Source organism: Tasmannia lanceolata, unplaced genomic scaffold, assembly GCF_043159265.1.
Source record: "Tasmannia lanceolata isolate RefF3 unplaced genomic scaffold, GAP_Taslan_0.1 ptg000015l, whole genome shotgun sequence".
Classification (NCBI taxonomy): domain Eukaryota; kingdom Viridiplantae; phylum Streptophyta; class Magnoliopsida; order Canellales; family Winteraceae; genus Tasmannia; species Tasmannia lanceolata.
This window is the reverse complement of record NW_027518692.1, coordinates 28,918,674-28,969,675: the sequence shown is the minus strand read 5'-3', so window position 1 is coordinate 28,969,675 and position 51,002 is coordinate 28,918,674. Positions and strand designations below refer to the sequence as shown.

Sequence of the window (51,002 nt, the reverse complement as noted above, 5' to 3'; positions counted from 1 at the left end):
AAGCAAGGTTCAACCCAAAATCCGAGGATCATCCGGGCAAAGAAGCTAAATCCGAGGATCACATCGCCTTACTCAACCGGCAAGTCAGATCGACGACCTCCCCTGTTGTGTCAATGGTTTTGTTGAGTAACAGAACCCATAATGGAAGCGGAAGATTTTCTTTGAGGTAGAAAAAGGGAGAAGAGGGTTTGGGGAAGGATCTACTACGGCCGCCCCACGCAAATCCGGCCTTCACTCTCATCCTTCCACCTTCATAGCCACCAGCCACTTCCACCTCCGACATCAAAATTGTTCATGGCAATGGCAAAAACTCTGCCCGCTGTCAGATTTTCCGCCAAGTAGAGATCCTGAAGCGTACGGACTCGTCCTGCACCATCTATGTGCTCCACACTGAGTCGGATGTAGATGTTGGACTTCTCAAAGATACTGAGGCGTAGGACAACATAGTGGGCGTGAAGATTAGGTGAACACAAGCCCGGAGTGTTTGACCTGAACACGAACGGGGCTACAATCAATGCGTCGGAGATATTTCTCTCCACCGGCAACCCAAAACCAACGGCCGATAGACTTCGCCAAAGGTCATCTCTAAAACTCTCTCTGTTTGTTTGTGTCTCTTTGCTTTTGCGTGTTAAAGGAGGAAAAACAAGGACTCTTGTCTTATCATACATTGGGATGAAGGAGGGCCGAAGCACCTTTTATTTATTCTTTTGGAAAAGAAGCAAGAGTGGGGAAGTGTCTAATATAATACCATTTATTAGAAAAGGTAGGTCTTAAAACTCTGAAGCCATTGTCTGGGATTTTTTACAAATAGACTAAGAAAGGTAAAAGCAAAACTGATGGTCTTAGTTATTATTCTTACACCACCGTATAAGATCTTTGACTGCACATACAAATGATCAAAAAGACCACTCAAAATAATAATTAATACTCAAATTCTTATGAGTTATTTGAATGACTTGAAAAATCCAGGCCATTTATTTAATGGGCGCTTATACGGAAATGCTACATACTAACCATCGGCGGTTAAAGTCATTGTAGACAACAGAGTATTTCAAGTCGCCAAGTAAATGATCACTATTGAGGTTTCTAAACCATGCGTAGAGCTGTGTTCTCCTCAAAATATCTTGGTTGCAGTTTTATCTTGTTGAAATTCTATGTTTGCTTTTGAAATTTCATTTGCACGATTAATATTTGTGTTGAAGTTCTTCCTCTAGGACAAGCTTAAAAGTTCCGGCAAGGATGGGCTATAAAGCCCTAGGCTGAGATCAAAAGCCCTCTCCGAGGCTAAGCATCGCCGAAAAGACCCCTCCGAGGCACGACATCAACGGAACCCGGATCCCACCTTATGCGGTCGGAGATACCGAGGCACGACATCAGCGGAACCCGGATCCCACCTTATGCGGTCAGAGATGCCGAGGCACGACATCAACGGAACCCGGATCCCACCTTATGCGGTCGGAGATACCGAGGCACGACATCAACGGAACCCGGATCCCACCTTATGCGGTTGGAGATACCGAGGCACGACATCAACAGAACCCGGATCTCACCTTATATGGTCGGAGATACCAGGGCACACATCAACGGAGCCCAGATCCCACCTTATACGGTCGAAGATGCCGAGGCATGACATCAACGGAACCCGGATCCCACCTTATGCGGTCGGAGATACCGAGGCATGACATCAACGGAACCCGGATCCCACCTTATGCGGTCGGAGATACCGAGGCACGACATCAACAGAACCCGGATCTCACCTTATATGGTCGGAGATACCAGGGCACACATCAACGGAGCCCAGATCCCACCTTATACGGTCGGAGATACCAGGGCACGACATCAACGGAGCCCGGATCTCACCTCATGCGGTGGGAGATAACGAGGCACGACATCAACGGAACCCCAGTCCCTCGAAGCTGGAACATGGACAGCCTCCGAAAGTTTTATCAGCAAAAAGGAAGGCTATGCGCATCTCCACTTTCCGGCCCGTGATGTTTGCGGGACCGAAAGAAAACAAGGAGTGGGACAGACGTAACATCTGGGTTGATCCCCCCGAAAATACCCTAAAATGCTCCCCATGAAAAAAAGACATGTCCTTATTAAAAGGGCAGGCAGGGCCCATCAACTCCGAGCTGATCACTCGAGAGGAAGATGACCCTTCCACAAACAAGATACCCTGAAGTGACGCCCCGCAAGGGAGCAATAGAGGTATTCTTGCCGACGAAATTAGAAATCAACAACATTCCATCAAGAAGAAACTTGCAAAAGGGCTCAACCACCCTCTACAGTGTCACATAAAATATGCAGGAAGCAAGCGAGCCTTCCTTTCCAGGTCCTCACAACAACCAAAAAAAAAGAGGGAGGAGGAAAATGAAAGAAAGTTCGGAGAGTTATTACAAACCCAGCACAAGGGTCCGGCATTACCACTACAATTCCACCACATGGAAAATACCAAGTACGGTGGGAAAGGCTCAGAACCCAACACAAGGGTCCGGCAAGGCCACTACAATTCCACCAGATGGAAAATACCAAGTACAGTGGGAAAGGCTCGGAACCCAGCACATGGGCCCGGCATTACCACTACAATTCCACCAGATGGAAAATACCAAGTACGGTGGGAAAGGCTCAGAACCCAACACAAGGGTCCGGCAAGGCCACTACAATTCCACCAGATGAAAAATGCCAAGTACAGTGGGAAAAGGCTCGGAACCCAGCAAAAGGGTCCGGCCTTACTACTACCATTCCACTTAGATGGAAAAAGATACCGGTCGAGCAAAAAAAGGCTCGGACCTCAGGACAAAGGTCCGGTCACCCTACGGTTATTCCACTTAGATAGAGAAAAGGCCCCTCGAGAAAGAACCGTCGAATGTAGCAGCATGTCCCTTCGCCTTCCCAGATTCCCATTAATACCCTTGTCACGACATTCTTTGACCGGACAAAGGAACTTACTCCCTTGGTCCATTTAGGAGTAGGGGATATTATGATAGGGAGAAAATACAGTAGGACCGTTAGAGCCCGCCATGTATCACCCTTATACCAAAGGAATCTAATTATGATCAAGAAGAGTATAATGACAAGTGTTGGGGGAAAAATAAATAAATTCCCCTTTTACTTTAGACACATGGCATACATGCTAATGCATGGCAAGCAGGCAAACATGCTAAAAACTTGGCATGCACAAGGACACATGGCTTATACACCAAAACATGGTGTAAGAACTCTAAGCCTATAAAAGGCACCCCCTTGCTCAATGGTAAAGGAGACTCTTCTCCCCCCATAAGCATGTTTATCTCTATTAGTCTTGCTTAGATATCTATGATACCGATACTTGACTTGAGCGTCGGAGGGTGCCCCCGAGTCCCCACTCCTGGCCCTTCTAACGTCGTTTTCTATGAGCGCAGGCACCCATGAATAGGAGCTCTACCAACCTAAGCTGCTGGTTTTGCCAATAGCGCTCGTCCGACGCCCAGATCCGGATTTTGGCATCATCAAGGGGTAAAATTATGATCCCTCCCTGATGAGCGCCACGTGCACGGCAGCGGGCCCAAGAAAGGAAGGCTTCCCAACGTCCCCATCTGGGTGTACTGATCGACCCCTGCAGTCATTGTCCACAAGAACCACCCCACTGACAACACCACCGTATTCTATGATCTAGTCGGCCACCTCCTCGGCACGCACCCCCACCGAGAAGGTGAAGAACCTTCCTACTACACATGCGATAATAGATATCGTGCTTCCTTCTCCATGTAGGTCAATCAGCTCTCCACAAAGACGGTACATGGTATATAGCCATCCTTACCATCCCCCCAATGGGGCTACAACACATCGCACCCATACCCACCCGTACCGAGAGTCTTGCACCCCTCCTTTATAAAAGCCCCCACGCTTAGCGGATAAGGGGTTCGATTTCTCTTCCTCTCCTTGTTTCCTTTATCGTTTGGTTCTTCCTTTATTCAGTCCTCTCACTATGGGTCGAGCTCAACCCCATTTTGGCTCGGCTTGGGTTGGCATTTCCTCAGCTTGGGTTGGGTTGGGTTAGGGTTGGCAAAATACGACCCAATTTAATTTCGTGTTGGGTTAGGTTCGAGTCCTTGGTAACCCACTCTACTTCCGTCCTTTAATTTTATCTTGATTTTCTTTGGGTTGTGTTTTTTTCGTTTTTTTCTTGTATTCTTTTGTTTGGCCGTTGGTGAATATGAACCCAACTGACTGAAGTCAATTTGGATAAAAAAAATACGTTAGATGGGTTGAGTTAGTTAGGGTTGAGGCGGGGGTTGAGGGAATGCTATCTCGGGTTAGGCTAGGGTTGGCCTCTACCCAAACGGTTGCAACCCTATGTAACCCAGCATAGTCCAGTATTTTTCAAAAAGTATTGTACGGACAATAGAGGGGTGCAACTCAGGTCAGGTGTGGATGTGGATAGGGCTACACACGGTTTGGTCCTGCTCGGTTTAGGGAATTTTTTTTAACCGAACCGATCCCATCGGTTTGGAGCAAATCCAAACCGTAACCGAACCAAACTGAACCGATTTTGACCGGTTCGGTTCGATTCGATTCGGTTCACGGTTTATCCGGTTCATATCCAACTCAAGTAGTTAAATACGTTTATCTATAATAATAATAAAAAAGGGTTTATCTATCAAAATCTGCCATTAATCCAACCATCAACTTTAGAACATATCGAGATCATGTCATCGACACAAATACACAACTCATCAACACAAATATACAATCATAATTAAGTCTAATACAAATAAAGTAACTCAATCTATATTCGCCCCTCCTATATCTTCTCTTGGACAGCCCCACTAAGTATTTATGACTATTCTTTTACACTTCTAAGGGGTGGTCTAACGGGAAGGGGTGAATGTATTAATGTATCATTACTTTTGAATAGATGGAATTGATATAGGCACACCTCCCTTGTTTAAATCACCCCTCTTCTCTTTGCAAATGATAGTAAGTATTAACTCACCTTAGATTTGATAATGCCTTAAAAACAGTTTGGGCCGTAACACAAATAAACAAAGAGAAAATAGAAAAGAGGGGGAGAGAGGTTGATTCGAGGCAACCGGACCTCCTAGCAGCTCGATTCCTTTGTTGTTGGTGTAAAAATCTCCTCTTCTCAATTCATTAAAATGCAAAACTTAAATACAACCATAAAGGTAGTTTTAGATAACTACCCCACTAACCCACTTACATAACACATAGGAGAAAACTATATCCACAACCTAAAACACATAACAAATAACCACATAACTAACACCACTTAAATGCCCATAATATTCCTTCCTCCTTAGAAACAACCTTGTCCTCAAGGTTGATTTGATGGAGAAAATACGTTATTCCACCGGGGTCCCAAATCCTATAGGACACAATTTTGTTAAACATCAAAATTGCTGCCAAGCCTTCACGTTCTTCATATATAATGATCGTGATCTTTCAAATCTCACTTTGGAAATCTGTTGTGATCAAAGTTGAGAAGAAATACGATTTTTCATGATCATCAACTGCCGATTTTTTCTTTGTCCGAACATCAAAATCTTCAAGTGAACCTTCCTTCATCTCTGCGTATTTCCTCTATCGATGTGCTGATTTTTTTTAAGCCTTCCATAAATTGGCATTGTTCTTCCATCATCTTCAAAGCAAGTGCTTTAATCTTTTGCAGATCGTCATGTAGCCACATCACAAGCACACTTACCCACTAACAAGACACATCATAAGTAACTAACTCCCACTACCCTAAACACATTAGGCGCAACTAATGGCCATTACACTAAAACACATACCCACTACTATGCACTAGCTAACCCCACATACAACATAAGAAAATACTCGTAACACCTTTCATCGCTGAAGACTAACCATTTCCTCTTCCCCTGAAAGTGAAACCCTAGCCCTGGCGCCTCAATGATATATGGAGGCACTTGACAGTATGGATTTCACTCTCTTCCCTCTTAACCCTGCCCATTCAACCCCTAAACATCCATATCTCATCACAGTAACACATTTCCTTTCATGTCCTAGGCCCTACGACTCTCTATGGAAGTAACAGTGATGGATCTCTAAAAGCTCACTGGAGAGAGTCTCTCTGCAGGTTATAGACTATCGAAGTCTAAAATGGATTCACTCGACCAGAAAACATTCATTACAGCAAATGTAATAAATGACAACAAGGGCTTACTGCTAATAGTTAAGGATGGCTTATCTGCCAATAACCATAATAACACCTTGTAAGTGTTGGGGTTTCACACAAAAACAAGATCCCACATGGGAAAGAATGAGTGGATGTGAATGGGTTACAAGGGAATGGGCACCCTCCCTCTAATGGCTAGCTTTTAGACGTGAGTTCTACCCAGTTAAATTCCCAACAATCGGTATCAGAGCAGGGTGTGGTAACCCCAGTTTGCCTCCGAGGGCGGAAATGTCCCTCGGGGAAGATCTCGAAAACCCCAGTATAGTATCTCACGGTTCCCACGTTGCCGCCGCATGGAGGGGGGAGATTGTCCATGTTGCTTCCATGTGGAGGGGGAGATTGTTGGGGTTCCACGCAAAAGCAATTATCCCACATCGGTAAAAATATGTGGATGTGGATGGTTATAAGGGAATGGACACCCTCCCTAACGGCTAGCTTTTAGGGGTGAGCTCTACCCAGTTGAATTCCCAACAGTAAGATTACCAAACGGATTGGAAAAATCACTTATATTTGCAAACATCAACTACAACATGTCGAGCCCACCTTGTCTAACATCCCATAGGCATCCTAGTGAATGTACAATTAACAAAAGGGAAATGACAGTTTTGCAAACATAAACTACAACATGCCGAGCCGACCTTGTCTAACCTCACATAGGCATCCTAGTGAATGTACAATTAACAAAAGGGAAATGATAGACCCACATCCTTGATTGAATAATGGCACTACACCCTTTACACTTTTCTAATTAAAGGTTATTTCAATTCCCAAAACACTCTAAACAACCAATCTGGCACTATGGAAACAAAGGAGTGTAAATATCATTTCCCTAAATAAAACCGTGCAGTAATATGCATATTAAATCCAAATAGAGCATGCAAACATATCCGGCCATGAGAGAAGAAAGGTGGTGCAATCTCTACTATCAACGTTAAAATGACAGACCACAGATATAAATTGTTGACACCAATCAGTTTTGAAATTTCTCAATTGATTCACCAGGGTATTAGACAAGGAGGAGACCGAATGCATGCGTAGATGACCATGTTTAGAAAAAAGCAACACGGATATCACAAAAAACTTACAATCTTTGGTTGGATGAGATGGTTGGTCCCAAAAAAGCTGAAGGATGGAGTGCATTAATCATCTTTAAGGTTGCACCCTGATTCCATTGGCAGCTTATCATACTTGGTCATACACTCCCCAGTGAATGATACTAAGATCGATGGAACTTCCATGAATCTGTTTTAACACCTATGTCACAAATATCATTTTCGCGAAATTCTTGGCGTGTGAAAACTTCAAGATATTTAAAAAAATGGAGTTATTTCAGGAAAAGAGGAAAAAAACAGAATAAAAAATGCATCATCATCATCATCATCATCTTCTTCTTCTTTAAAATAAAAATAGAAAAGAAAAAAGAAAACTATTAACATTCTTTGTTGTCTTCTGCAAATAAAAACAAGAAAAAATGACAGTCAAGGAGAAAGTGCCAAAAAAGAAGCAAAAAACAAACAAAAAATTACTGTGATGAGGGTTTAGGGTTTCGGGTCGACGCGTAGGGAGGAAAATGCAAGTCTTTGATTTTTTTTTAAAAACAGAAAAACTAGCATAAATATCATGAGAAAACGTGAGAAAATCCCAATAATACCTATATTTTCTTTTTGACAATATTTTCATAAATACTGTGTTTTAATTGGGATTTTTCTTTTAACTAAAACATGCAATTTTTTTCACAATTTTTTTTCCAAAATATCAGCGATATTTGTAACTAAGTTGACAACTGCATTTTTTGGCCCGAGAACGGTGCCTGGTTCATAATAGATGGAACCCATTCCATTCCATATGTTGTTGAACCAAACCTTTTAAAAGGTGGCTCATATGCAGGTGGATAAAGTGATGAAACAAGAAGACAAAACAATTGCTTTGATTCTACCTAACATTTGGATTGAACTGAAAAAGAAATTGATGATTGCTCTAATCCGAGCCGTGCGGTTGCTAAGCTGTTTGGATAACCATGTGTTGATAATGCATAAGTACTATTCTTAATATGGACAAAGGCAAGATGTTATGAGTCCCACTGCTTCACCAATCAAAGCAGGCATAGGAATAATTTCCAAGTTCCCAGCATGCCACTATAGCAGTAATCTTCGCAAAAAGCAAAGATATGTGTATATAAAATGGTTGAGTTTATACAAATGCTAATGCTGGGAAGAGTTCGAGCATTAGTATGCCACCAAGTGGAATTAGTAATAAACCAAAGAAACAATACACACCTAGAAAAAGATCATAGAGAAACCTCATGGAGATAAAATAATAATGTGGAAATCTGTAAGCAGAATACATACTCGTATTGATACAGTTGAAGGCCACAAACATTTACAAATAATATAAGTTTACCCTTGCCTTCTTTTCTGTTATTGCATTGAAGCAGCAAAAAGTGAGTAAAAATGCCAAAAGTAGTTGAACATCAAACACTGGTGCATAGATTTTGTGTGCTCAGTTAGCAACACAAGAAACAGTTTCGTAGCTCCAAAATCCAACTCGCCTCCTTTGATTTCCTTTGAAAGATAAAATAATATTCCATCCATGAAAGATCCATATGCAACATGACCAGTTCATGTGAAAAATTGATTTGCTTACTCTGAAACTGGGTATCCATCCACCGAAATGATGCTGTAACCAAAACCCACTAAACATAATATGAAAAAGCAAAGACCAATATTGATATTCCATCTTACAGAAATACATTTACTTATAATTAACACAACATCATATTGTATGGCAAAACGGAACGTTACCAAACGCAGAAAAAAGGATCATGAGTATGATCAGGAGCCATATAAATTTCAGCTAAGCTCAGAATTCTTTACCATCATGCAATTCGTAAATTGGTATGATAATAGGAGTTACTGTGACTCATACTGTTGCCGCTCTTCCTGTATAGAGAGGAAAATCCTTGCTGCTGACTCAGTTGCGGACCTAGGATTGTGCGGGACCACCTTAATCACGCGGTTCTGCTGGTCGCTACTGTGAGCCTGGACAGTTCGGTGCGAACCTTCCATAGCTGGAGCCACGGGAAAAAGAGGCAACACATCCCTTCCTTCTGCAACATTACCTGCCCCTCCTTGTACTCTCTCACATGGACTACTTGCAGTGCTCCCTTGCAATTCACTGTCTTTTGATGTCTGAAATTTCCAAACATGACTGGAGAAAGCTTCGCTCTTCTGATTTGAAATGTTACATGAGCTTCGAGAGTGCATGTTTAAATTGACCTCCCCAGTTGAAATAACCCCTATACCTGGTTGTTGGTGAAGGGTTCTATTTTTGGTACCTTCCAACAAAGGCGTAGCGGGGACCCCATAAGCCGGAGCCGTGAAATCTCGTGCTACTGGGGGGATAATAAGAGGACCACAGCCTCCATAAACTGGCGCCATGAAACCTGGGGTTGGTGGACAGGGGCCTGTATATGGCTTGTAAACTAGTCCCTCTGAAGGGGACATTACAGGAACCAGCCATTGGTGTGCTGGTTGTGCAATTCCAGAATAAGGCCCATAACCTGTAAATTGACTAGTATGTCCTTTGTTGGCATCACCATCAAGAGAAGGAAGAAGGAGCTTTTGCACTGCATTCTCAGTTGGGCATTCGGTGTGCTGGCTAGGGTTTCGAGAGTCATCCTTCTTAATAATCTGTGTTTGAGATTTTAGAATGTACTCTGAAGACGGGTTCTTAGCAGGTACCTTTGGAGGTATGCTTGAATAAGGATAATCTTCATGCAAGAGATGTGGTGAACCGGCAATCAACTTCTGAACCTGTTGAAGATGATGATGAGGATTAAGCTTTTGTTTTTTTTTTTAGTTTTTTTTTTTTAAATGTAGGATTAAGCTTGTTCTCTCTGTACTCAAAATAACGTTAAATGAAAAGATTATATATTCCATTCCAGAAAGTATCTATATAATTGGGTCAAGATAAGCTTGCCTTTATCAATCTATGTAACTCAAATACTTGCACTGCAAAAGCCCTTTGTTGACTGCAAGCAGAAATAAGAAACTCAGATGAAATACTTAATCACACTTGATTCTTCAAAGCCATTAAAACAGAAAAGTCAGAAATGATGATAAAATGTTATATACAGAGCAATTAACAGGTGAAACCAGTGAAAAAATGTGCGTGCAAGGATATGAGAATTTACTGCTTTTCTTTAATAGCTAAAAAAAAGAACATGCTGGACATTTATGCCATTCAAGCATTATTGTTGTTAGGATTTGAGGGATAGAGTAGTTTAAGTAATCTTATATTGGTTTTATAAATTATGGGCATTTATAGCAATCCATGGAAACAATGGAAATTAAAGAAGAAATTTTAAGAAATACGCTAGAATAAGCACAAACACAGACCTAGAAACCAACAGATGAGTAAGATAACAATCCATAATGGTTTAACAAGATCAACCACCAAGTGACATGGGTTGTCGCAGGAGTTTGAAATAGTAAGGTTAATTCTAAAAATTGATATTTTACATGTTTTGAAAGCAAATTATCATTCCATTTCTCTTACTTTTCAACTTGCTCATCAATTAATTATGTTCCTGGACATGTGAGTTAATTTGGCTATGTGGATGCACAGCAAGGAATTTTAAGAAATACGCTAGAATAAGCACAAACACAGACCTAGAAACCATCAAATGAGCAAGATAACAATCCATAATGGTTTAACAAGATCAACCACCAAGTGACATGGGTTGTCGCAGAAGTTTGAAATAGTAAGGTTAATTCTAAAAATTGATATTTTACATGTTTTGAAAGCAATTTATCATTCCATTTCTCTTACTTTTCAACTTGCTCATCTAATTAATTATTTTCCTGGACATGTGAGTTAATTTGGTTATGTGGGTGCACAGCAAGGAATCAAACTTCAATTGGATTATTCATACTTCGGTTCCCACTGAACCTGGCATGTGTTGGCTGAAGGTTAACTATGTCCATAAGTGCCTTGGTCTCAATTTTGTATTTTCTCCTTTGAAACCCAAGATTTGATCTCTCATCCTCTTTTTTCTTTATTGAAATCGTTTGTGCTGAGAAAAAAAATTTCTCCTGTCTTTGTGCACAGGATCCTGTTTTTGTGCCCTAGCCCAATGAGAATGAGGAGTCGAAGGAGAATATCTCTGCCTGAACAAAGTAAGCACTTTTACCATTAAAAAAATAGAAAGTAGGTACTTTCTTGTGGATACATTGAGCTCTGTGACATGGATCAATCAAGAACAAGGGAGAGTTCTCTTTTGACAGAACACCTCTATGTCAAGAGAATCCCTTTCCTGAGTGCAGCGAGGGGATGGAAGGCCTCCTCAATAAAGAAGCCTAAAGAAGAGAGAAAGGAACGGCAAGCAAATGCTTCCTAGGAAGCAACCTCCCAAGAGGCATAATGTTTTGAGAATCTGGAAGAATGTAGGTGAGTAGCATTGAGGGTATTCATCTTTATTGCGACTACAATCTTCCTTGAAAATATCTCACCTATGTATCAACTGTTTGAGAACATTTTCCCATTTCAATGAGGAAACAACAGTTTCAATGAGTATCACAACACATTCCGCAGTGTGAGGGAAGAGTTGAATGTGTATCACCCTCTTACATCTATCCTGGAGCTATTCAAAAGGTAGAAATAATCATTTAAGCTTCAAAAATTTCTTCTTAGACTAGGTCTAGAGTATAAAATATCATGCAGTTTGTAGGCAGACATTGGTAAATATCATGGCCGAGTGCCGCAAAGAGGACCACAGACACGAAAAAAGAAGACAGACGCATGGATGATCACGGATGGGAGATGGCTCTAAGATTGAATTACCCAAATTGTATGGGGCATTCAACCTGAAGAGTTCATAGATTGGTTGCAACCCGTCGAGCGGTCTTCGATTTCAAAGATGTTCCCGATGATCGGAAGGTGAAATTAGTTGCAATTTGATTACGTGGCCGATCATCTTTCCGGTGGAAACAACTCAAAGTGAACCGTGAATGACGAGGAAAGGCCAAATTGTCGAGTGGGTGAAGATGAAAAAGATGACAAAGAAGACTTTCCTGCATTTCCAGTACATGCAAATGATCTGCCACAGCCTCAAAATTTTGAAACAAGGTAATTGTTCCATGGTGGATTACACTAATAAATTTTATCAATTCATCACAAGGGCTGATTTGATGGAGTCATGGAGAGAGGTGACTGGGTGAGCAACAAACCGCACGCTACATTGGCGGGTTATGACAAAATATTCAAGACCTACTTGCCCTGCATGCATTGTGGATGGTGGCAAAAGCCTATCTTTGGGCCACTGCAGCTGAAAAAAAAATTAGCAAGAAAAGGAACAATGGTTGGAGGATCGTGGGGAGATAGGTCGCAACTATCCTGGGAGGTGATCTCTTTCAATCCATAATACGGCCAACGAACGGTGGGAGGGGATAATAAAACTCCACGCCCTTCCCAAGGTACTACAACTGATCGTGGAAGCAAGTTTAACAATTTTGGCCTGAGCAATCGGGGTCAAACAACAAGAACGGGTTGCGGGGGCATGAACTGATGCATAACACGAGACTTGATTTTCAATGGGAATTTTTTGTCTGCAATTTGGATTATGTGGAAAGGATAGAAATGACATGATTTTTAATAATAAATCAGACCATGCTTGGAAAATTAATGAATTGGATTGTTGTTTCAATTTTCTAAGAGTACTTCAAATGATAATGTCAGTGCAAGATATTATAGGTTAGCACAGAAGTCCCCACCCCCACGCAATTAGGCCTCTTGGCATGTGGGTTCCCCAAGATATTGGAGGGATAAAGACGAATTTCAATGGAAGTGGCCCCCGTAGTAGCAAAACACTAGTTAGCAAGGCTAGCGTTAGTTAGGAGAAGGGGAGGGGGTCCTATAATCCTAATTTGCAGACATTCCTTACTTATGTAGGCCCCTAAGACAATGATGATGCATCAGGGGTTGAAGTTCTACCTCAGAGGTTGAAGTTCGTGTTATTTTGTGGTGTCAGATTGGTTTATTTGCTTGGCACTGAGAAGCTTCGGATCAAAGCTGACTCAAGTGAACATGATTCAATGGCTTAAGAAGGATTCCCTGCTCCATTGAGATTTTGGCATGTGTTTAGAGAGATATTTGACTTATTGAGGGGTATTGAGTACTTATTTTCTCATATTCACGGAGAAGCAAATATGTGTTGGCTAATTTGGAGTCTCTTGCTTGGGTTGATGCCAAGTTTGTAATTCTGCTTTCCTTTTTTTCTTTGTGCATGTACTAGCTCTAGCATTGTTAGAAGAGAGAGAGAGAGAGAGAGAGAGAGAGATTTCCTAAGTACGTTGATTGTTGATGGGGACTGTCTTAATGTTAATCGATGGTTGCATGGGGTCACCTTTGGAGATTTTTCGATGCGATAGAGGAAGTGAAGGACAACATAGAGGGGAAGAAGATTTGTTTCTAGCATGTACATCAGTCGGCTAATGGAGACACAGATGCATTATTAGCCTGCGGTGGGGTAACTAGATATGCTCTTGTTGTTCACAATCAGTTTTTGTTTGTAGATTAGGGTCGAGTGTTTTTTTCCGACTGCAGTATGATTCCTTGACCAGCTCGGTCAAGTTTTCTACTTATCTTTGATTCTCAAGTAAAGCTCATCCTGATTACAGCCCATTCCTAAAGGGCACTCATACCTATTGCAGTTTTTGTATGGCAAAATCGCCCTATATTGCTCCCCTATCTTACACATACATGTTAATGATACATACTGTATTTTAAGCCGACGGAGTAGATAAGTTATCTACTCGATCGAGTAGATACACTTTTCTCGTTAATAATTATTATTATTATCATTATGGGGGTGCGGTATTTGAGCTAGCCACTATAAATGTAGCATCTCCCATGTTGTTTTACTCATCCAACCCATTCATTTCATAGAACCTGACATAGATAGAACCTTAATAGGGGGAGCAGGAGCAGTATTTGAGCTCAAGCTCAGAAACCATTTACCTTAATAATAATAATATATATATATATATATATATATATATATATATATATATATGAATGGCTACATATTATGTGGGATTTACTAGGGACCAACGCAGAAGGCATTTTGCAAATGGGCTGTTGCATGTGAGAGCAGACACACAAGCTCAGATTTTGTTTTATTCATTTAATTCATCTGAGGTGGCTGCTCTCACATGCAACAGCCCAGCTGTGGACCCCGATCCCGAGGACGGTGGGCGAGGGACATGAGATCCCACGCCTGTCCTCTAAGATCTCCACAATGTGAAGGAGAGCTCTACCAAGGAACTCTCGAAATTGTGCCACTCACAGCATGAGTGGCGATATAAATGAGATACCTCTCGATTCAAGGACTAGCCCGGAACCAAGGTGTACCTATAACAAAGAAGAGTCGCCATCCAAGGAAGTAGGCCTTGGATCCCATGAAATACTTTGTTGCAACGGATAACCAGAGATACAAAAGTCCGTGCTTGATGACGAATGGGGAAGGTGTTAACCGCCCCCAATTCGCCTAAGTGCAAGCACGTGGTCTCTTATGCCATTTTTAATTAATTTTGAAGAGTTTTGGGCTAAAATCATGTGAAATGGGAACGAGTATCCCCGAGAAAACATCTATCTAAGCATGCATGACCCGCGGACGGGCAAAAGAAAATAAACATCAAAATCCTAACTCACCGCATCTAATCCTAACCCATCACATCTAGGAAAGCAGTAACATCCGCACGCATAGCTACAGCTAAGCAGATAATCAAGATAAGATGAATAAATGTTACAACTAAGCAGGTGAGAGGACAGATAAGCACATCAGTAAACTACTAAAGCAATAGAATAAACACACTAGCATGCGAGCCTATGTAAGAGATAATGCTAAGAAAATAATAATCAATCTCATGCTAGGAAAGTAAGCAAGCTAACAGTAGCACATAAGAAGTCAAAGATAAACACACAATGAGCTAAAAAATGCAGGGAAAGAAATGAATCGGAAAAACAACGGTACATGAGGACCGAGAATGTCAGGGAAAAGAAAAGGGAGCGTACGATAGGCTCAGGGAGCGATTCCAATGAATCAAGCTCAGCGATCCTGATCCGTTAAAGATCGGATAAGTCTCACGATCGTCATAGCCTATCGTTGGGCTCAGCGAGGACAATCCCTGTGAAGGGGCCACGCTACGTCGTCGCCCGTCCCAAAACCCGATAAAACGTCGGAAAACCGATAAAACCGGCAAACCACGATCAAAATCGGAAATGAAATGAAAAGAAGGCTCCGAGTGACCTGGCAATCACCATCCTTGCCCATTTTGGTTTTTGTATTTTTGAGAAAAGCTTGAAAAATATTTTTGGATGCTGAAATGATTTTATTTTTTTAAGGGTTTGAATGATTTTATTGAAAAGTTTGACTGAACTTGGGATGAAGATCCCAAGCTGCCTACGTACCCTATGGAAAGGGATCGAGCCAACGTAGTTCGAAACAGCTTTTCGAAAAACGCTTTGAGTGTTTTTTAGATGTTTTTTTGGATTTTTGTTATTTGATTTTTATGTATTTTTATCCCTTTTGATCGAAAGGGGGGTTTTGGCTCAAGAGGTTGCCGTCCGCCATCGCCTAAACCCGACGAAATGTTCCTGTAATCGAGGGAATCCCGAAGCTCGAAAAGGATCTCTAGGAACGTGAAGAGAGTAGTCCCGAAAGAAGACAAGATAGAACCCTTGAACCTTATGAGAAGCAAAGGCCTCAAAGAATGAGAAATCCCTAAACCCCATGAGAAGTCCCAGAACATGAAAGGAGACAAGAAGGGTAAGGGGGGTGACATGGTACTTAGGATGCGGACATGGGCAATTATCTGAGTAAATGAGGTACAACAAAGTGAATTATTGTGTCCCTTCACTTCAGTAAGAGAACCCACACATACACTATATTTCAGCAATGGCATCATTCTTATCCGAACTAAATGGACTGCAGGAGAATTAAAATTTGGGCACGGGCAGCTGTTCAAATAACTAAAAATGTATGTCAAGTAAGGACAATTGAAGGCATGCACTAACACAGGATCCATTTTTATGAGAAGAGGCACAACAAAATTGCGAAATGGGAGAACTAGGTCTGGCTTTAGCACTATTACATCTGTGATTCCACCATTAAAACTCAAAATCAACATCTTAACAGATATCAGCTTCTTGCATTAATAATTCTTCCTTTAAAATGATCATTACACACAAACGAAGACCATAAAAACTTCCTCTGGAATGTGAGAATATGAACGTAAGAGTTATGAAAATTATCAATGAGCACCACCATCAAACAAGATAATGAACCTTCACAATCCTAATCAACATAATCTACTCCTTCATTATGAATTAGAAAAGGGGAAAAGAGTTACCTGAATACGTCAATAATCTAAATTCCCCTTTCTTTTCTCTTCTAGTTGAGTCTAAGGCAAGAGAGAGGTGAAGATCCGACGAGCTAGGGACAACGGAGAAACAGCGATGAAATGGTCGAAGCTCTGGAAAAGATGCCGGAGGTAATTGCAAAGGCCGCACTGTTATGCCGGTGCCGTTTTCCGATCTGTTGACGGCAAGATCGGGTTCAAACGATGGTGGTGGCAGAGATGATGGGGAGATGTGGCTGTTAATAGGGTTGATGGAGGAGGGTTAGAACAGTGAAGAGGATGGGTTGATTATAGATGGAGAAAATGATGATTGGTATCCATGGTTCGAAGTGGGTTTGCAGAGGGCGAGAAATGAAAAGGGGATTGCCGGAATAGATGGCGATTGCCGGAAATTGAAGTGGAAATGGTGTTAATGGAAGAGGGTTTAATGGTGGCTATGGTCATTGATATGGGTTTTGGGTTAGAAACGGTGGGAATTTCAATGGAGGAAGATGAAGATGGCTTGGCCGGGTTTGGGGTTCGGATTCCGGAGGGAACGGTCAGATTACGGGTTGAAGGTGGTGGGTTTTGGTGTTGGGAATAAGGTGGAGTGCTTGGCTGGGGATGGTGGCTTGGCGAAGGTGGAGGAGTGGCCGGAGAAGAGGGGTTGGTCGGAGATGGGTTTCGGTTTTGGGTTTTGAAGAAGGGTTTGGGGTGGCTTTGATCGGAGGTTGCAGATGTGGGTTATGGGTTGTGGCTGTAAAGGAAGGGATAGAAATGGGGATGGTGGCCGATGGAGTGGTAGGTGGCCGGCCGGAGCTGGGTGTGGGTCGGAGATGGGAGGGGTTGAAGAAGACGTAGCACCTCTCTCTCTCTCTCTCTCTCTCTCTCTCTCTCTTAGCTCTCTCTCTCTCTCCGTTTTCTTTGGTGGCTACTGTTGGTGGAGGTAGAGGTGAAGAGAGGTGATGATGGTGAAGAAGATGGGTTTGATGGGGTGGTAGGTGGCTAATGGTGGAGGGTTGGATTGGATCTCCGGCAAGGTTGGTCGGATTACGGGTTGAAGGTGGTGGGTTTTGGTGTTGGAGGTGGTGGTTGGAGAAGATGAGGGTGGTGGAGAAATGAGGGCGGTGGAGAAGGGTGGCGATGGGGGCTTCCTCTCTGCCGCTCCCCTTTTCTTTTCTTTTTTATATCTCCTCCTCCTCCCTGCTGCTCTCCCTCTCTCTTTTTCTGTGTGTTGTTGCCCTCCCCCCTAAAAATGAAGAAGCCCTCCTCTCTTCAAACCCTAAATCGATGGGGTTTTAACAAATAGAAAATCATATATTCTACCCCCTTTTCTTGTCTTGGACAGCCACCCTTTAATATATTGACTACATTATTCCATCGAAATGGGGAGGTCTAGGTAAGAAAATGGGGGGAAAGTGTACCATCCTTCTCATCTTTTGGAATGATATTGGCACAATTATGTTTTGATAATCGCACCAACCCAGTCCACCTTTTCTTCCATCTCTTTTCCGATTTCTCTGAAAAATTGCAGGAATGCTCTCGGAGATGTCAACCACCCTGGGAAAATTTGTACCAATTAGGGAACATTGTGAGTCAGCAAAACTATGGGGTTTCTTCACATTTGGGTTTGGTCCTTTGCAGATTTCGGAATTTGAAACTTGGCTTCTGGGGGATTCTGAGGTTGACTTTAAGACTCGAGTTTCGGGATATTTGGGAATCGGAATTTTATTCGATCTCGGGAATTTATTCGATTTGGGAAATTGGGGGTCAGATCAACATGGGGTGTCTACACCAGCCGCGAAATGCCTTCCGCGATGGTACCTAGCAAATCCCATATTATATTATACACACATCTATGTGTGGATATGTGTGTGTACATATGTATCTAACAAAATCTCTCATCAGTAGATGAGAAATACTTTTTTTAATCTCTCTACAACTACATTAAACATGAATTAAATGGTGAAAGTGGCAGTGATTGAAAAGTATTTGGTGTCAGCTAAGACAAGGGCAAAAATAACCTCAATGCATATTTTAGTGCTACTACATACGTTTAAACTAGGAAACAATATCATGCCAATTTGCGGGAGAATGCAATACTAACTTGGCAATCGCTTTTCTCGCTTTCCAGAAGTATTTCTGACCTATTACACCAACAACGTCATCAGGAGAAACATCCAAGCCTGATATAGAGTCTACCGAGGAGGAGGTTTCAGAGATATCATCATTTATGTCCGCATCATCTGGTTGCAATGAACCACGCGTCTTTTCACTTTCCTCGTTGCAGTTTCCAACCTTCTTAGGACTTCTATGATCATCCCCAAGTGATGCCCTAGAAAATGGTTCACTTCTCACCCTTGAAACATTGCCCTTTTCTGCAATACCATTGCCACTCAAGCACCTTGGCTCAACTGAAATGCCATCACCAGACAGATTGTCTTTTTGAGTCGTCGTACAAAAGGGAGTTTGTCTTTCTCTGACTGTGCTGTTCTGATCTTTAATAGAACAAGGCGCCTGGATAAAGGTAGGAACCCGAAAATCATCCTCATCACCAAATTTCTTTACATTTGAATTCTTTGAACTGGGAAAGTCAAGTGGGCGGAATGAACTGCACTCAGCAGACGCAGAGAAATGCCCCATGAAATTAGATGTTTTATTACTTGCATTATTCACAGATTTCCTTTCGAACTCCATCATTGCAGCCTTCAAATCCATTCCAGCGGAAGAACGGGAATGAATATTCTCGGTAGAATGGGGAGATGTGGGAGGAGGAATGTAAAATGGAGAGAAAACACTTCGTTCATGGCCGACACCCTGCACCACATATCACTCATCACCATTAAAAAGAACAAAAATCAATGAAGCAAGAAAGTGGAACATATATATATATATATATAGAGGAAACTGTTATATGAGGAAACTGTTGGTGAGCTAGCTTGCCCAATCACATGGGTCCCACATTTTGGGGAGTGATCCAAACCATTCATTTGCAAGGCCTTATCATAGATAGGGAGTATACCAAAAATCAGCTCCATAGGATCATCCTAACCCCTCCATTTGTGGAGGACAAAAATGGGGCAGATTTGTGTCTGTCCATTTTTGTCCTCCACAAATGGAGGGGTTAGGATGATCCTATGGAGCTGATTTTTGGTACACCCCCCATCTATGTAAGGGACTTTCAAATGAATGGTTTGGATCATCCTAACAAAGTGGGCCCCCATGTGATTGGGCAAGCTAGCTCACCATAAGTTTGGTTAAGCTCACCAACAGTTTCCTCATATATATATATATATATATATATATATATATATATATATATATATATATATATATAAGTTACATGAAATTGACACCAAAGCCTGATATGCAAACAACATGGGGCGACAAATCATGGACAAGGGTTCATCCCAATACGAATTATAAACTCATATAAATACACAAATCATTCCTGTATTCCCAAAAAAAAAACATTTAAAAGAATGGCCTGCAAATCAAAGACATGACTTATTCAAAAAACAACATATAAAAAATAAAAATCTTACAGAATGTGTTTTCCCTCTTCTAAAACACCAATTAACAAAAGGGCAGTAAACCAAAGACATAGATTATCCTAAACATCATGCCTAAACACCCAATCCCTTTTTCTTTCTCAAAGCACAAGATAGAAAATCAAACCTGGGGGCTAATCTGTAAAGCTCAATTTGGATTCATGAAAAGTAAAATAAAAAAATCCTTATTGTTCAGAGGAAATTAATGTTAGGAACCTCCCTAAATTATCTTTATTCCATATTTTATGAGTTTCCAAAATAAAAGCGTACTGTTGTGATTGCTTGATTTAGGGATTTTTTTTTTATAATGGCAATGGATTAAATTAAATTAATAAAAGGAAGCACGGGCGATCGAGATGAGCGAGAAAAAAAAAAAAGCAAGAAGAAAAAGGAAAACATAGAGCTAAAACACATTATAGGGGGAGGAAATCAAAGACTTCCAACTCCGCCCTAGATACACCATCCCTTGCTAGCCTATCGGCCTCACTATTAGCCAATCTTCTAAAATGATGAAAAGAGAGAGACTTTTCTTCCACCCAATCCGAAACCTCGTCAATCCATCTTGCAAACAGCCAAGGATAGGACGAGCTTCCCTTCAACCAACTTATCACATTCAAGGAATCTCCTTCCACTATCACCTTCTCAAGAACATTATGGTCCATCATCAACCTTATTCCTTGATGCACCGCCCTAACCTTTGCCTCATTGGAGGAATAATTATACGTAGAATTGCTTGATTTAGGGAGTAACTATGTGGTAGAATTAAGAAGTTAATTAGGGTAGAATTAGTATAAAGAAGGGCTTGATTGTAAGAGAAAGTGTTGTGCGGATGCCTTGTATTCTGGCATTATACAGGACCCTGACGGACTAATGTGTGTGACAGAGAGAAAATTTGATTTTCAGTTTTCTGGGGTTTCGGTAAATGTAGTGGCATTGCTATATAGGCTATATGTTAGGGTTATGGATAGCTAGGTTTTCTTTGTGTTTCTTGGCCAAGAAGAAGATAAGTTAGCAACTCTAGATGCAAAGAGTGAAAACACTTCTCACGTGGATATAGGCACACTGCTGAACCACGTAAATCTTGTGTGATTGTGTTTCTTTGCATCATTTCATGTCACTTTATCTTTGCATCATTCCATGTCACTTTATCAGCACATTGTGTTTGCTCCTTGTTGAGAAGGTGTTTCCCAGTTTTTTACAAGAAGATAGAAAATTATCGATATCAGTTGGAGGTTTGGGTTTCCTCGAATTAACCTATCTTCTTCTTTTATTCTTCTTCTATCTATCTCTTCAATTTTATTCGTTACAGTATAATCAGTATAAAGAATGGGCATAACTGGAAGAGAAGAACATAGAAAATTATCAATATCAATTAGAGGTTTGGGTTTTCTAGAATTAACCAATCTTATTGTAATATTCTTCTTCTATCAATCTCTTCAATTTTATTCGTTAGTGTATAATCAGTATAAAGAAGGGCATGACTGCAAGAGAAAGAACATAGAAAACTATCAATATCAATTAGAGGTTCGGGTTTTCTAGAATTAACCAATCTTATTATAATATTCCTCTTCTATCAATCTCTTCAATTTTATTCGTTAGAGTATAATCAGTATAAAGAAGGGCATGACTGCAAGAGAAAGAACATAGAAAACTATCAATATCAATTTGAGGTTTGGGTTTCCTTGAATTAACCAATCTTATTCTTCCATTCTTCTATCTATCTCTTCATTTTTATTCACTAGAGCAGTGCCTAACCAATTCATGAACAGACCATTTCAAAAAAAAAAAAAAAAAATCATGAACAGTATGGCAAAAAAAACATAAATTCACCCACAAACCTGACTAGAGGATGATGAAGGAACCAAGGCACCGCTGTTGTGGGGCGGAAGAGTGAACGCTGAAGCCGGAGAAATAAACCTCTGAGAAGGGATTGAAAACTGTTCATAGAGAGCCATCTTATTCCTTGGAGGTGCCTTTGGCCCTCCTTTCTCTGTATCATTCACATGTAGCCTTGGAAACATAGGCCATGTTATTTTCTCCTTATCTCTTTCCCCCTTCATCCTCCTTCTCCAATATTCAAAACCCACAATGAAAAACCAATCCTTTAGCCCAAATCACAACACCCAACTCTCCTAAAGCAAAAAAAAATTACCACAGCAAAAAACCAAACTGTTTGTTTTCTTATAAAAAGACCCAGAAGGGAAACTCAATTACTTTGCGGAAAACATGAGGAGATCTAGATTCTAGGATAGAAAGGCAATGGGATGGGTTGGACAGAGAGTTTCTGAAAGTACAGAGGCTGGCTTTGGAAATCTATGGGGTCCTCTTATATTCATAAGTGGGATTGGTGGGGACGGTTGGAAAGGATAGAGGAATTGATGAGGGAGTGGGTTTTCTAATCAAGGGACAAGGAGACAAGAAATGCTAGCCTCGTACTGTTACACAATGTTCCGGGTTATTACAAACTAGTAAAAAACCCGGGCGGACAAAGAACTGTACGGACCACGTGATAGGTTGATCCAAACAATCCATGTGATGGAACACAACATAAATAGGTTGTGCCCCAAAAATCATTTCCATAGGCTGATCATAGCCCTCCAATCTATAGATGTTTCCATAATTCTACTTAAATCGGATGGTTAAGATCATCCTATAGATTTTTTATTAAAAAACCATAAAGGAGGGAGGTAAGATTGAAATTATATGGTTTTAATGGGTGCCTTTGTTAAAAGCATAAAGGAGGGGGTAAGATTGAAAATATGTGAGTTGAATGGGTGCATTTGTTAAAAAAGTCAAAAAAAAGTGATGTGTAATTCTCATATAATTTTCAAAAAAATAAAAAAATTCACTTCTTTTCCTCCCAGCTTACTTATAGTAATAGATAGGAAAAGGAGCACAGCCATATTTTGATATTTGCACCGACCGTGACCTCTTTACTTCTGTTTTTGGGGGTCTCTTTTCTTATTTAGTTGCCTCTTGAGAGCTTTTTGGGAAATGTAGTAACCTTTCGACAGCTCATTAGAAACTAATAGACAAGATGATTCGGGAAAATATCAAAATATGATTGTTCTAATATCATTTCCTAAAAATATCAACTTTCTATTGCCAATTTCAAGTACTTCTTTTGTCTCCATTCACAAGGTGGCTGGTCTGAAGTGTGACAGACCAACTGGTCCGCGAAATGCCATCTACGATGGTCACCAGCAAATCTTTGTATCCAATAATATACCATTCTCGATCTCTATTTAAATAGACCGACCCTTGTCCGGTCAAACTAAACCTACAATTTTATTGGTTAGATCGTCACTTAGCACACCAGTTCACTAGCTCCAACTAAGCTTTACTCAACCTATGCCATGTATAAAAGCTCTCTAACCAAGCCATGTATAAGACTTCTAGGAGGATCAAGTCTTTCTCAGTTTCCAATGTGCACTAAACATTAGAAGTGGAAATAAGAATTGTTAGCAAAATTGAAATTCCATACACCCTTAGGCCATGTTTCACCACCGTGAAAATATATTCCATGGAATACTTGTGGGGCCAGTTGGTCCAAATGGGCAGGAGATAGAAAGACTCGAGACTCTATGGGAGTGAGGGAAAAGCTCGTAAAAACGAGGAAAAGAAAAAACCAATTCTAAATGGGCGCATGAATATTACACAAGGCCTCACAAGATGCAAACTCAGCTGATGTGCATCAGTCTTGTCTAGAAGAGAGTCTCGTACTGCTCCAATCAGTCGACATTGAGTTCCTCTAAAACCTCAGCATAATTGAGTTTGAACATAGAGCTGAAGATCTTTTCCAATGTGTCGGCCTTTAATACAAAACGTCAAAAAAGGGTTAAAACGTGGCCTATCTTTCTGGCAAGTTGGGTTTCGTGCCACACTCGTTGAGGGAGAGGTTGGGAAAAGAGGTTTTGCTACCTTTCCCCCATCCATTAACGTTTCTTCCCAACCTTGTACTCTTAATAAAGTATAGAGGATTAAATAAAGTCATCTCCAACGGCTTAAGCTTTAAGAGTATTTGGTGATTTGTCACGGTCAAAGCAAAGGTGCTCACTTCAAAACTCCTTAATATTATTTCTAAGGTGCCCTAAAGGCATTAGTTAGCAAAACCCATATTAAAAATCTACATGTAATGGTCAATCCAAAAGATGCCCACATGTGCCACGTGTAGGCCAACCCTAAACACAAGCGGCCACATGTGAGAGGAGTGTTAAGCTTTGGAGTGATTGGTCGTTTGTCATATACATCTTTCATGAGCAGAGAATGGGTAAAATCTATCCGACCCAGTGGATTATATGATCCGTATTGCTCTACCAAAACCAGGGGAGTTAAATGATGGAGACTAAAAAAATCGATTTAAGGTGGTGTCCTTCCTTTATTTTTCTTTTCCTTTCCTTTCTTTTTCTTTCTCCTACGGTTTCCTTGTTGTCACATCATTTCCGAGGGATTCTGACCTGCAGATGGCAAGCGAATGGAGCCTTAGGCTCAATTTAGTTGCTTTCCTACCCAGAAAGTGAACTGTGGTGGATTGGAATGGAAGTGAAGTGGAGTGAAATTAATATTGTTTGGTTGTCAAAAACTCTAAGATGAAGTAGAGTGAAATGATGAATCCCATTATCAAAACAAAGATCTAGAGTGAGTGTCAATATAACAACAAAAGAGCTAAAGTGCCTACTTTCCACACAAAGTTACACTCATAATTAGTACCAAGTTATGCCCCAGAGGGGTAGTCGCACAAATCCAAGTTGTACGAGGATTGCAACCAACTTTCTACATTTTTTTCACACGAAGATGCTTGAACCAACTCTTTCAATTTCTTTTAGAGGGACATTTAATTCATGATGACATCTCTCTAAATAAGCCATATCTATGTTATTTTCTTCTTAATTATGGAAAGAAAAAGTTTTCCCTCAGAAATGTTTTTCTTGCAATCCAAACAAGGTTAGGGATTTCTCACTCTTTCCGTGCTCTATCCACTCCTTCAAATGAACAACACAATATAGAAACCCCCACGGATCAGAGGGTTAGGATCATCCAATGAAGAAGATTTTCTGGGCAAACACTATCTACGTCAAGGCCCAACAAAAGAATGGTTTGGATCGCCCAAACAATGTGGGCCCTAGTGTATTTTTGGGCCCAACAAATGAATTGTTTGGATCCACTCATTGAATAAGTATCAGAGAACGCTAAATTGGTGATATTCTGCAAGAAAGCTGGAAAGTCTCAGGAAACAAAAGAGCCCATTCCTCCTGATCCATGCTTAGCACCCTTCTAATTGGAGCCAAGGTCCATTGTAATACAAGGATAAGCTAGAGGTCAGGAATACCAACGAACACAGCTAGCTGAAATGCAGATCATATAATACAAAAGCCACGAAGAGGCGCATTTTTCATATTTGAAAGCAAGCTTATATATTGTCTAGGGAAACCAAACATGTCTGAAAACCATAGTTCAAAGGATGAAGAGGAGCATCACAACAGAAGGGTGTTCTACACTTCCAACATCCTCCCTCTAAGAATGGCTTCTGCTTTCCTCACTTGCTTCACGGGTCCTATAATGAATACCTGTACAATTCTATGCACGTTAGAATTTGAATGATGTTGGGGATAGGCAATATTGGTATGATAAATTCAGTCTTTTTTCTTCTTTTGGAAATGGGTTTTTCATGCAAAACCCAAAACTCAAATCAGTCTTAAAATGCGAAATAGACCTTATTTAGGCCAGGATGAGAGCTTTAAAAATAGCTATGTCACCATTGGTGCATGTACATCGTCTGTATGTGTACAAATAACACACTTCTTCAAGTGTAATACAGAACATACCTTTTAAGTTCTGCAAGCACAAACAGTATAATGAACATATTTGTAGACTATGCATCACACAGGACATGCTTGAAAACAATGAAAAATTATTCCATGGAATAGTCGTGGGCCAAATTTTGAAAGAGGAGCTGAGAACGATGGGGAGAGGATGAGAGATCCATAAATAACAGTGAATAAAATATGTTAATTCAAATTCAGTTTTTTTTTTTTTTTTGGCCTGCTTTTCCAGGGTTTTTTTCATGCCCCCCTCACTCCTCTCCTCTCAAGTGTCTCCCTCTCCAACCATCTTTGACAACTGGTCTGGTCCCACTAATATTCCATGGAATATTTTTTTCATGGTTGCCAAACATGCCCTTATGAGTATGGTACAGTGTTCCAAGAAAAAAGATGTATTCTAAATTTAAGTAGCCACATTTGCCATCCTATGGGTGAGCATAAGTGCATAACCATCAGAGAAAAGATGTGCTCTAAACTTAGGTAGCCACCTTTGCCATCCTATGGCGTGAGCATGCCCATCAGAGATCCAAACGACGGGCCACGTCTTGAATGGGCAATAAGTCAAAATTTTACACAGACAAATGATCCTAACTATTTGATCCATGGACATTAACTTCTGCTGACTATCCAAAACCAATCTATTGATCAAACTATTTAGAAAAATCCAAGATAGAAGAATGGACAGTCGGGATCAATGGACATAATGTGATCACACAAAATTAACCTATATGGAGTACATGATAAAGTCCACGAGATGGGAATAAGGACACTTCTACAACTTCCATGCCTACATATGCATTCTGAAAACCCTACATATGCATTCTGAAACCAAGAGGGGTTTCGAACCATAATATGTGGGTGATCGAATAAGATCCTGAAATTTTCCTCTAGATCAAGAATAATAAAGTGGATTATCATATGTATATTTCATGCAGAAAAATGAATGCGTACACAGTTCTACATTCCTTGCACTTGTTATATACTTGTAATTCTTATAATAGATAGACTTATCATAAGATATCTTTTATAACAGGACTAAACAAAGAGATGACATGCCCATAATTTATCAGGAACTTTGGGATGACTGCATAGGAAACTGGATATAAGATTCTCCAGAAAAATATGATAATTATTCTGGTTGTCTACTCCTTTTAGACTCAATTCGAAGGCACTGCGAGGGAAGCATTTGAGCATAAATACCGCTTCTTGTGCAAGCTCCAAAGTCCCTATATGTGCTGTTATTTTATCAAAGACCAATGCTCCAAAATAATGTAACAACTAGTCTATACCCTAAATAAGTAAATATTATATATAATAGTTAGGGCATCTTCGAGTCCGAAAAGCATCTCGTACAATTTCTGAAATTTCAGATATCTAAGGAGATTGATGAATGTATAGTCTGGTGTCAAAAGCAAATAAAAAATGTCAATAGTTTAGTCTGGTTCAAAAGTAGATGAAACTAACCTTGTCTGGTGGTCCTTTAGCACCTCCAATGAGAATTTCTGCACTGCATATACATACAAAAGTGCTCAGTTTATAATGAACAAGCAAACAAATATAACAGTCATCGCCCACAGTGTATTTATATTATAATATATCGATATAAATACACACACACACACACAGAGAAATGTAAACATACTTGCAAGATTCTTTGATTGACAAGATAGAGGCCCCTCTTTTTCCAATAACTCGTCCCATTTTGCCGGAAGGAACATTTAGAACAGATAGAATCTCCTCCTCGGGAACAGTACCTTCAGCAATCAGGTTATCTGCCAGGATGTAGCCAAGTTCAATAGTAATATTCATACTTCTTTAATACAGGTTGGAATCTGACCTCAAGCTATAGTTTTTAGTTTTGCTTTTAGGGTTTCACCTAGGACGTCAACAGAACAGTTGTTAAAATCCCCTGGTTTACATTTCAAACCCCAATTGGAATTACTGAATAAAACATGATTCAATATTAAGCTTGAAATCCTTTTAATTAAGCTTATTTAGGATTTGAAGTTAGTTTCAAGTATTTAATCTCTTAAGCCCTCCTTTGCGTGCCATAAGCTCAACTCAACTCAACAAAGCCTTTGTCCCAAACTAGTTGGGGTCGGCTAAATGAATCCTTTAGAAAAATTTCATGAAGGTGAAAGGAATCTACCCCGCTCTAATCCTGGCTCTAGTTGGGTTCTTCTACGTTGATCATTTTCTTCCATTCTATGCTATCCAAGGTCATGTTCTCTGTTATGTTCCTAGCTATCAAGTCTTTCTTCACTGATTCTACCCAAGTTGTTTTCTGTCTGCCCCTACCTCTCTTTACTCCATCAATTTGGCACGAGTCGCCTCTTCTCACCGGAGCATCCAAAGGCCTACGTTGGATATGTCCAAACCATCTTAAGCGGTGCTCTCTCATCTTCTCCTCAATTGGTGCCACCACCACCTTTTTACGAATGTCTTCATTTTTAATTCTATCTAACCTTGTGTGGCCACACATCCATCTAAGCATTTGCATCTCCGCTACACTCATCTTATGCACATGCTGCTTCTTGGTGGCCCAACATTCTGAGCCGAACAGCATGGCTGGCCTCATAGCTGTTTTATAAAACTTTCCCTTCAACTTGGTAGGGATTTTACGATCGCACAGAACTCCTAAGGCAAGCTTCCACTTCAACCAACTTGCTCTTATTCTATGGTTAACATCCTCTTCAATCTCTCCTTCCTTACGTAGAATTGAACCAAGATCGCGAAAGATATCCCTCTTAGGTACCTCTTGTCCAGTCATATTTACTATTGATCAAAATTGTCTCGTCTTTCCTCAAGCCCAGTCTAGAGAGAAGTAACAGTCGATTCAATAGAGGAGAATTATCAAAATGGCTTTGAGTTACATGATCGCCAATGTTAAGTTACTTAAATCCTGTAAATGGTAATAAGAAGAAAGGAAATGCTAAAAAGCAAGAAGGGGAAGAAAGAAGATGTTGATGGTTTTGTTCAGAGATCATCTTGAACCGATAAAGAGAAATACTACCTCTTGAGGCCATTAAATACCGCTCCAACAGGTGTTATTTTTTTCAAATGATCTCCAACTGACGATTCATTGACACGGACAAACTAAGTGGGTGGATGGCCATTTTAGGGGATGAAAATATCACTTCCCATATGTTTATAGCACAAACTCAGCTTGTCTTTTATTTTTTAATGAGCTTCTGGTAGCTTCTTGGAAACTGCAATAAATTTTGGCAGCTGTTTAAATAACAAAAGACAAGCAGAGTTTCTGCAATTATCAAAATTTGGTAGTGCCAGTATCAGTAGCGCACACTTTTGCATGGCAATTTCGCAGAAAGTCATTTCTCAGCTCACTTTTGCACGAGATAACAGCCACCTCAGGTGAATTGAATGAATAAGACAAAATCTGCTAAAAAGTGATCCTGTGTGGCTGTTCTCTCCTGCAAAAGTGAGCCGCAAAATGGCTTTGCTTTCTGTGAAATTGCATAGCAAATCTTATATATATGGGGCATTGAATGCTTGTCATTTGCCAGAAGTAAAGCTACCATACTAATTCAAAAACATAAAGACCTGGAATTGGAGGAATAGACGGCCAATCCGCAAACTCATTATCATTGATGCAGAAGCACCGACAATAGAGTGAACCCCGAACTGCAAGAAGCCATAAGGATCGTGGATTCAACTTTTCCATCATTTTGTGGTAAATATAGAGGAGAAAGCGGACATCATCTGCAGCCGCACGGACCATCAATTCAGACAATGGTCTGTATGTCCAAAATTCAGGATCCTGAAAATGAAAGATAAAGCTCATCAACCTTTCGCAACTTTCACACAGATAAATTTTTCATTCAATAGTACTTGAGAATATAACCAGCCATATTAATTCAATAAAAGTTACCAACATGTATTCTGGGGAAAACAAAAAATTATATGCATAATCCAATAAAAAAATACAACAAAGGTCTCAGTATTTTGTCCTGTTTTGATTAAGAATCCAAAAGGGGGGGGGGGGGGGGGGGGGAAGAAGCTGCAAACATGACTACATTGAAACTAAAAAAAGCTACATGTTTTTTCTGATTGCGTATAAAGAGCTACTTTTATGTTTACATGTATAAAGTTACTTGTTAGTAGCTCCCTAGTGGAGACTCTCCATCCTTCACTCTTCTTCTTTCCTTCTTTGAGGATCAGCCCTTTGGCTCTGATACCATGTTAGGAATGGAGTTAGGCTAAGAAGAGAGGAAGAAGAAGAGGAGTGAAGGATGGAGAGTCTCCACTAGGGAGCTCCTCATGAATATGATGTATATATAGGCCCAAACTAGGGCAACAATGTACCACTGCAATACCCCTAACTACTAAAAGTAATGTCTAAACTGCCCTAATTCATTATTCAACATCAAGCATACCACTCTTTTTGGGAGAATATTTCCTAATCCCAGGCCATGAGAATGTTTGATGAGATCCTATCAGCTAAGTGACTTATGAGATCATACACACAAACAAGCTCTGGATATGAATTTTCTACGAGAAGGTTTAGATTTTATGTAGTAACAGGTAGCCAACTTGATTTCATAATGTTCAATAGGCAGATTTCTTCCCAAATTTGAATCTAGGAGCACCATTGAAAATAGTTTCAGATTGTTTAGTGTCTATGAGTAAGATCTTATTTTTTTTGTAGGTAACCTACCTTGAACCCATAACCTACCTTGAACCCACAACCTCATGGTTGCCCACACAAAGGACCTTCCAACCAAGATAAGGATCACTCCATTTAAAAACTGCCACGAGATTCGAACTCCAGACTTTGAGTGAAATAGTGCCAACCATTACGCATGGATCTTTTATACAAAATGCTCAACAATGGGTAACTTAGAAACAAATTTTATCCTTATTCTATGCATTAGCATGGTTTTAAATTTCGGATTTCTGCAGGACCAAAACCAAATACCGAAATTTTTAAAATTTCAGCCTTACACCGAAATTTCCATCGAAACCGAAACCAAAATTTCAAACCTTGGGTATTAGCCGTCCAACTCTACTTCCCATTTGGTCAATTACATACAGTTAAAGCAGTAAAAAATATCTCAAGAGATGAACAGATTAATTATCATCATTTAACATAGATGCATATCAACTTTAAAGTCAAAGTAAACAATTGTAATGTAAATTTCTGATTATCAGATAAAATTTTAGCTATTTTTTTTTTTAAAAAAAGAAAAAGTAAACAATTGTAGACATACAAGCAGTCCACATCGTAGTGACCCTTAATAAATGAGAGCCACAAAAATTTTATAATGTCCTTAGCCCCATTGTATTTCCCCTGCTGCTTCATTGGGACTTTGGGACTTGTTCCCATGCACAGGAAAGGAATCATGGGAGCCTATGATATCTAAAAAACAATGGTCACACTGGTGTAGGAAACCAAGAACCTCAACGAAGTAGATTTGCACTAGACCTTAGAAGCAGGAATCTTCCCTCATGTGTGATGCTCCCGCCCCGGAACCGCAATTCGGCACTCCTTAGGAAGGAGCTTCCATGGAGAGCAACCCTGAAGAGACGGAAACTACACCCATGGTGCTCCCAACCTGCTCCTATTGCTCCATCAGTCCCACCAACATCAATTCCTTGTATAAAACTCCTCCAACACTTCAAGCTACTTCATTGGAGCAAGCACAAAGGTGTCTTCTGAAGGTACGAGGAAAGAGGGTATGAAAATAAAGATGGCTAGAAATTACTACTTTTCGATGTACTTATTTTGAAAGATATATATGAATATGGTTAGAAATTACTATTTTCTAATGTACTTGAATTTTGAAAGACGTATAAAGAAAATATTACATAAACAATCCCACGATGCTCCCAACCTTCTAGACCCCCACGCTTCCCCGCCCCCACACCCGCTTCGTGCTTCTATGCTCTAGACTACTCAAAAGACTTGGATGAAACAAGGTTCAATCAAAGAGAAAAGACTTGGAAAAAAGACAACAAACAGTCGTCGTCTGCAATTCCACTTCTTACAAGGAAAAGAACAAGATAGAAACTTCACTTCAACACAAACTTCTTACAATCAAGAAACTCAAACTTAACTCAGAAAAAATTGAAATGAAAAATGACAAAAGGGGCTTTATATACTCGCCCTTTAAAAAACAGAATCTAACTACTCTGACTGAATTAATCGTCATGAGCTGTCACAGGTTGGAATTAACTGTCATGAGCCGTCATGAGTTGGAATTCACTCTCATGAGCTGTCATGAGCAGGCATTAACTGCCAAGAGCTGTTATTAAGGCTCTGTTTATTTGAGAATATGACAAGCGACGGTGAGCCTCTTTGCTGTTTTGAAGCCTCTCAGATCTTCTGATCTGTTTGGGATGATCCTGCCTCTTTAGAAACCCATCTGTCATTTTCTCTGTACAATCTTCTTCACATGATGTTCTAGTATCAATTGCCAGGAACCGGAATTTCAGAATTTCCAAACTACCACTACAGCATTTCCTTTAACGTGGACATCTCGACAACAAAGCCTAAACGTATTGGAGAGGCTTCCATCAGCTTTTGACTGGACGGCATAGTATCAGATGGTATTGTCTATTAATTCTTTTTTCAATAACATAAATCTTAATTAAATAATAACAAGGAGTGACCTCTACATTGCCATTCGGAGAAAAAAAAAAAAAAGAGTGCGCGTATGAAAGAATCGTCTACGTAAGAAATAAAAATAAGTGACAACCGAAATCCCCTTGACTTGCCAAGCATTTCAAAAAAAATAAATCATTGAAAATCTCTGTAAGAGCCCACATGAACACTCAAACCTAATTGTGAACTGAACATGTTGAGATGCTCACGCTCGATCATTAATCAATAGGGACCTCCACAGAACTACATGAAAAAAAAGAAGATGCGCTATCCTAAGTGCCTCATCTCAGAATGGATTAAATGCATCTCAACAAGCTGACCTACTAAGTCACAACTCACAAATATCATTCTCGACAAGGGAAAATCTCGGGATATATTAAATTTGTTTTATTTTCAAGGGTTTATATTGGGAAAATGATGAAAATAAAATTAGTTCAAAATTATAAAAAATTACGAAAAAAATAAAAAATAAATATCATAAAAGTACTGTGAAAATATCGTCATATTATCTATGATTTGTGGACACGGACATGGACTGTTGGACACGGCGAACTCCCAAATTCTAGAAACGGGGACACGCCTAAAATAGAAAGTTCATATAATCATGATTTGTGGACACGGATTCGTGTGCCGAGTTTCGACAAGGATATGAGGTATCTAATATGGCAACCCCTAAAAATATAAAAATAGTGTCACTCTCAAACACATACATACATATAAAGTTATTGTCACTTCTAGCAGTACACTTAAAAGTGTCTAAAGGAGTGTCGACATGTGTGGACACGGGTGTCGTGTCGAAATGTGTGGACACGGGTGTCGTGTCGGACACGACACGACACATGTGTCGGCAATAAATTCAAAGTGTCGGCCAAATCATAGCATATTATCGTGATATTATCATGGTAAATGAAAATATCGCTATAGTTTTAAATTCTCGGGATTATTTCGGAATTTTGTCGTTTTATCAAAATGTCACGATAAAATCACTATACTTTGAAAATATTGGAGATATTTGTGACGTAGGACCTACATAAGTCAGTTACACCTCCAGTTCAACAATATAGAAGATGGCGCAAAAACCCAGCAATGCTCAACTTCTCCTATACAGATTCATCTATGGTCATCCTCAAAAAACATTAGATTAACAAAATAAGTTCCTTATGCTTGCTTCTAATCCAGATAAATATACATGTTAAATTATTTCCTCTTTCAGCAGAAAGTCTCATCCTAAACATTTGGGCAAATCCAGGCATGAAATCTGGCATGCGCAGATAGGATAATGAAAGCCATATGCATTTAACACTTTAAAAATTGCATAATGAAAGGAAATCCAATCAGGTATTACGCTTTTATCAAAAGATCAAGAAGCACAAACAGATATCATATAACTGTGGGTTACAAATAGGTTGAACTGACCTGCCTTAGAAGGACACGTACTTCTTCCTTCTCAAGATATGATACACCTACATTCACATTAGCAAAGTAAATTCAGGTAATGTGTAGAAAATGGTGCATACAATGTCAACAGAACTTGAGGAGTAACAACAGGATGCCAGGGCTAGGATGGACACTCCCTGGGAGCCCGGTATGTGGGCCAGACGCCAGACCACCTGTGCAATCCGGCCTACATGCAGGGAGTAGAAATCCCGGCCCCGACATCCTCCCAGGGTGTCCCCATATCATTTTTCATAGAAATTAGTCCAAGACCATATTATGCTTATTTGGGTTCACGAAAAAGTATCATGGAAGCACATTGAACAAACAACCATGGATGGCAGATGGAACCATGGTTTTAAATTTCGGCCGTAATACCGAAATTTCAGATTTCAGTTGGGACCGATACCGAAATTTCGGATTTCGGTTGGGACCGAAACCGAAAACACCAAAATCCAAAATTTCGGCCAGAGTTGGAACGGGAAAATGTTAATTTTTTAATTTTTTTTCCAACATTTGGCCGAAATTACCCAAATTTCAGTAATCAGGCCAAAATTTTGGCACATTAATGAAATTTACTTCTTTTTTTACCGAATTTCGGCAGAAATTTCGGTTTTGGCTAGGTCCGAACTCGAAACCAAAATTGTAAACCTGAGATGGAACACCTACAAATCATTACAGAAAAGTAAACAGAAGAGCTTAGTGTCCAGAAAAACACAGTGTACGGAGTCACAGTCCAGAAGTAATACCACAGTAGCGTGGATCTGCAAGAAGGCCAACAAAAGATATGTAGTCATCAGGTGTCCGTCTCTTGCCTTCTTGCTCCTCTATCAGCGAATATGCAATCTACACTAGGCAACACTATAATTATCAGACTATTAAAGAGCATCATATTTCCAATTTATCACATTCCTTACAGCAACTTCTGAGTCAGATTATAATTTTCAATTTCAGGGTGAGTAATTTCAAAAATAAGAGTTTGGCCATAATAAATTAAACAAATGAAATAACAGAGAGGTAAACAAAAAGTTGAAACTAAAAGTAACAACCAATAATTAAAGTACATTAAGAAAAAGAAAGTTACAAGCTCGCATGAAAAGCATTGCATGACTATCTTTTTTTTTCTGTATCAGAACATTTTTACAGCAAGGGTTGTGACCACAACTTATTTGGTGAACATTACACAGAACATTTCCAAAATTTCAAAAGTAGCACTTGAGGCTCACCTGGGTGTCTACGACATTGTGCAATTTGATGCCAAATTGAAAATACAGTGCCTACATAGTATGAAATAAGTATAAGGATGGTCAAATAAAATCCCAACATATTTTAGTCAAACATGCAGAAATGTGGAAGTAACTAAAACCACTTAGAGACCTCACTATCCCGTTTGCAATCGTGAATAACTTTTGTGATGTAACTAGACTCAAGTGCAGGCTTACAGGCTTTCATAAGCATCTCCCCACCCTGGATAGCATCAACGAGGTATACAGCATCCGGAAAGGCAAGCTGCAAGAATCATAAGCGAATGAAATAAGGAATTAAGATAAGAAGTCACAATTTGATGAGCAGCATAAGCTGTATTGAATAAATTTGGATGAAGCAAGTTCACAGTAAGGCCCTGTTTGGATTGCAAGAAAAGCATTTCTGATGGAGATTTTTTTACTTCCCACAATTTAGAGGGAAATGATATGATTATCAGATTATGGTTTATTTAGACATGTATTATCATAGATTGAAGGCTCCTCTATGTAACAAACGAATAGGGTTGGTTCAAGTTATCCTATTTTTTGTGAAAAAAGTAGGAAAATTTAGAAATATTTTCCCTTTCCAAACTTTTCTACAAAATTCTTGCAACCCAAACAAGGCCTAAGAGCTTGAGTACCTAATGAATCACATTTCTGAGTACCACAAACCACTCTTCGATTCAAAATCAGATGTGAATGAATATGTGGTGTACTGGTGAACAGTTCTTAAAATGATGGCATAAAATGAATGAAAAGGTTGTTAAGTAACTTGACAAACAAAATGACTAGAAGGCATTTCAAGTAATAACATTAAGAGAAATCACTTTGTGAGAATTCTCACATGATTAAATGCCAAACAATAGTTGTTGTTTAATGAGTAAAAGGTCATAAATTTTACATTTTGACGCATGGAGTTTCTCTTCACCTTTCGTCCTTCTCTTCGTTCGCTTTTCTTTTTGTCTTTCTTCCTCTTACCTTTGAACTTGTAACTTTTATCAGAGCATTGATCTGATCCTGTTCTAGTACTCTTTGTCTTCCTTTTTTCTCTTGATCTCAGTTCAGACCTTGCCTTTCAAAGTTGAGGCTCCCATGAAACCCTAACCTAAGATTTTTAAGTAGTGTAGCCACCATAGTGGTTGGGCCCATCTCAAATAGTGTCCCTTAGTTGATTTTATCATTTGTACCAAAAAACGAGGAATCAAGAGCAACAAGATAACTGTAAGGTTCCTCGGGTCTTTTAACCCCAAAAACTTTCATCAGCTATTAAGGTATAGTGGTATTCATGTCCTTTCCTGTTTCTCTTTTGTCCAAGGAAGTAAGGCCGCACAAAAAACTTGAAACTACTAACATGTTGCACAGAGACAATTCCATTAACGCCATTAACATTTCCACGAAACATGAGCCTTTAAAAGATGCCTCTTTTGCTGCCGCTTTATGAGCATCAGATACATGTCGCTGTGTCAGGACTCACGATTTTATGTGCACATATATTTGGCTTGATAGCAAAATATGATATCGAGCAAGTTCTGAAGAAAAATAAAATCTAGACCAGCAGTTGCAGGTCTAGAGAAAAATAATACTCATGATGTTATGTGCATTGTTTTAAATTTCGGCGAAAATCCAAAATTTCGGTCCGAAATTCGAAATTTCGGTTGGGTCCAAAATCTAATAATTTAAGATTTCGGCTTGGATTTTGTCCAAAAATTGGTCATTTTGACCAAAATTGAAAAAATTTCGGCCAAAATGACCGAAATTTGAAAAAAATAAAACCGAAACCGAAATTTAAATCCATGGCTATGTGTGCATACGTTTGGATAGCAAAATATCAAAGAGCTTGACTTGTTCCATACAGTTCAGCAGAAAAATAAAATTCAAACCAGCAGTCGCAGGTCTAGAGAAAAACAATGTGAGATTATCCAGATTTGTTTCTCTTACACAACAAACTCCAATTTCTTAAAAAAAAAAAGCAAAAAAAAACACCTGCATGATGCAGAGAGTTCCATATCGACAAAGGTCAACACCCTCACAATCAAAACCAATGACCAACTGCCTATCAACAGAGGGCTCTAGAAACTCAGGTGGGAGTTGAGATGCATGGGTGACAATATGGATGGGAACTAGTTCGGTATCATGGTCTGGATGTTTGCCACCTGTAAATTACAAAGAAGACATGAAAATCAAAATTGGTACCAGGATAAGAAACAATTACTATGGACAGATTTCTGTAGGCTTAAAATCAACAAAGCTTAGTTTCGCTCTACACAAAATAGAAAACTGAGAAAGGAAATTACAAATTAATATACAATTTATGTACAATTAGTAATAAGTGTTCCAGAAGAGAAGAAACAGTACAATGAGTTGTAAACAAATCGTTCAAAGAAATAAGAGGATATCATATTTATGATTTAACTAGGGACACTTGCTTACAGAAGTTCATGAAGTTGTGACTTGGATTAGAGAGCAAGGCTAAGAGTTGTATTATACATGGATCTTTACACAACTTAAAATGTACACTTGTAATTGCTTATCTACAGTTTTCCCTGCATTGGTCTCTTTCGAGCCACATGTGCACAAATGAATTATAATCCATGAAAAGTTTGCTTAAAATGTACACTTGTAATTGCTTATCTGCAGTTTTCCCTGCATTGGTTTCTCTCTCTCTCTCTTTTCTTTTTCCTTTTTTTTTTTGGGTGCAATGGCCCTTCATTGGTCTCTTTCAAGCCACATATGCACAAATGAATTATAATCCATGAAAAGTTTGTCACGTCGTTTATTATTTATGGCAAAGCATTTGCATGGTAATTTTGAAATATGCTTTCTCTAGAAGAAGAAAAATCATCTTCTATCACAATTTGTCAAAAAAGGGTGTCGCCCTAGTTACAAAACTACTCCTGTTCATTTTGGCATGGGATAGATTGTGTAAAATATAGTGATAATTGAATCGGATTTGCTCCAAACTATTCATTTAAGACATGAAAGCATAGAATTCATTTTTTCCACAAAATATAATGCATTGTAGAAGTATCAAGCAACAGTAAAACCACAAGAACATAATTAGACACAATGGTTGACAAAGAGACAAATAAAGCAGGCAAAAAACTGGAACTACAGGAGAGCAAAGATGCAGCAATGGTAAGGGCATGTAAAAGGGTGCCGGTCTTAGGAAAGAAATGGTAATTTGTGGTGCATTGGTAATTTGGTTTGTATTACTTGAAATATGGGCATAGTTGCATTTTCCCAATGAGCTTCTACTGGCGATTAGTATGCACACATTTAACAACACATCTCTCAGAAGTAAAAAATGGAATACCCTAAAGACTAGTATTTCTTGTGCAAGTAACACAAGCATTATGTGAATTATGCCCGAAGGTGTAACACGTGCTTTCCGGAGTACCGGAGTTATCATAGTTATTAGAAATTCCTAATAAAAAAATAATTCCAATATAGTGGGAAAGAAAGCAACAGAAGCACATAAACTTCATGTTGTGTAGGGGTGCAACTCGGGTAGGGTTGAAGCCAACCCAAAACTCTAAACTGAACCCGAGCTCGACCTGACTCTCAACCTGATGAAGGCTAACCCAACCCAACCCGAAAAATTAATATCTCAACCTGAACCCGACCTGATTTCTCAATTCGGGTCAGGTTGGGTGGGTTGAACCGGTTATGGTGATATCTTTCACCTTTAGGTTTTTATATTCTAAAAAAAAACAAAACGGAAAAATGGTAAAAAAATAAAATAAAACGTTGGATTTTGATGTGGGTCAGTTCAACCCGAACCCAACTTGGGTTCAACTTCCTCAACCCGAACCCGTGATTTTTTCGGGTTGAACCCGACCAGAGTTTCACCCCTAATCAGATGTCTTGTATTCTTGCATCTCTTCCTAACATTTGTTGCACAACATGTTTGTTCCTACTTTGAGAGATCGAAGATCTCCCGGTTTTCAACACTTCAACTACAAAGAAAGAACAAGCTCTAGTAATATTGGTTGGAACCATAAGAATTTTAACCACATAAGGAGTGTGGTTTCCATATGCATGTGAAAAGACCATTTATATAATAGTGTGTAAAATAGTGTGGATGCAAGTCACTGACGCAGTTCCCATCAGAATAAAATCCAAAACCATAGTGTAGAGTTTTGGATTAGTTTCAGAATTTAAAAATGATTTTCTGGACTAGGGCCTATTATTTTCCTATTAGATAGCTTTCTAACCCAAAGTTTTTTATTTCTTTACCTCACTGGTTTTGCTAAACTAGAATAAGCATAAGGTTCAACTCTGCAAGCTTTCATACACGGAGATGTGTACCTATTTTGCTCTAGGTCTTTTTTGTGTACAAAAGCAATAACTCCCACTTTTACTACCTAAATTTCAATTTCCTAAGGGTCAGTTTATATACACAACCCACTTGCACTTTGGATGCAATTTTTTCATAAACTGCAATCTACAAATTGCAACAAAATGCGAGGCCGTTGCATACCCGGACTAACCATAAAGGTCTGTAAGTTAATTCCCAGTTCTAATTTAAAAGTGACTCCCAAAAACTGTCCCTTCTTTGCAAGAAAGTCGCAACCAATCTAGTTAATTGTTTTTTTTGGGGGGGGCTTCTCGGAGCAAACATCAATTGGAAGCAAACAGTAGACAGCCCTCAGGAAAATGCAAGAGAAATTGCTAACGCTGGGCCAAACATCCCCTTGGCTAAAAATCCTTTCTGCATCCTAAATGAGCTGGATCCAGACTCCATTCAATCTGATGAGGATAGAGGTGAAGAAGAGACTCCAGAACTTCAGGAATCAAATGAATCAATGCAGTAAGTTCAAAAGAAAATTTGGCCAAAACACTCACAAAGAGCCCAACAGACCCATTCCAAATTAGCTGATTATGTAATTCACAAGTACTGAGCATTTTGAGCTCTTAGGCTTAGTCTTTGTCGCTTATATGTGCTAAGCTTTAGTTTCTCCCTCTCTCGCATGATCCGAGTTAGAGTTGGTTCTGTGCTTTTATTGTATCATCTTTCTCTTTATCAAATAAATCGATAGGGTCCCCGCTCAACCCCAGCTTACGCATAAAAAAAAAGAATCCAAGTAAAGAAACCCAGTGTAAAAAATAGCAAGATAAGCAGAAGGGAAAGTAACAATAAGAAGAGAAATAATTGGAAAAAAAAAAAAAGACAACCCAAAATCATCATTATGCACATACAGAACCAACACCACCATTGCATACAATATAAAATTCAACCATGCAATCAAATAATCAATTGATGATCTCAAAAACAATCAATTGATGATCTCAAATCAAACATAATACAGTGATCAAATCCACTTTCAGACCAAAATCAATTATAAGTAACCAATCAGCATCAGAACCAGATCCAAGATCTTCAAAATTACAACAGAAACTTTTATGTTCAATAACAATGGAAAAAACACACTAAAAACAACTAAACAGTCCTAAAAATCCAACATCCGAACCCAATACAGCAAGAACCCACAATCAAGAAAAAACCCACATGTAAAAACATCCAAAAATAAAAACCCACCAAGGAAATACTAAATGGAATAGAGTTGATACAGTTTAAATCGGATTGAGATATAAAAAGACGGAAAAAAAAATACATACCTGACTGTGAAGGAAAGGGAATATAGGTTTGATGAGAAGGAGGAGAGGCCATGAGGGTAAAAGATTTTCTGAAATCCAATTCGAAGAAAAGAATCTGACTGATACTTTTGCCCCTTCGCATCCCAAACAAAATACCCTTTTTTAATTACATGGCGTTTTATTCTGCCCCCTTCAACGATGCCTGAGCAGAAATGTTGAGGAAATAAAGTTTCCTGTTATAGAGCTGCTTTCCTTTTTTTTTCTATTTGGGCACGTGACTGACTTTTACCAGTGTGCCAAGCAACTTTGGCAAAACTATATAGAGCTTCTAAGAAAGAAAAGCTCACCACTTGAAAAGATTCGTACCCAAATTGCCATATAGATTTGTCACGCCCAAAAAGTTTCTAAGCTCTTTAACATGAATTTTTAATTGATTTTTCTTACTTTTCTTCTTCTCTTCGTTTTTTTCTTTTTTCTTCCCCTTTCTCTGTTTTTATTTTTCATTTTAACCATTTGTATAGGCTACTGATATTAGCAATACCAAGTTTTCACAAGGGAAATGATATCACCGCCAACATATTCTGATGATCACACTCCTCACTTTATTAAAAAGCGCACCATAGGATGATCCAAATGGTCCATTAGATGGGCCACAGCCTAGATAGGTTGTGCCCCAAAAATCATTTTCATTGGTTGATCCTAACCTTCCGAACTGTAGAGGGCTTGAATAATAGAGGGTTGATCCTAACCCTCTATGGATCGGAGGGTTAGGATCAACCTATGGAAATGATTTTTGGGGCACAACCTATTTAGACTGTGCCCCATCTAATTGATGGTTTGGATCATCCTATGGTGTGGGCCATACCGTACTTTTTAAAAATGTGAGGAGTTCGATCATCAAAATATGATAGTGGTGATATCATTTCCCTTTGATAATTGAGCAAAATATGTTTATCTATTCTTGAGGAGTTCTAAAATGAAGTGCGCCCTTGCAAAAAAGGGATGAAAGGGCGCCCCCATTGGTTGTAAGTCACAAAAGTGCATTTAATGTTCTTTGACTATTCATCCCAATTAATTCATTTTGGTGATTTGCAACCAATGGGGGCGCCCTTTCAACCCTTTTTTGCAATGGCACCCTTCATTTTATAATTCCTTTCTTTTCCTTTTTTTAAATTTGCTAGTGTATAGTGGCTGGAGATGAACAATTCCCTGACTCTGAATAAACTCCTGAAATATGGTAAACAAATACTCTCCACTGAATCTGATCTCAAGACCTTAATTTCAGTGTAAAAGTCACTAACTGCATGAGATTAAGGTCTCAACCAATGTGGGAGCCCCCAAATGCATAACAGCGGTGAAAAATGTAAAAAGTCAAAATGTATTAAATGCAGTTGGTGGCGTGCACCCAATCGGGACGCCCTTTCAACCAATATTTGCAAGGGCACCCCTCAGTTTAGCTTTCCTCTGGGTAGATTGATTAATAAATGGGTTTTGTTAACGAGTGCGCTCGTTAAAAGGTGCTTTGGAAAAGAAAATTTACACATGTTTTGATAGAAAAAGCAAAAAACATTTGTAGAAGTCTCAAACAATATGAAAATTGATTGTGAATTTTCTTTTCCAAAGCACCTTAACGAGTGCCCTGTTAACAAACCCTTAATAAATAGATAGATAGAAAAATGCACTTTGATGACTTGGATCCAACGGGGTCCCTTCAGTCAAGCATTCCTCTAATTACAAACATAATAACCTAAAGAAGAATGAAAATTCACTCCCATTTTTCCCACCTCCGCCCCCTAATTGTTTTATTGGTTGTCGAACTTCAACTCAGCTAAGCCTTTGTCCCAAACTAGTTAGGGTCGACTGGTTATCGAACTTACAACATGTAATATCTCTCTCTCTCTCTCTCTCTCTCTCTATATATATATATATATATATATATATATATATATATATATATATATATATATATATATAGAGGAAAGTGAAGCTACACCGCCAGTGTAGCTAACTTAGCTACACCGCCGGCTTAAAATACAATGGGCCCACATTGTTTTGGTGATCCAAAGAATTCATTTGATTGGCCCTCACATAGATAGGATGTCCACCAAAAATCAGCTCCATAGGATCATCCCAACCCTACGATTTGTGGAGGCAAAAATGAACGTGTAAAAACCTTCACAAATTTGTCCATTTTTGCCTCCACAGTTTGAAGGGTTGGGATGATCCTATGGAGCTGATTTTTGGTGGACACCCTATCTATGTGAGGGCCAATCAAATGAATGGTTTGGATCACCATAACAATGTGGGCCCATTGTATTTTAAGCCGGCGGTGTAGCTAAGTTAGCGGTGTAGCTTCACTTTCCTCATATATATATATATATATATATATATATATATAGAGAGAGAGAGAGAGAGAGAGAGATAGAGAGAGAGAGAGAGAGAGAGAAAACATTTCCTACACACTTGTGTAGGTAAGTTACCTACACACTAGCTTAAAATACAGTGGGGGCCCACACTGTTTGGGTGATCCAAACCATTCATTTGAATGGTCCTCACATAGATAGGGTGTCCACAAAAAATCAGATCCATAGGATCATCCCAACCATTCAAACTATGGAGGCAAAATGGACTAATTTGTGAAGGTTTATACACGTCCATTTTACCTCCACAAATCATAGGGTTGGGATGATCCTATGGATCTGATTTTTTGTGAACACCCTATCTCTGTGAGGACCATTCAAATGAATGGTTTGGATCACCCAAACAATGTGGGCCCCCACTGTATTTTAAGCTAGTGTGTAGGTAACTTACCTACACAAGTGTGTAGGAAATGTTTTCTCATATATATATATATATATATATATATATATATATAGAGAGAGAGAGAGAGAGAGAGAGAGAGAGATGAAAATGATTGTGAGCTTGAAGCTCATATAGCTTATATGAGCTTGAGGGCCCAAACACATGTGGGCCCATATTGTTAGGATGATCCAAAGCATTCATTTGAAAAGCCCTTACATAGATAAGATGTGTATAAAAAATCAGCTCCATAGGATCATCCTAACCCATCCAAAAGTGGAGGGCAAAATGGACAAACAACGTTTGCCACAAATTTGCCCTCCGCTTTTGGAGGGGTTAGAATGATCCAATGGAGTTGATTTTTGGTACACACCCTATCTATGATGGGGCCTTGCAAATGTATGGTTTGGATCACCACAAAAAATGTGGGACCCATGTGTTTGGGCCCTCAAGCTCATATAAGCTATATGAGCTTCAAGCTCACAATCATTTTCCTCATATATATATATATAAATATATATATATATATATATATATAGAGAGAGAGAAGAATAAGAGTGTGCCCACATTGTTAGGATGGCCCAAAGCATTCATTTGCAAGACCCCATCATAGATAGGGTGTGTACAAAAAATCAGCTCCATAGGATCATCCTAACCCATCCAAAAGTGGATGGTAAAATGGACAGACACCGTTTGCCACAAATCTGCCCATTTTTGCCCTCCACTTTTGGAGGGGTTAGGATGATCCAATGGAGCTGATTTTTTGTACACACACTATCTATGATGGGGCTTTGCAGATGAATGGTTTTGATCACTACAAAAAGTGTGGGACCCGTGTGTTTAGGCCCTTGACCGCACACTCTTATTCCTTATATATATATATATATATATATATATATATATATATATAGTTAAGTGAAGCTACACATACGTGTAGCTAACTTAGCTACACCGACGGCTTAAAATACAGTGGGCCCACATTATTTGGGTGATCCAAACCATTCATTTGATAGGACCTCACATTGATAGGGTGTAGCCAAATCGTAGGGTTGGGATGATCCTATGGAGCTGATTTTTTGGGCACACCCTATCTATGTGAGGGCCCATCAAATGAATGGTTTGCATCACCCAAACAATGTGGGGCCCACTGTATTTTAAGCCGTCGGTGTAGCTAAGTTAGCTACACGTATGTGCAGCTACACTTTTCTCATATATATATATATATATATATATATATATATATATATATATATATATATATGAGGAAACTGTTGGTGGGCTTAAGCTCACCAAACTTATGGTGAGCTAGCTTGCCCAATCACATGGGGGCCCACTTTGTTAGGATGATCCAAACCATTCATTTGAAAGTCCCTTACATAGATGGGGGGTGTACCAAAAATCAGCTCCATAGGATCATCCTAACCCCTCCATTTGTGGAGGACAAAAATGGACAGACACAAATCTGCCCCATTTTTGTTCTCCACAAATGGAGGGGTTAGGATGATCCTATGGAGCTGATTTTTGGTACACCCCCTATCTATGATAAGGCCTTGCAAATGAATGGTTTGGATCACTCCCCAAAATGTGGGACCCATGTGATTGGGCAAGCTAGCTCACCATAAGTTTGGTGAGCTTAAGCTCACCAACAGTTCCCTCTCTCTCTCTCTCTCTCTCTATATATATATATATATATATATATATATATATATATATATATAGAGAGAGAGAGAGAGAGAGAGAGAGAACGGTTTCTACACACATGTGTAGATAAGTTATCTACACACTAGCTTAAAATACAATGGAGGGCATATTGTTTGGGTGATCGAAACCATTCATTTGATTGGCCCCTCACATAGATAGGGTGTCCATAAAAAAATCAGCTCCATAGGATCATCCCAACCCTACAATTTGTGGAGGTAAAATGGACGTGTATAAACCTTCACAAATCTGTCCATTTTTTGCCTCCACGGTTCGAAGGGTTAGGATGATCCTATGGAGCTGATTTTTTGTTGACACCCTATTTATGTGAGGGCCAATCAAATGAATGGTTTGGATCACCCAAACAATGTGGGCCTCGACTGTATTTTAAGCTAGTATGTAGATAACTTATCTACACGTGTGTAGAAACCGTTTTCTCATATATATATATATATATATATATATATGAGGAATATGTTCGTGCGCTTGAGCGTTGGAATCAAATGGTGCGCTTGAGTGCACCATTCACATGGGTCTCACAATTTCTGTGAGGATCCAAACCATTCATTTGCAAGGCCCTATCATAGATAGGGTGTGTACCAAAAATCAGCTCCATTGAATCATCCTAACCCCTCCAAAAGTGGAGGGCAAAAATGGGCAGATTTGTGGTCTGTCCATTTTGACCTCCATAAATGGATGGGTTAGGATGATCCTATGGAGCTGATTTTTTGTACACACCCTATCTATGTAAGGCCCTTTCTAGTGAATGCTTTGGATCATCCTAACAATGTGGGCCTCATTGGTTTGAGAGCTCAAGCTCACCATAAGGTTCTAACGCTCAAGCTCACAATCCTTTTCCTCTCTCTCTCTCTCTCTCTCTCTATATATATATATATATATATATATATATATATATATATATATATATATATATATATATATATATATGTTGAGAGAGGTATGTTGCAGCTCGCCCATAAGTTTTTCCATCTTTATTGTTTTTTCAAATTTCATCTCTTTTTTATTTTCTCTAAATGCTAAATGATTAAATAAAGACGACTTTTTTGGCCGGCGCATACATATCGAATGAGTCATTTTGAAATCATTTCGTGGAAGCATGTAACGTATCTCACATTAGCCAATCTATGAAGGATCTTTACCTTCCATTAAACTTTTATTTGTCATCTCTCACAACAACTAAGTTTTCATTGGTCTTTCTCTCTCCTAGATTTTTTATTTGTCATTGATAAAAAAAAACCAAAAAACAAGAGCTATCTTAAGCTCGGCAGAGGATTATGAATGCGGGTATTCACTTGCAACAGAGGAATTTTATAGGAATTAAAAGTATTCTCACAAGCGGTTGCAAAGATTCAGGTCATGAACACCTTTAAAGGTGGTTTTATTATGCTAGAAAGCCATTCGGAAATCCCATAAAATCAATGGAAACTACCTATAGTAGTGGTCGTATAGAGTTCAGATAAAGCGAATTGACCCTTCGTTGGACCCCCTATTGGATGGTTGAAATTCAACTTTGATGGCAGTGTCAGAGGTAAACCGGGTTTTGCAGGTGTTGGGAAAGTTGCCTTATTTCCACGGTGGTGTGGGAAGGCAAGAAGCCAAATTTAGGAAGTTGGTTTTCTTGAGGTGTTTGGAAACATAAAGGCTATAAAAAAGACATTCGGTTCTCTTGTGGGCTGCGGCAAAACAAGAGAGCAAGAGCTGTGTTCGGCTACCTCTTGGAGAGAGAGAGAAGAGAGAGTAAGAAAGAGGGAGATAGAAGGAGAAGAAGAAAGTGGGTGTCTTCTTTAGGTTTTTTCTTGGGTTCCTGTTAGAGCTCTCTCTTGGGGTTATTTCTTGGGTTTTCTATTGGGTTACTCTCTTGTATGGTCTTGGGTGAGAGAACAAGGAAAGGGTTGCGGGTTTGTGTTTAATTCATTTTAATCATTGTATTTTGTTTTTCTCATAGTGGAAGATCATGTTTCTTACCCATGGAGTAGGCTCGGCCGAACCACGTAAAATCTTGGTGTTCATTGTGTGGCTTGCTTGTGTTATTTTGCTTTCTGTTTAATTTGTGCGCGATTAGATTATTTTACCCGGCTGATTTTCTCAACAGCAGGGATTGGAGGTTTGATCCTTAACTCAAATAATTGATCCTTGATGTCCTTCTTCAGACCTATAGGGATTTGTGACTCTAATGAGGCAGATGCTAGGGCTCTCTTGTGGGGTCTAAGGTGGTACGCAGAATATCACTCTCACTCCCCTTGATAGTGGAGAGGACTCTTGTAATGTACTCGCACGGGTAAATAAAACAAATTCGGATCCATTGAAGCTGTCCTATCTTATCGCAGAAATCAAATACGTACTTAAAATAAATTCAAAAATATTCTTACATCTTCAGGAGTCAACCATGATTTCCTTTCTTCCATTTCCATTCAGATTTCTTCATTTATTAGCAAGAAATCTCCCTCTCTCTCTCTCTCTCAAGACAGTAACTCTCTCTCTTCCAATTTCTACAAGACACCTCCACTGCACTTTCCTCTACACTACATTCTCTAAAGAGAGAGAGAGAGTTGTGAAGTTCTCAAGAGTAAGAGGAGGAGAAGGGCGGCGAAATCGGGAAAAGAGGTCGCGAATTCATCATTCCACTAACTTAAAAGTTAAAACAAAGCAAATGTTGGGCTTGCTTGATTTTCAATCGTGCTTCATCATACGGAGCCTATTGGACGTTCCGTGACACCCCCGCGTTTTCCTAGCAGCACTGAAATCGAAATAGGCGGTGGCCAACGGTAAGAGTGGCATTTTACGTAATTTACATGAAAACGAAGTACAATTCGAAATCTCAGCCCGTAATGAAAATGCCGTCTAAGGCACATTCCAAAAACAAACCCTGATTCGGAAATTTCAAAGCATTTTCCTTGTGGTTTCAGAACCCTAGATCAGCTCCTCCGCCCCACGCCAAACCCTAGTTCTCTCAAACCCTAATTTCTATTCAGTGGAGCCACTTGACGCTGTTATCATCAGGACTGCAAAAGGATATTTAGGAGTCTAAAAGCTTCACCAGCAGTAGAAAAATATAGGGTTTATTTTATCTTTTCTCATTTTCAAGGTAATCTCTCGATCTCCTGTTTCTCTTTGGTCTCGTGTCGTTTTTTTTTTTTTTTTTACTTTGATTACTGTGTTTCTTGTTGTATTCTTCCCCTCGTTTGTGGTTTTGGTGTCGATCTAAGCTGGATTTTTAGCTTCTAGAGCTCGATCTTTTGAATTAGGGTTTTTTTGTTCTGATCAGAACTGGATTTTGGTTTCATAAATTACGGATTTTTTAGATTTAGTTAATTGATTTAGTAATATTATCGAGAAACACTCGCTCGTCTTCGAACGGATTTTTGTCTTTAAATCTTACATTTATATCCACTTTCGTGTGTATTCCACATTGATCTAATGCAGTAATAGATATTCACCTGTTTCTTTCACTTTTTTTTTTTTTTTTTTTTGGTATCATTCTGTTTGAAAGTTATCTTAGTTGTTGGATCTGATCAGGTGCAAGATACCCTTTTGATTCCATAAGAAATGGATGGTACCAATTCCCTATCTGGTTCTCAGGAGCAAAACCCAAACCCTAACACTAACCCTGATGCCGCTGTTAATTTACCGTCTGATGGTGGTGATGGTTCGATTGAAAACATTGCCCGTAGGGTTCAAGAATCTCAATCTCTTGGGAAGAAGCATAAATTCTGGGAGACCCAACCTGTGGGGCAATTCAAGGATCTCGGGGACACAAGCTTGCCTGAGGGCCCAATTGAAACCCCGATGCCTTTATCAGACGTCAAAGAGGAACCCTACAATCTCCCTAGTCAATATGAATGGACCACATGTGATATAGACTCTGAGGAGACCTGTTTGGAGGTCTATAACCTCCTCACCAATAACTATGTTGAGGATGATGAGAACATGTTCAGGTTTAATTACTCTAAGGAGTTTTTACGTTGGGCTCTTCGTCCACCCGGGTATTTTAGGAGCTGGCACATTGGTGTACGCGCCAAAGAGTCCAAGAGGCTTGTTGCTTTCATTACGGGCGTCCCAGCGAAGATCCGTGTCCGTAATGAGGTTGTTAAGATGGCTGAAATCAATTTCCTATGTGTTCATAAGAGGCTTAGGTCGAAAAGACTTGCACCCGTCATGATTAAGGAGGTAACCAGGCGGGTTCACTTGGAGAATATGTGGCAAGCAGCTTATACGGCTGGAGTGGTTCTTCCGACACCAATTGCAACTTGCCAATATTGGCATCGATCGCTGAACCCAAAGAAGCTTATTGATGTTGGGTTTTCTAAGCTTGGGGCACGGATGACAATGAGTAGAACTATTAAGCTTTATAAGTTGCCTGAATCTACGGTTACTCCAGGTTTTAGGAAAATGGAATTGCGTGACGTTCCAGCTGTTACACGGTTGCTCCGGAACTATTTGAGCCAATTTATTGTAGCACCGGATTTTGATGACGATGATGTGGAGTACTGGCTTCTTCCAATTGAGAATGTTATTGATAGTTACTTGGTTGAGAGCCCTGAGACTCATGAGATCACAGACTTCTGCAGCTTCTATACTCTTCCATCATCGATACTTGGAAACAATACTTACTCGATTTTGAAGGCTGCTTATTCGTACTATAATGTCTCTACCAAGACGCCTTTGCTCCAATTGATGAATGATGTACTTATTGTTGCTAAACAGAAGGATTATGATGTCTTCAATGCGTTAGATATCATGCATAATGAGTCGTTTCTGAAGGAACTGAAATTCGGGCCCGGTGATGGCCAACTTCATTATTATCTGTATAATTATCGGATAAGACAAGCCTTGAGACCCTCAGAGCTTGGGTTGGTGCTATTGTAGTTTGAGCTCGCATACGCTTGGATTTTATGGCATGGACTGTTAAAGCGTTTTTGTTTATGTTTGATCAATGTGGTGAGATGGCAGATTCGTATGATCTTTCTGTGTATCCTGGGATGCTGAGGCATTTGTCATGTGTAAGATGGTCGAGCTTGCATATGTGTGGTTGGGGATGAAGGTTGGAGCGTGGAACTGGGCATTACGTCCTTGTTTTTTCCATTAGAAAAGTTCAATGTCTTCATTCACTTTTGCTTTATTCTTCTCATTTAGTCTATACCTCGAACAAGATGTAGGCATACACGGAAACTGATTCTTTTAACATCATGCTTGTTGACATTGCTTTGCTTGGTCGCTGTTCCAATATTTGTTCTTTGGGAATGAAATCCTTTTTCATATGGTTCAAGGTAACATTTTATCATGTAATCTTTTTGTTGTTCAAGGTGCCCTCATAATGCGCAGCATAGTATTTGATTGTTTATGAATACAGTTGTTGATAAATAATTAGCATTATGTTTATTTGCTTCCATATCAAATGATTTACATTTTGCAACCTGTTGATCTTTGGAGGCTCCTTGCAGTAAAATGATGGTTGCTTTTGAAGTGTGTGCTGAGAAACTTGTACCTTGGTGAATTGTCACTCTTACCTTTACAGCATAGCTATTTAAACATGTATTTTTTGTATGTTTGTTGGAATAACATAGTGACAATTTGGATGAAGTTCGAGCTAAATAATAGTGTTAAAAATGTTGGGTTCTCC

At 39.4% G+C, this 51,002-nt stretch overlaps 2 protein-coding genes and 1 pseudogene across 3 annotated transcripts; 1 reads left to right on the top strand and 2 right to left on the bottom strand.

Moving 5' to 3' along the window:
• Positions 1 to 8,486: 8,486 nt before the first annotated feature.
• LOC143846119 (ELF3-like protein 2) lies at positions 8,487 to 22,462 on the bottom strand. The gene is made up of 4 exons (XM_077354535.1): positions 21,983 to 22,462; positions 18,701 to 19,410; positions 10,175 to 10,226; positions 8,487 to 10,008 (listed from the first exon to the last, which is right to left on the bottom strand). Exons 1-4 carry the CDS (start codon positions 22,202 to 22,204, stop codon positions 9,106 to 9,108), a joined length of 1,887 nt encoding a protein of 628 aa, XP_077210650.1. The 5' UTR covers positions 22,205 to 22,462; the 3' UTR covers positions 8,487 to 9,105.
• Positions 22,463 to 25,368: 2,906 nt separating this feature from the next.
• LOC143846117 (3'-5' exonuclease domain-containing protein / K homology domain-containing protein / KH domain-containing protein) lies at positions 25,369 to 41,163 on the bottom strand. Its single transcript, XM_077354534.1, has 10 exons — positions 40,886 to 41,163; positions 37,250 to 37,419; positions 35,400 to 35,531; positions 35,249 to 35,299; positions 34,772 to 34,868; positions 34,005 to 34,051; positions 29,528 to 29,744; positions 27,609 to 27,738; positions 27,431 to 27,473; positions 25,369 to 25,711 (listed from the first exon to the last, which is right to left on the bottom strand). The coding sequence occupies exons 1-10, from the start codon at positions 41,004 to 41,006 to the stop codon at positions 25,637 to 25,639; spliced, it is 1,083 nt and encodes a 360-aa protein (XP_077210649.1). The 5' UTR covers positions 41,007 to 41,163; the 3' UTR covers positions 25,369 to 25,636.
• Positions 41,164 to 48,229: 7,066 nt separating this feature from the next.
• On the top strand, positions 48,230 to 50,769 carry LOC143846658 (glycylpeptide N-tetradecanoyltransferase 1 pseudogene; annotated as a pseudogene). Its single transcript, XR_013234808.1, has 2 exons — positions 48,230 to 48,467; positions 48,899 to 50,769. The product of XR_013234808.1 is annotated as a glycylpeptide N-tetradecanoyltransferase 1 pseudogene (transcript).
• The last annotated feature ends 233 nt before the right edge of the window (positions 50,770 to 51,002 follow it).

What these genes read in the sequence shown, in the direction of transcription:
- LOC143846119 (XM_077354535.1), bottom strand. Translation starts at nt 22,204, where the DNA reads ATGAAGGGGGAAAGAGATAAGGAGAAAATAACATGGCCTATGTTTCCA. An exon ending in GCGAGAAAAGCGATTGCCAA is followed by an intron (nt 10,227 to 18,700) that starts GTTAGTATTGCA and finishes TTCTGCTTGCAG; the next exon opens with TCAACAAAGGGCTTTTGCAG. An exon ending in AGTTACATAGATTGATAAAG is followed by an intron (nt 10,009 to 10,174) that starts GCAAGCTTATCT and finishes CATCTTCAACAG; the next exon opens with GTTCAGAAGTTGATTGCCGG.
- LOC143846117 (XM_077354534.1), bottom strand. Translation starts at nt 41,006, where the DNA reads ATGCGAAGGGGCAAAAGTATCAGTCAGATTCTTTTCTTCGAATTGGAT. An exon ending in ACAATGTCGTAGACACCCAG is followed by an intron (nt 34,869 to 35,248) that starts GTGAGCCTCAAG and finishes TGCCTAGTGTAG; the next exon opens with ATTGCATATTCGCTGATAGA. An exon ending in TCAATCAAAGAATCTTGCAA is followed by an intron (nt 27,474 to 27,608) that starts GTATGTTTACAT and finishes ATGTATATGCAG; the next exon opens with TGCAGAAATTCTCATTGGAG.